Source organism: Camellia sinensis, chromosome 5, assembly GCF_055761805.1.
Source record: "Camellia sinensis isolate YWXY chromosome 5, ASM5576180v1, whole genome shotgun sequence".
NCBI classification, from domain to species: Eukaryota; Viridiplantae; Streptophyta; class Magnoliopsida; order Ericales; family Theaceae; genus Camellia; species Camellia sinensis.
In genome coordinates this window covers 8,805,493-8,877,581 of record NC_138965.1, presented here as the reverse complement: position 1 = coordinate 8,877,581, position 72,089 = coordinate 8,805,493, and the positions used below count along the sequence as shown (strand labels likewise).

Here is a 72,089-nt window from a genome sequence, read left to right as displayed (position 1 = left end):
TTTACCCTTGAGAGGCTCGCTGGGCTGAAAACCCGGAAGGGCGACCCAGGCAAAAGTTAGAGTAAGGAAAAAATAAGAAAAAGAACAAAAAAAAAAGAAAAGAAATAAAATGCAAAGAATGAAAAATAAAAGATGAAAAAAAATGAAAAAAAAAATGAATGAAAAGAATTGAAAAAAACAAAAACAAAAACAAAGCTCGCAAGGTTGAAAACCCGGAAGGGCGGCCTTGGCAAAAGTTAGAGCGCAAAAGAAGAGGTTAAATACCCGAGTGTACCTTAACCCCGAACTACGTAAGGCTTGATTCCCATGTTTGGGATACATAGGCAACTTCATTCTGAAGCCCAGCCGTAAAACACTTCAAATTCGACTGTGTCCATGTGATGGTTGTGGTCATCTTTGTCTTCTCTATATCCGAGAATTTGGTTGTAATTGTCACTGTGAGGACTGGTTGCCACATGCTGCGGCGCTATCCAAACAAGGGGCAACTTTCCGTTGCCATACAGCACGCTGCGGTGCCATTCAGACAAGGGGCAACTTTCCATTGCCGTGCAGTGCCATTTAGACAAGGGGCAATTTTCCATTGCTATGGATCTGAGGTTGTGCATCTCAAGAGTAGGTTCTATGCTCGTTGAGCAGTGACCGTTTGTAAAAATAGTTTTTGTAAAAATAGTTTTTGAGAGTTTTTACTGAGGTTGACTAATTTTCTCAAAAATGTTTAATCTTTTCCAAAACTGGACCATTTCTTGGACCCAAAAAAGAAAAAATTTCAGTACTCACAACCTAACTTGCATGATTTCAAAATCAGAAAGTTGAATAAGCAAGTTAATCTAACTCTCATTTTAGTCAAAATTGTTTTAGTAGAAAGCCAAAAACAAAAAATGGTCAAAATGATGAACTAGGGGCACAGTTGAGTCAGGTGTTCTGTCTTTCCCCTGTTATCAACATACTTGCCAGAAAGGGCACTCTATTTGCCGGAAAGGGCACCATATTCGCCAGAAAAGGGCACCACTGAAGCTAATCGTAAAGGGCTGAAAGCTCTCTCATCCTCCAAGCAACAAGGTATCAAGCCAAGTGCGAAGCACGAACTGGAATGGATCAAGATGTTCCACTTCCTCATCTGGACAGATCTAATCACGTCCAAACTCCCCAGCAGAGCATCATTAACCGATGTCAACTGTAGATTTGCTACACACCCAGTTGTAGTGTAACCCCTCTGTGGGAGAGTTCACTGTTGTGAGCAGAAGAATGAGAGTCTGGTAGAATACCAGGGGTAAGAACCCGCGACTTCCTATTTATTCATCAACTACCCAGGGGAGGGATTAAAAATGAGAGATTGAATAATAGAGAGATGTGCGATGAGAGAAAAAGTGAGAAAAGGGCTTTTTCAGAAAAACAGAGCTTGAAGGCCGAGTGATGTGAGAATCACAAATGAGAAAGGGTGGGAAACAATACCTGAAGAAACTGGCTCCTCGCGAACTAAGAGGTCTCTCGTCTTTGTAACACGTCTGTGTGTCGTGTCTTTTGTTTTGTTTGTCTCAATTCTTGTTTTGAGTCGTTTCGAGTGTCAATAGATGTGTTTAGGTTGTTTACCTTTGTTTTCCTTTGTTGAGTCGTGGTGCACTGTGTTCAGTCGTAGGCTCAATACCCAATTGAAAACTTATTTTCGCTCTTGATTCCACAATAAAATTGTTTTGCGCTCAGAGTGCTGTGCCATTCTTCGCGTTTGTGCAAAACAAGATTCGTTCTTTCATAAAACTGCAGTGTTCAACCCAGGTCATGTCAGAACAGTAGAACCAGGACCTATCAGAAGCTATATAGGTTCCAGACTGCAAAACAAAAGAAAATGGGGACAATTTTGAGCATCTGAGTATGTTTCACCTTCAGAAAATTCCATGATTGTATTCTGGATGTACCTTGTCAAGCCTTGTCAATGCTCCGAAGTATGAGTGTGCCTCTACCTCAAGCGCAAGATCAAGCCTGCTTCGAAGTTATGCACCCTTCCACCCGCATTGTTATGCACTCTTCCACTTGTATTGTCATGCACACCTTACTTGCATTCATTTGCATCTTGTGTTATCTTCTATCATTTATCCTTTTACGTTGAGCAGCGTTTGGGATCGTTGTCCTCCGGGACTTTCTCAGGTTGCGCCGGGCGGCACGCGCCTGATAGTTTGTTTCGGACCTCCTCTCGCGATTTCAGCGTGGTTTGAGTGTCCCGTTCCTTACGCGATTTCAGCGTGTTTGGAATTTATCCCAAGTTGCGTTGTAGACGCGCTGGGTAGATTGTTGGACCTCCTCTCATGATTTCAGCGTGGTTTGAGTGTCCCGTTCCTTACGCGATTTCAGCGTGTTTGGAATTTATCCCAAGTTGCGTTGTAGACGCGCTGGGCAGATTGTTGGACCTCCTCTTACGATTTTAGCATGGTTTGAGTGTCCCGTTCCTTACGCGGTTTCAGCGTGTTTGGAATTTATCCCAAGTTACGTTGTAGACGCGCTGGGCGGATTGTTGGACCTCCTCTCACGATTTCAGTGTGGTTTGAGTGTCCCGTTCCTTATGCGATTTCAGCGTGTTTGGAATTTATCCCAAGTTGCGTTGTAGACGCGCTGGGCGAATTGTTGGACCTCCTCTCACGATTTCAGCGTGGTTTGAGTGTCCGTTTCCTCACACGATTTCAGCGTGTTTGGAATTCATCTCAGTTTGTGTTTGGTACAAACCTAGGCGGTTTGTCTTGGACCTCCTTTCACGATTTCAGCATGATTTGAGCGTCCCCTTCCTCACACCATTTTAGCGTGTTTGGAATTTGACTTAGGTTGCGTCGTATGCGCACCTGATTGTTTGTTTTTCCTCCTCTCATGATTCCAGCATGGTTGGAGTATTTTCCTCTTTTGCATTCACCCTACTCGCACTGTTTTGTGCACCTTTAGTTCTCACTGTCTTGTGCACCCATCTAGTCTAGGAGACCTTAAATCCTCTGGTCTAGGAGACCTTAAATCATGCATCTTCATTTGCACTGTCTTGTGCATTCACTGGTCTAGGAGACCTTAAATCCTCTAAAGATGCAATTCCTTTGGTGTTTGTCGTGCCCGAACGACTCCCAGTGGTCTGGTATAGCCACCTGCCTGTGTTTGCGGCGAGTTCCTAGGAGACCAACTGAGACGGTGGAAACTAGAGTTCGAATGGCTTACGCTTAGAATGCAAAGGTTCGGGATTTTCGAGACTAAAGTCTGATTTAAATACCCAGGGGTTTATCCTCGGCTTGAAATCTGTATGGCAGCCCCATAGATTGAGCTAGCATCTGTATGCTCCTCAATTCTGGATACTGATCCAACCTAGTCTGTCACCCTGTTGGAGAATAGGGAAAGCTGCGACCATAGTCAGGGAGAAAAGTAGTACCTGCGGTTCAACCAAGAAGAAGTGAAAGATCCCCAGCAGTATGAGGTGAGTCATCGTCAATTGCCCCTGCAAGGTACTTTCACTTCCCAGCTGCGTTGCATTTTGTTATCTATTATGTCTATCACATTGCGTATAGAATCTATCGCATGCATTTACTGCATTATCCACCTATGGTTTGCACCTTTCCATGTTGAGCTTGGTCTGGTATGTGCCTGTACTTTTCACGTTGACGCACGGTTATGATATTATGTGTACGCACCCAGTGTTGAGGGTGACGGCACCATTTCTGTGTTAAACATGGTTTGTATGTGTCCATGCCTTTTCTAGGCAAGACACGGTTTGGCCACATGCTTTATCCGCTCCATCCATTGCATATAGAATATCTATTGCATTATAGTTTGCATGCATTTACTGCATTATCCACCTATGGTTTGCACCATTACATGTTGAGCTTGGTCTGGTATGTGCCCATACTTTTCGCGTTGACGCACAGTTATGATATTATGTGTACGCACCCAGTGTTGAGGGTGACGGCACCATTTCCGTGTTAAACATGGTCTATATGTGTCCATGCCCTTTCTAGGCAAGATACGGTTTGGCCGCATGCCTTATCCGCTCCATCCATTGTATATAGAATATCTATTGCATTATAGTTTGCATGTATTTACTGCATTATCCACCTATGGTTTGCTCCTTTTCATGTTGAGCTTGGTCTGGTATGTGTCCATACTTTTCATGTTGAAACACGGTTATGATATTATGTGTACGCACCCAGTGTTGAGGGTGACGGCACCGTTTCCGTGTTAAACATGGTTTGTTTGTGTCCATGCCTTTCCTAAGCAAGATATGTTTTGGCCGCGCGCCTTATCCATTACATCCATTGCATTGTAGTGTAGTGTGTTGTATCCAGCATTTAGAATCTTGATCTCTCCTCAGCGGGTCATTCCCCACTTATATCATGCCACCCAATTACTTGTATCTTGTGTTCCGTCTACACACACATAGTTCTACATGTGTACGCGCCTATTCCACTGTCGGGATTGTGGTTTGAAGGTGTCGGCACCTTTTCTATGGTAGACGGCTTTTGCATCTCCATCCCTTCATGATATTTGTGTGGTTTTGAACCGCCTGTGGTCTGATTGATTCAATTGCATATCATTCGCATTGTTTTAATACATTATATTATACATAGTTTTGTAAATATTGCATATCATTTTGCATCCTGCCCTTGAACTACGCCAGTTTGATTCCTTGTAAAGGGATACGTAGGCAGCCTGCGGGTTCAACCAACTGCATCTGTAGCTTGTATGTTTGTCTAAGTCTTCGGCCTTGTCAAAAATGGGTCGTCTCTGGGCTTTGACATTCACTCCCGTCATTGTTATGACTTACGAGTTCTGTCAAAGAAGGGCAACTGTAGACACCCCATTTTTGACCGTCCTCAAGACTTGGACGTCATCATTTGAACACTCGATGATCACCCATGTTTGTGTTCGTCTTGAGTTCTCGGAGGTTTCGGCTACGTGCCTTGCCTCAAGACCTCTCGACTTGTTTGTTTTATGTTTGGTTTTGCACCAAACACTTGTTGTTTTGCTTCTGAGGGTGGGAAATAGCTTGTTGGCCATCCCCACACCTCACCGGCCATGGCCTGAGGCCACCGACCCTGTTTTCTTGCTATCGGCCAAAAGTGTTGGCCGGTCGGCATTGTGTTTGGTCGGCCGGCCATTGATTTTGGTCAATCGGCCACTTTTTCTAGCCAAGACCTTTTCTTGAGAGGCGTTTGAACCTTTTAAACCCTTGTTTTAGCTTCTTGAGGAAGCTTGAACCTTTTGAACCTTTGGTTTTAGTTTCTTGAGGAAGCTTGAACCTTTCGAACCCTTGGTTTTAGCTTCTTAAGGAAGCTTGAACCTTTCGAACCCTTGGTTTTAGCTTCTTGAGGAAGTTTAAACCTTTTGAACCTTTGTTCTAGCTTCTCCAAGAAGCTTGAACCCTTTGCTCCAAGCTTCTAAAAGAAGCTTGACCCTTTTTTTAGCTTCTCCAAGAAGCTTGACCCTTTTGTTTTGGCTTCTTAGAGAAGCTTGAACCCTTTGCTTAGCTTCTTGAGAAAGCTTGACCCCTTTGCTCTAGCTTCCTCAAGAAGCTTGGCCCTTTTGCTACAAGCTTCTAAGAGAAGCTTGGCCCCTTTGCTCCAAGCTTCTCCAAGAAGCTTGGACCTTTGTTCCTCTATAAAAGAAGAGCTCCTCTTCCATTGCAAGGGTTCTAAGAAATTTATTTAAGACAAAAACCATACACTTCTCTCTATATATCTACATTCCAAGCTCTAAACTCCATTGTTCTTGCCCTTTTGCACACCAACTCTTGGCCTAACACCTCCATCATCAACCTAAGGATCTTGGAGGCCATTTTCAGAGGCTAAGGGACTATTTTTTTGGACCAAGAAGCTGTTGTCCCCTTTTGGCTACAAGGGTAACACACTTTACCCTCTTTTGGTCTTTATTTTGCTTCATCTTTTAGCCATACTTAGAAGCATTTTCGAGCGTTGTCATAAACTGAAAAAATTCTTATTTTGAGCTCCTTTTGAAGTTTATTTAGATCACTTTTGTGTTTGGGGTTGTTTACCCCCTCTTAGGCCTTGTTTGTCCTCATTTTTGTGCCTTTTTTGTGAGCTTCGGGACCACCTTGTCTTGGCCTTCCCACCACTGAAATCTAGAGGGATTTCAGTGGTGAGAATGATGCTTTAAGGTCCTAAGAAGGAGAGGGCCATCCCCTCTCCTTGTTGTCTTCAATAATGGTTATTTTAGCCTCATGTGTGAGCACCTTTCTTAAGTTCATGTTGGACATGTCTTAGGTGGTATTTGTGCTTATTTTTCCATGATATAGCACTTTTTTAAGTTGGTTTAGACATACCATGCATGCTTTGCATACTTGTCTTGTAATGCCATGAAATTGCCTTAACATGCTTTGTGTTTTGAGCCATGTTTTGAGCATAATTTTGGCTTAGCTTTGTGAAGCTTTTATGCATGTTTTGATGTTTTTGAGGTTTGATTTTGGTTATTTGGGTCGTCCATGACTTGCTTTGTATAGCTACCATGCAATCTCCCTTGTAGGCCTTGAGTGTTGGCCCCTCTAGCAGGCTCTCCTTACATCATTTCAATGGTTTGGCACCACTTATCATGTCATTTCAGTCCATATAGCATGCTTGTATACTTGCATTTCTGGCTCCTTGACGTTTCAAAAGGTTTGTGTTTTATGCTCCATGTTTGGACCTTTGTGCATGCCTTTAGACTTAGGCCATTTAGATGCCATCTCGGTGTGCCTTTGACCTTGTTTTGGTCTGCCTTGGGGTTATTTTGAGTCCTTTTGGCCCTTTGAGGCTTGGTTGGCATGGCCATGGTTTAAGCCCCTAGGTTAGCTTTGAGTCTTGGACCTTACTTGCATGCTTTGATTGCTTTGTTTAGTTGGTTTGGCACCATCCTTAACGTGATTTTCAAAGCTTGATATGTATGCCATATGTCCATGTTTATCTTCTTTTAAGCGTGCTTAAAAGTTGTCTCTTTGATGCTTAAGTGTTGGTCCATTTGCATGCATGTTGTATGTGTATTTGCCCCTCGTTCCATAGCATTTTCGCCACTATTTTGGCCCTAGTAGAGAGCTGTCCATCTTGGTGTAAGACCATCCCTCGCATGTTGTTGCATGCTTGCCTTACATGTTGTTACATACTTGGCTCATTAACATGTTGTTGCATGTTTAATTGCATTTGGAATGCTTGAATGATTGCATATCTTGTCCCTTTACATGTTGTCACATGTTTGCCTTGCATGCTTGAATGTCCATGTTGTATGCTTGTCTAGGTTGCATTGCATTTGGCATGCTTGTTACCTTAACATGATCATGTTGCATTAGTTTTGCTTGCATGCTTGCATCCCATCCCTCTTGATCAACCATGATAGAGATTGGGGGCCTTATGTGTTTATGTGCATTTCATTTGACATTGAAATTGCACACTTGGCCTCTTTGGCCATCACTCATTGAAATACGCGATTGGTGGCCCGAGAGTCGAGTACGAAACTCCCTTGAGTCCATAACATGATGGGGAGGTTGGTGGTGCAAACATTTGCTTGAAAATGCATTGCCATGCCTTGGCTGTCCTCTGCTACTGTCAAACAGGATTCTGCAGGAATAAATGGTCGGTCGACCATCTCTATTGCTGACCGGCTATCCATATTTGGCCGAGAGCCTCACACATGGTCGATGACCAGTTTCCCATGGTCGGTGGCCTTGCCTCTTATCCGATGATCTCCCACAGCACTCAGGGAGCATTTTAAAAGCATCATTGAGACTTGCACAATTTTCAGAAGAGTAGAGCAGTGCAAACAGAGGCAACTGTGGCATGGCGATGGATTTCTAGGCGAAGCCGAACATGCATGCATTCATCCCTCTTCCCGAGGCCTTTTTACTGTTTTCAGTAGCTTAATTGATTTGTTAATTAGTTAAGTGTTTTGTAATTATTTAATTAGCTTGTTAGTTGATTAATTTGTATTATTCTTTTGGTCCCTCCAAGAGAGGGCGAATTATGTAATAAGCGTGCATGTGTGTGATGCATGTCTTCTAACCCCCACTTCTTTCTCCCTTTTATTTAACCACTTATGATGGTTAGTATTAGGGCATATTTCAATTAGCATCCTTATGCTATGCATGTGTGCATTCATTCATCTGTCTTGCATGCACCGGGCTCGGCGCATCATACTACCTACATTGTATTTCAATTCCAAGTTGAATACGTGTTAGCTGTAGCATCATCATATGCCATCTTAGAATAGCCGAGCCTATATTAGCTGCATTCTTGCATGTGTTGCATTAGCCATCTTAACATGAACTAGGATCATGCATATGATTACTAACTAGTTTTTGTTTTGGCTTGGAGTACTCGGTGAGTGTTTATGCTTTAGCATCTTGCATGTATGTGAGTGTTAACATGAAAGCATGCTTACCATGAGGCTAACTGCTTAGTTGATTAACTGCCTGAATGCCTGTGGGTGAAGGTTGGGTTGCTTGAGTTGGGACAAATTTATTGAAATCCGTACTTTAGCCTACTTGCGAGTAGCAAACCTCAAACTGTTTTCAAACAAACGGATATGCGATATTTTGTTCCAATTTAGGCAACTTAGTCTATACTTGTTTGCTGTGCGCATCACATAGTAAATCTAGGCTAATAACCAGAATAAGAACACATAATGTTTTCAAAACTCGATATCATGGTTAGTAGAGACCGATCTTTGATCGGGCGAGCGGGGGTGCTCATAGCTGACCTTCCCCAATCGTACCCAAGTTCCCGAGCCGAGACAACTTTGGTGATGACGGATACGTAGCTTTAGGCAAACGAGTCAGGGTTTCCTAAATTCCCCAAAAATAAAATATTTAGGTGGTAACTCTGTATCTGGCAAAGCAGTCCATGTTTGCCACTTCTTTATATAAAATCTGTTTTTCAAAACGATTTGCCTGATTTGGACTCTTTGGTTCAGATTAAGAACCATGACAATTTGAGTCCAAACTGTAGTGAGCCCAAACGAACAAAACGGGGGGATTTCTCTCTCGGGGCGTTCGGGGACGTCTACAATATCACCACTTCTACAAGTGGCTAACAAGATCTCGTAATCACATATATGTCATGGACTCGCATTAACATGCCGTCCCCCATGACTTGGGACTATCTATGGATGCTATAATAGATTTCAAACATAGGTCATTCGTTCATGTAAACAAATATCATTTCAGAAATCATAACTTATCAAATCACATTTGGAACATAATTTATATGAACATATCTTTACAATAACGTTACTCATAGTGGGCTTCCAGAAACAATTGGTCAGTCTTTGAGCCTTGACATACAAACACAACACAAATGTACATAGCACGAAACATGTCTCATAATTACTCATTCGTATGGCCATACATGGCTCAGCTTTCTTCCTTTAACTTCTTATTCATTCCATGTCACATAACTTGTTCATATTGAACCACATACTCGGATTCGAAACATATTTTATAATTCACTTACGTATGATGTTTCTTAGTTGATTAATCCTTAATAGCTCATAAATCATGCCTAAGAATGCCCGAAAAGAGATGGGAGCGAAGATATGTACTTAAAACATCTTTTTTTTAAAACATGCTAAAAATATGTTGTTGGCTAGAGCTAGCTTTCCATCGCTAGAGCCAGCTGAAGGCCAAAACTGAGCTCTCTCGAGCCAACATTTGGTCACTCGAGCCAGCTTTAGTAGAGTTCAAAATACTAGGAGCTCACTATGTTGGCTCGAGCTACGACTTGGTCGTTCGAGCCAAGTGTGAATTTTCTGGGTTTTAAAGCACAAAGTTTGGGATCCAAAAATGTATTATAACTTGTAGAAGCTTGCATGGCCATTCCAAACTCATGAAAACACTTGGATAATACTTAGAAACTTCTTTAAAATCATGAATTAAAGGTCAATTTACTAAATCAAAGCTCAAAACTTTTATGTATGCAAGATTTTCAACCCCTTTTATCTCATACTCTTTAAAACATAGGTTTGAGCTTCAAAACAATATAATTCATGAAGTAGAACTCTTGAAGCTTTTAGAAATCAATGATGCATGTGTAAATTAGCTTCCAAATCATTATCAAACTCAAGAATGGAAAAACATGGCAAAATCATGCATGCATGTAGAGTTTCTTCAAATTCTTTTTCCAAAGATCATAAAACATGAAATTCACTCCCAAAGCTTTTAATTATGCATGCATATACAATTCATCTTCTAAATTCAACATAGATGACATGAATCATGTTCAAAATGATGAAATTGAACAAAACTAAGCATGCATGTATGAATTGACTCTAAATTCATTATCTTTAGTTCAATTCTTGCACATAATCACAAATTCCTCTTGAATTGATCTAATTGATGGCTTAAACTCATAATTAAATCTTGAATTCTCACCAAGAGTCTTGAATAAACCAAATTCTTGCAAATCTTATAGCTTCTCTACTTAATCTTCAAGAATCAAGCCTTAATCTTTCAAATTTTTTAGCTTTCTCTCTCTAAAAGTGAACTCACTCTCTCTCTGTAGAATACAATCTCAGATTTCTACACTCAACAATGGGCAAAGATGAGCTCAAATGAGCTTAAGGCTCATGTTTGTATAGTTGTAGTGGCTTAATACAATAATTAAAACATTTGGCCAACCAAACATAACTTAATTAATTAAACTAAATCAGTTGTTAATAAAATTTTTCATATGATTCTAAAAATTCCGAATAACATATTGATGTAACCAATTTCGATTTCAGAGGCCAATAAGGCTTTCAATTTTCAGATCAAAGCAAAATTCCAGACATATATTTCTACAAGTAACAGATAGAAAGTCAAATAGCATACAAAATACACAATTAGCACGTAATTCCATTCTACACACTTAGTTAGCATTCTTAATTACGGATTAGTAGTTAATTACGGATCGAGGTTGTTACAGTCTCCCAACCTTAAAAAGTTTGGTCCTTCAAACTTGAGTTACCATATATATATGTATATCAGATGTCTTAGGTTCACACTGTTTCCCATTTTCATAAGTAGTTTTCTCCCCATTCAACTTGTTTTAGAGACATGATTTGTTTCCCAGTCATTTAACAGTTCATTGTTCAATTCAGTATTCGATTCAGCAATCCATCACAGTTATTCAAAGTCTTTCAGAAGTTATCAGGTATACAAGACAAATTCATGTATTAACCCCATAACATGTATTCGTAATTCTGAAGTAATCATTCATATATTGTTCATCAGCCTCAGTTTCCATAGATTCAATTGTACTACACGTTAATACAGAAGCAGTCATTCAGGGAACATACTGATTACATATACTTCTAAGTAGTCGGTGTTTACAATCAAACTAGTCTGCTATCAACAAGTCCCATAGCATCAATTTCGAAGTACAGTAACACAAAAGCAATCATTTTCTTATCCAAATAAGTTCAGGGTAATAACGGTAATACCAGAGCAATTAACCATGTGTCATACATACAGTATTCCCATATTCCTAGAGCATAAGTTACAAAATTCTATAATCCCATTCACATGTGTTCCCAATCAGTTATAGGCATATGATTAAAAGCTATTTATAATCACATAGTTTGCTATTGATGGTTTACATTCTTCATAAGTGTTCAAAATTAATTCAAGTTCTCAGTCGATTAGTTTCCGTAGCAACACAATCTGGTCATTCAGTCATAAGCAATTCACAATCCCCCATAACGTAATCAAATCAGATAATGGTTCTCAAATTAGGTAAAGGTCTCCTTGGATCAAATCAAATGAAAGTCCTATTGGATCACATCAGATGACAGTTCCATCCGGTCAGATCAAACAAAAGTTTAGAGCGTATGTCATTAAACAAAAGTTCTATCAGTTCAAACAAAGGTCTCATCAAACCAAGTTCTCTCATATTAGATCAAATAAAAGTTCTATCCCTATCATTTTCAAACAAAGTACATTTGGTTTTATAGTTTATATTCCATTCGCTTAGGTGCATAATCAATAGTTCCACAATTGTTCTAAATTCATCAGTTCTCAAAATCACATCAGGGTCTCTAAGTTCATCAGTTCTCAAAATCACATCAGGGTTATGTATCATAATAGTTCATATCGAAGTGTTTCGGGTCATATACAATGTGGCATTCTCTAAATAAGTTCACATGTAGATGCACAAGCATGCAGTTGTTTATATCAAAAGGTAAGTATCATAGTCAATATAGCAGTTTCCAAATAAGTCTTTCATGTAGGCATACGGTACACAACAATGTGTCAAACAAAGTTCCTTGGTGGCACATAATAGCGAGTTATTATGCAGAAGTTCCAAATCAGTCATACAGTCACTAAAGCATAGGTTTACTATTTGGGGTGTTCAAACAAGTTACACAATCACAGAGTCATAGTCCCGATGGTCTAGTTAATAAAACAAATAACATCACAATCATTCTGCTCAAAGGTATAGTTATATATGCACATGTCTATAATCTAATAATATTCCCAGTACGGTTTCACAAGTTTGATGTATGGATGGACCCAAAATAGTTTCCCTAGATACGATAGTTATGGTAATGATTCATATGTCTACTTAGTCTAGATACAAATACAGCGGACACAAAGAGTGTGTCGAGTTCGAATCAATTAGCGTCCCAAGCAAAGGTATAGATATGCAAGTCCAAACATTTTCCATAGCATAGGTAATTTATCAAATCCGTAGAGCTTCAAAAATGTTCAATAATTAGAGTTTTATCCCATCAGTTCTAACAATATTTCACACATTGGTAAAAATCAGAGGGCATGAAGCATAAGTTTATGATTCTAATAATTTAGTTGATTCAGTCAACATATTAACAATTCATCTCATGCCAAAGGTTATACGAATTCCCAAATCAATTTTCATACGTACATTTGCACATAATTAAAATAATAACTGTGTCAGTTGTTTCAGTGTTCCAGGCATTTTTTGGAACTAGGGTGTAGACCCTTCCTTGCCTAACATTGCTCTCCTCGGGAATAGAAATTGCTTTTGTTCTTGGTACCGAAGTGGAATCAGTTATACTAGCATTCGACCTACTGTTGTTCGGATGGACTTGTGGGCAAGATTTAGCCAAGTGTCCTTTATGTCCACATCTAAAACAAGCTCCTGATAGGTGGCGACAAATTCCCTAATGTTGTTTTCCACATTCTTTGCAAATAGGTATATCATTGTTCACATTGCTTCTGCGACTTACATTGTCAAAAGTTCTTGCCTTAGATTTTCATTCACGGAGGTCATCGAATTGCTGGTCAGCCCAACTTTTTGTTTCTTTTATTTCTTACTCTCCCATTCAGTTGAAAATGACGACTTTGATATTTTCAAGGCTACTATGTTTGCCTCAAACATTAAGGCCCTATCAAGAACGTCCACATACTTTGACAATTTCAAAACACTAACTCGGTCAAACACATCTAAGTTAAGCCCACCTTCAAATTTTCTAGCCTTTTTGTAGGAAGTGTCTATCATGTGTGGTGCATAACGGGCTAGTTTAGTAAATTTTGCCTCATATTCTGCCACAGTCATATCACCTTGTTTTAGTTGTTCAAACTCGGATACTTTCCTATCTCGGATGCATTGGGGAAAATATTTTTCAAAGAAAATTTCTTTAAACATACCCCATGTCATACCTTCATTATCATTTCATACTAACATCCACCATCTCCTAGCTTCTTCTTTAAGTGTGAATGTTGCCTACAAAACTTTATGTGCCTCAGTACAAGAAAATACTTTAAATATTTTCTCAGTTTCTAAAACCCAAGCCTCGGCTTTCAGCGGTTCAATACCCCCTAGAAATTCTGGTGGCTTCATTTTATTGTATTTCTGTGTCAAAGTTATCATATCATTATTAACTGGTTCCAGTTGTACCAGGGAAGGTGAAGGAGGTGCATGTATTTGCCTTTGTTGTTGTTGCCTCACAGATTCAGTTAGGGCTTCAACCATTCTTTCTAGCCGATTAATTCTAGCATCGAAATTACTTGTCCTTTCCATTTGTTTATAAATAAGCAGGGTAATTATTAACATAGGAAAAGTTCTTACTGATTTCGTTTTTCATGTTCATTTCATATCAAACACATTCGTCATTTTATTTCAATTCAAATATATTCACATAGGTCACGTAGTCTTTCACGTTCATATGTTCATGTTCACATGAATTACACATTCAATATTGAAATCAACATGACATGTTATTCCACATAGCTTCTTTGTTCATGCTCATAGGTTTCATTTTCATTTTCTTTTCAATTCAGATATGTTCATAACAGTTCACACACTCACATATGATAATGCAATTTCCCTATTTCTTTTCTAGGACATACTACAACTCATATGGACTCATGTGTGCAGTATAACTTGTGCTCTGATACCACTATGTCACAACCCAAACCTACCCTTATAAGTTTAGTATCGTACTGGCCAGTAATCCTGGGATTACCGAAGGCCTCTAAATAGATTAAACAAAATTAAGGGGCTAGCAGAAGCAAATTCATAAATATAATTATCCAATAAGCTGTGTTGACTTATATGAGACAGAAAACTTTAAACATTTATATACATATATCATAACATCATCACTACGCCAATCAAATGTAATTACAACAAAAAGGGCTTAGCCCTATATATAAAATAAGCAAAAGACATTAAGAGCTTAAAACTTGGTCACAAAACATCTTGATCACATTGACTTTCAGGAATCTCCACGTGAGGCATGGTGGTTGGCTTGACAAAACAGAAGTCAGACAAAAGCCGTCAGGCCTAGTCCTGCACATGCTCACCTACATATATATATATATATATATACACAAACAGTGAACTGAAGCCTAGTGAATAGCACTAATGTAAAGAGGTTAGTGAATGAAATCGAACATATCATATTCATAAAACAGATCATAACAGACTCAATTCTCATATCCGAACATAATATTGGTACATCCAATAGAACACATCACATCGTCATCCAACTAGAGTAATCGATTCCGAATACTGATTAAACACATCACCACTTTGACAAGTGGCTAATGAGATCTCGTAATCACATATATGTCATGGACCTACATTAACATGTCATCCCCCATGACTTGGGACTATCTATGGATGTCATAATATATTTCAAACATAGGTCATTCGTTCATGTAAACAAATATCATTTCAGAAATCAAAACTTATCAAATCGCATTTGGAACATAATTCATATGAACATATATTTACAATAACGTTACTCATAGTGGGCTTCCAAAAACGGTTGGTCAATCTTCGAGCCTTGACCTACAAACACAACACAAATGTACATAGCACAAAATATGTCTCATTATTACTCATTCATACGGCCATACTGTCACGCCCCAAAATTTGGACAATTAAATATTAAATTAGGACTAAACCCCAATCAATATTCTATCATCCAAATCCTAGGGGTGAAACAAAATCTAAACGTTCTCGTCTCCATAAGGTTTAAGTAAATTTCCATCCTCAAAAGATTACAAGGGATAAAAATAAAAATAAACTAACAAAACGCCAACCAAACCATCTACCATAATTTCATAACTAACCAATACCTCCAACATTAAAGTAACAATAAATAGTCAAAACAACTTAAATAATATAAGGTTACAAACCATGCCAAATTGTCAAAATACTAAAGTCATAAAAAAATAATAATAAATACATAAACTAATATCAACCTTAAACTCAAAAAAAGAAAAAAAGTCCAAACGACATGTCCAACAACTATAGTTTCTTACCCATACACAATTAAAGATAAATTGAGTATAAAATAAATCAAATAAAAATAAAAATAAAAATATGGTGAGTCGGCCTTGCATAAAAAGTTAGTAAGACCCACTATTCTGCAAAAAAAAATAAAGTTAGTATAGTTTAATCATAAGTAACTTGCTGAAGAAGTATAAAAATACACTGTTTCATACTTAAATAATTCGAATTGACTAAAACTCAAAGAAAAAAAGTTATACAAAATCAAATTTCCTAAAAGACAACGCAAACGAATTTAGTAGAAACTGAACAGGTTGAGAGAAAAACTGGATAGAAGAATCTAGACGGAATTCAACCAAAAAATCTGAAGCCGAAAACGAAAAGAAACTGTTATAAGATGATTTTTTTCGAAAAAATTCAAAACGCGAAAAGTGTTCAGAATAATGTTTTCCTTTAATCTATGCAAAACCAATAAAAAATGAGCTCATTTTGTGGGTTGAAACAACCTCTAAAATCTGCATTGCTATAATGAATAAAAACTACTATAACCAAGATCATCCGATTATAAGTTCTAATCGATCTTTTTAGCACAAAGTTAAAATACAAAAGTTGTCAAGAATTACATATACATGCCTCTGCCCAAATTTCATAACTTATTGAGGTCGATTATTATTTGTTTTAAGATGTACAAATCAATACAATTCAAATTATACATGTAAGTTCATATTTAATTTTTTGTACCTCAACTCCACCACTTTGGCCCTTCACTTCCGGCCTACACATATATCCCATGTGCCTCTCGTATACCTAACACCGCTTCGAAGCCAAACTTGCACGGAGATATCGTCCCGAGTTTGACCCACACTCCCCGAATGGTTAACATATACGTATGTACATAAATCAAAGCACTCGTCTACTCATGAGAACGAGGCAACAATATATATATATATACATAATCTCTCATCTACTCATAGAACAAAAATAACAATGTCAAGCCTAAGGCATTTAAATAAATCTCATAATCCTCACTTTTTTTTTTTGTACACTCTTTCTCACCAACACTCAAATAAAACAACAATCCATAGAGTCATGGTGGAATGTAAGAAATTTATTTATGGATTCCTAATTTATTTTAATTTCATATATCCATGAGTGTGATTGCAATCATAAAATAAATACATATAAAAACCCTAAACCTTACATACACATCTAACCAAATAATGAAATCAATCCATCATCTACATGCAAATACAAAATCAAACCAACATCAAATAAATATAAATAAATAAATAAAAACAACGAATCAATCAATCATCTAACCAATATCTATGGATTCTGAGTTTATTTCAATTTCATATAACCATGAGTGTGATTACAACCATAAAAGAAATACATAAAAAAAAAAAACTCTAAACCTTGCATACACAACTAACCAAAATAATTAAAATCAATCCATCATCTTCATACAAATACAATATCAAACCAACATCAAATAAATAAATAAATAAAAACAACAAAATAAACATAAATCAAGAGAACTCGGTTTTGCACTCGCAATATTTTTTTGAAGGTCAAAGAATAACTTGAAGAGTTAATAAAGCCACCAAAATAAAACCCTAAACCTTTCTTTTCCACTCCTCTTTCCCGCCGTCCCTCTTGATTTCACAGTTGCACTCTTTGATTTTGATGATTTCACAGTTACAGTCTCTAATTTTGATGACTCTCTCTCTCTCTCTCGGCTCTCTCTCCCGCAGAGCACTCTTTTTTTTTTTCTTTTCTTTCTTTCTTTTCTAAGCCTCTTATGATTTAACCTAATTGACTATTATAAAATATTATATAAATACACATAAATACAACATATATAAATATAAATATAAGATCAATATATATAAAAATATTAAAAAAAAAACATAAATATTCAAATTAATTATATATAATTAAATACCGCATCAAACTAACTAAATATCACATTAAATTAACTAAACAACATATTAAATTCTCATGTAATCACGCAATTAATAAAGCCAAAAATAAAATAAAGTAATAATCAATAATGACTTACGAAAAATCAGGGTCGCTACACATACATGGCTTAGCTTTATTCCTTTAACTTCTTATTCATTCCATGTGACATAACTTGTTCATATTGAACCACACACTCGGATTTGACACATATTTTCTAATTTACTTACTGTAGCTTTTTTCGCACCCCCTTTTGGAAGCTCGATTATAAGCCCTACAGTTCGGACTCTCGCGGTTCTGAATCTAATCTCACAAGTGCAATCTGAAATTGATAAACACCAAAAAGTCCAAATCCGACAAATCGTTTGAAAAATTGATTTTGAATCAAAAAAATGACAAAATTGGATTACTTTGCCAGATACAGAGTCGCCACCTAAATATTTTTGAAAAATTTAGGAAACCCATGACTTGTGCCAAAGGCCATGTGTCCGTCATGACCAAAGTTACCTCGGCTCGAGAATTTAGGTACGAGAGGGAAAGGTCATGAATTGAGCACCCTCGCTCACCCGATCAAAGATCGACCTCTACTAATTATGATATGGTTTTTATCAACATTATGTGCTCTTGTTCCAGTTATTAGGCTGGCATTGACTATGTGATGCGCACAAGCAAAGTATAGACTAGTTTGCCCGAATTAGAACAACTCAATTTCATGTTTGTTTTGCGAAAAGGGTTTGATTTTGCCACCTCAAGTGGGCTTAAAGTTTGCGAATTTACCACTCAACAAAGTGGGCTTAAACGTACATTTATTGAATTTTTTCAATTCAAGCAACAAGCATCCACAGGCATTCAAGCAGATTAACAAGTAAGCACTTAGCCTCATGGCAAGCATGCTAGTCATGGAAACAATCACACGCATGCGATATGCTAAAGCATTAAAAACTCACCTAGTACTCCAACTTAAAATAAAACAAAAGAGTTAGAAAAATATGCATGATCCTAACTTTGCCAAATGTCTAATGCAACGCGTGCAGTAATACAAGTAAAACAGGCTCAGCTACTAATATGGCATATGATGCAATTTGATAATATGTGTTCTAAGCACGTATTCAAAGAAGTATTGAAATGACAATGCAGTTAGAATGATGAACCGAGCCTCGATACATACAATATAAGATGAATGGATGCAAGCATGAGAATGCTAATTGAAACACGATGCCCCTAATCTAAACATCATAAGCTGGTAAATAAAATGAAGAAAGATGCGAGGTTTGAAGACATACTCATTATTACAACATTGCGCTCTCACGAAGGAGAGTCCAAATAAATTACTAAGCTAAGTTAATTAAGCTAATTATTACAAACCAAAATGAATAACTAGTTAAACTACTTAACTAATTATTACAACAACAAATGAACTAATTAGTTCACTAACTAATTAAAGACAATTGCAACTAATAATTAAACTAAGTAATTAACTATTCCGCGTAGGGAAATGAGAGATATGCACGCGCATGCTCAGTTTCCACCCAAAAAGACCTTTGTTTTCCTCCCGAATGCCTCTATTTGTACAGTTGGACATTTCCAGAACAACTTTGCTCCACCTTACCAACACTCTGCTGAGATTTGCATCAGTGGCTAGTTGGCCACTGGTGAAGATTGTCGGACCACCTGCCAGCCATGAAAGTGGCCTGCCCGCCATGGATGGTGGCCTGCCAACCACTGATGCACTGGTTCATCTTGCTGCAACAGAGGACAAACAGAGCATATGCAGGGTATTTTCAAGGATTGTTTCCACAATTCACCCCCTTTTCATGTACAAATTAAAGGGAAACAAACCTTGGTTTACAAACCATCAACTCAAGCAATTTCATTGCATGATGGCTCATAGACCAAGTGTGCAATCTTGATAAATGCAACCAACCAAGACACAAATCACCTCCCTTTCAGGGAAGATCAAGGGAAATGATGACCTAGGAAACTTGACATATTTCATCACTTTGAGTATGAAATGTTCCAATTTTCCTTGTGTTCAAATTAACATCCGATTGGAACACACCAAAACACAACCAAATCTTTACACGATTTTAGTTTTCATTTTTCTTTACTCATTTTAATTTACCATTCCATCATTTAACTAATTAAGTCCATTGGTGAGTAAGTCCTCTAAAAGAGAAGGAAATGTCAAACAATGGGTAGTTTAAGGCAAGAGAAAAGTGTCATGCCGTTGGTAATGAACCCTCAAAAGAGGACTAAACCATTAACCATGGACCTCAATATCAAGCTCAAACAATCCTAAGGTCGAAACAACCCTCCAAGCAAACAAAAAATTGCAAAATGAGAGAGGTTGCAAAGATTGTGCTATCTGAAATTAAGCATGAAAAGTACTAAAAACATGTTATCAACTCAAACAAATGGTGCCTAAACGCTTAAAACACCAATCTTGTGAGGACTATTAAACTACAACTATGCAAAACAAAGCTCAAATGACTTAACGAACCCAAAACAGAGTTAAAATAGTCCAAATCAGAGGCTAAAACATGCTGGAAATGAGCTAACAAAAGTTAGAATAATAGGCTAAAACATAGAGCATGCTAGGCTAGTAAACAAAACACAAGAAGGGGAAGCTACCCCCTCCATTTTTGGACTTCAAAACATGATTTTAGCTATTGAAATAACTCTAAAAAATAGTGTTTAAAAGTTTAGAAAAAGATAGTAAAAGGGTGGGAAACACAAGGGCAAATGCCTCCAAAACAAGGTACAAAGAAAGGTGAACCACCCCTCAACCTTTATTGGCATTAAACTAGAAGTTTCAGCCCAAAAAATACAGAGTTTATACAGCCCAAAAATAGTACAAAAAAGTGCTGAAATGAAGACAAAAAGTAGCTAAAACAATAAGCTAAAACATGGAAATTTAAGCTAGTAAACAAGCCAAAGGAGGGGTGGCTAACCCCTCCATTTTTTGGACTTCAAAATCACTTTTTTAGACTCTAAAAACCTCTAAAAATCAGTGATAAAAATCTCAAAAGAAGTTGATGAAAGAATAGGAAACAAAAGTGTAAAGTCTTAGGAAACAAGGTGCAAAGAAGGGTGGTCAACCCCTCTACCTTTAATAGCCTTAAACCACAAGCTTCATCCCATAAAAAATAGTTTTTAAAGAGCTTAAAAACAACATGAAAATATGGAAAACAAGTGGTGTAAAGATGGTACAAAGGCAAGAGAAAGTATACCTCTCGAAGAGGAATGAACCCTCAAGTCAAAAAACACCAATTTCACACTCTCAAGTGCTTCAAGAGCTCAAATTCAAACTCAAATCATCTCAGTGAGAAGTTCTCTAGGTTTGGTTTAGAGTGTTTGGGCATAGGCTATGCAAGTTGCAAAAGAGAGAGAGAATCATGGAGAGAGAGAGAATTTTAACTCCCAAACTTTTCTAACCTTGAAATATGAAAGATATGTCATGTATATATAGAAACCATGAGCTTTGGTCAAAAATATCTATTCAGAAACAGCTAGAGCAGTGTGGAAACAATTGGAAGAAAATATCTGCAAAAAAACTGTTTTGGTCACCAGCGGCAGGCTTGTGGCCGGCATAGACATTAGTGGCTGACAGGTGGCCGGCATACCAGAAGTGGTAGCCGGCAGGCCAGAAGCGGTGGCTGGCCAACCATAAATGGTGATTGCCGGCTACTTATCGGCCACAAGAGAAATCTGCTTCCAGGCCCAACTTCAAATGGGCATATCTCATTCAGGTCATTCTTGAGTCTAAATTGAAGCCCCGGAAGTCAAGTTTCCAATAGTGGCAGCCTCAAATCTAAATTCTAAGTGTGGAAAAAGATATGACTATTTTAGTGAAGGTTCCTCAGTTTTGTCTTAATCGGATTGATGCCTAATTTCAAACAGCCATATCTCCCTAACTTCAAACAGCCATATCTCCCTCATCCGAACTCGGCTTTAGGAGATTCTTGGGGCTAAAATCAAGTCCTAGAAGTCCACTTTCTAATGATGGTGGCCTCATAACTAAGGTCCAAGTGCACAAAAGGATAGGCCTGATTTAGTGAGGCTGCTCAATTTTCTCTCAACGGTTTCATGCCCAACAATTCCCCAACTAGTTTTCTTCCCTCTCCTCTAATTTTCTTCAACTCCAAACCTATAAACAAGAGGTTTTAAAGATTTTTTTCAAAGATTTCACCTCTCTTCCATTTATTTCCACTTTGTCCTTGCTCGGTTTATTGAAAAGTGTAATTTTTAACAAAATGCAAGCCTCAGAACATCGTAGAAACATTTTCAAAAATATTTTGAAAGAGAGAGTTTTAAGGTCTAAAAAAAGTTTCTATCCAAAATAGTTTTGGTCCAAAATAGGGTGTAAGGTTGGGATTTAGAAGCTCTTCTTGCTGAAGAAATCGAACATTTGTACAACGTAACTTTCATCATCGAGTGATCAATCAGTGCTGCTTAAGTCTTAAGGGCAGTCAAAAATGGGGTTTCTACACTTATGTATGATGTTTCTTAGCTTATTAATCCTTAATGGCTCATAAATCATGTCTAAGAATGCCCGAAAAGAGATGTGAGCAAAGATATGTACTTAAAACATCTTTTGAAAACATGCTGAAAATAAGCTATTGGCCAGAGCCAACTTTTCGTCGCTAGAGCCAACTGAAGGAAAAAACTGAGCTCGCTCGCGCCAACATTTGGTCGCTCGAGCCAGCTTTTCCAGAGTTCAAAATACTGGGAGCTTGCAATGTTGGCTCGAGCCACGACTTGGTCATTCGAGTCAAGTGTGAATTTTTTGGGTTTTAAAACACAAAGTTCGGGATCCAAAAATGTCTTATAACTTGTAGAAGCTTGCATGGCCATTCCAAACTCATGAAAACACTTGGATAATACTTAGAAACTTCTTTAAAAGCATGAATTAAAGGTCAATTTACTAAATCAAAGCTCAAAACTTTCATGCATGCAAGATTTTCAACCCCTTATCCTCTTTAAAACATGGGTTTAAGTTTCAAAACAATATAATTCATGAAGTAGAACTCTTGAAGCTTTTAGAAATCAATTATGCATGTATAAATTAGCTTCCAAATCAATATCAAACTCAAGAATGGAAAAACATGGCAAAATCATGTATGCCTGTAGAGTTTCTTCAAATTCTTTTTCCAAAGGTCATAAAACATGAAATTCACTCCCAAAGCTTTGTGAATTATGCATGCATGTACAATTCATCTTCTAAATTCAACATGGATGACATGAGTCATGTTCAAAATGATGAAATTAAACAAAACTAAGCATGCATGTATGAATTGACTCTAAATTCATCATCTTTAGTTCAATTCTTGCACATAATCACAAATTCCTCTTGAATTGATCTAATTGATGGCTTAAGCTCATAGTTAAGTCTTGAATTCTCACCTAGAGTCTTGAATATGCCAAATTCTTGCAAATCTTGGAGCTTCTCTTATTAATCTTCAAGAATCAAGCCTTAATCTTTCAAATTTTTTAGCTTTCTCTCTCTAAAGGTGAACTCACTCTCTCTCTAGAATACAATCTCAAATTTTTGCACTCAACAATGGACAAAGATGAGCTCAAATGAGCTTAAAGCTCATGTTTATATAGTTTTAGTGGCTTAATACAATAATTAAAATAGTTGACCAACCAAACACAACTTAGTTGATTAAACTAAATCAGTTTTTAACAAAATTTGCCATATGATTCTAAAAATTCCAAATAACATAATGATGTAACCAATTTCGGTTTCGGAGTCCAATAAGGCTTTCAATTTTCAAATCAAAGCAAAATTCCAAACAAATATTTCTACGAGTAACAGGTAGAAAGCCAAATAACATACAAAATACATAATTAGCACATAATTCATTCTAAACACTTAGTTAGCATTCTTAATTACAGATTAATAGTTAATTACAGATCAGGGTTGTTACATGTTCCATCACCTTCTCAGTCGTTTACTTTCCTTTTCAGAGTTTTGTTTCTCTAGTTCTGTAACATGTTCCATTGATTTGTTCAAGTGCTGCTCTAGCTCAATGTTTAGCTTGTCTATCTTCTGCAGAGAAACGGATTCCATCATTGCCAATTGATTTTATAATTCCTTCATTGCCAATTCATTGTGCAATGTGTTGTTCTCTTTTCTGATATCTTGCTGAATGTTCGAGAAAATGGTCTCATGGACCTTTCTAGAGTCAATTGTAGTGTGGAATATACATTGTGAGCTGAAGATTGTTTGACACAATGTATTGAGGTTGCCACTATCTTCATATGACAGGATTGTTTGTGTCAAAATGTGGTGTGCTCTGGATGATGTTTCAAATTCAGGCTCTTCACAAGTTTGGTGTTCTGTTTCAACAAGGATGTGAGTCTGTTAATTTAGTATGATATCTGACCCATATGTAACTTGGGCTTTCAAATTATGTATCTGTGTGATTGGACTTGTCAACAGACTAGTCTCTTCATTTAATGGAAGACTTGAAGTGACACTTTGTGCCATTTGGCTTGCTTGTCCAAGTTTTTGAATTTCAGACTCTGTCATTTGAAACTCGTTGTAAAATATCTATGTAGTAAAAAAGGTTGTTAAGTTGTAGTTACATGTGTTCTTTGAAATGATTTATAAAAAGAAATTTGTTATATAACTCTTTTAAACAAGCTGAACAATCTATTCTAATAGGTAAAAATGACAATCCATTAAAAAAGATGCAAATCAGAATATGAAAAGTTTATTGAATAGATAACCCATTTTGGACAGATAGAAACCAAAAGATAATTTTCAATAGATTAGTGTATAAACACTTTTGAACAGATAGATGAAGTTTTTTCAATGCAATTACTACATAATAAATTTCAACAGATAACTTTAGACAAGTATAATATTAGTTTGACAGGTAACACTTTTAAACAAAGTCAATAATCTATTCCAACAGATAAAAATCATAATGTAAAATGTCCTTTTAACAGATAGGAAGAAAAAAAATAACTTTCAAGAGATCAATATAGAAATAGATAGATGAAGTTGGATGTGATGACTTCATAATAAGTTTCAAAAGATAACTTAACAAAAGTAGATATTCATTTACACAAATAATGCTTTGCAACAAGTAAAAATTAGAAAATTTTAAAAGATATTTTATTTGTGTAATACAAATAAATTTTTTTGTACATACCTGGATTGCTGTTAATGTATGAATTGGATGTTGATACATTTTTGTTGCAAGCTATTACAGATTTCACTTCGTGTTTTGAGGGAAATTATTTGTTGACTCTGGCTTCAATATTGATGTGTGCTCACAATACCAGTACTATTGAATAAAGTCCAAGTGACAAGAATATTTGGTAAGAATGTGAAAACTGAGTGTGATAAAAAAAAATGTATTGCGATAAGTGTTTTCTAGAAGTACTTACAAGAAGGGCAATTACACAACCATGAACAGCTTCTGGTGTTTTGTGCTTCTTTTGTATTGAAGCCATCAACTTTTTCCTTATTACATCACATTACACGTACTTTCCCATTTCTTCTATGTTATCCACATATTGGATGTAATGCCTTGGAAGGATGTGTGTGATACTATAGAAGAAAACAGTCACAAAGGCATGCATGCACAGCAGCTTGGAAACATCTTCATAATCTTCTTGCTGTTGTCTTTTGATTGTTTTTTCAATTTCATCCTCAATGATTGTCTTGGTGATACGTTTTGAAAATATTTGGAACAGCCTAGTGTTGCTCTGGATAGCCTTACTTGTTTCACTTTTGGTTGTGATTGGTTGTAACCCTTTAGTTATGCCACATATCCAAGCTTGTAAACACCATATTCACTTCACCAATTTGGAATTTCTGTGTGACAAGGTCATAAGTCTGAATTATGTCAGATACATCATGTTTATTCTTTTTATTTATTTGGTTCGGTGTGGTTCTCCATATTGTTTTAAAAAATGGCCAGAATGGTGTTTTCTTTAACACATCCTTGTGACACTTCTTTCAGTATGATCTTGCTAAGTATTCTGATGACAGCAAGTATGTTGGATCTATATTAGGGTTTGTATTTTTTGCTTGTATTCGATGTGGGAACTTTCTTTGGCTGATGAAATTGGTAAGTTCTTATTTCTTTTGTTGGGGTTTGAGAAATTGGGTCTGGTTGTGTTTATGGCTGGGTATGGATAGGTGTCTTTTGCTTTGTAGGAACAACTACCAGGTGTTCTTGTTCTGTACTTGAATGTACATGTGTATCATCTTGGCTGGTAGATTGTTTTTTCTTTGCACGCAAGTTGTAGTTTTCCCATGGTGATTGTGTGGTTTTTCTTTTCATGGTATTCATGTTGAAAAAGAAAGTTGTTGTAAATAACAAGAAACAAATGTAAGGAGAAAGAAAGTCAAGAATCCAATAGATAAAAACTTCAAATTTGATTAGTGTGTAATAAGTTTCAGCAGTAGTAACTTCCAACATATAACTTACTAATTTTATCTGTTATCTAAAATTTCAAAATTTTTAACAGATAAAAATATAAACAGATTAGTGTAGTTGCTATATATGGAAATGTCCATTCAAATTCCAGCAGATAGCAGTTGTAGGAGATATAGCTAAGAAGTTATTTGTTTCGAGTTATACATGTAAGTGTAGTTCCATTGAAATTTATATTTATCTAATTAAGTTTTTTAATTTTTATCTATTGTATTTTTTTTTTAATGGATTTTGTATTCATAGCCATTATAATGCACATATATCAAAAAATAATTATGTGTTTAAATTGTTATATGTTAAAATAGTGGCACATAAATACACATATCCAATTCAATAATTGGAGCAATGGGCAGATACAATGAATCAGATATTTTCCCCTCTTATACCAAGTTATATAGTCCTTACATATACAAATGTCCATGCAAATTTCAGCAGGTAACACTTGTAGGACATATAACCAAGAAGTTATTTGTTGGAAGTTATATCTGTAAGTGTATATCCATTGAAATTTATATTTATCTGTTTCAACTTTTGATTTTTTATCTGTTGTATTTTTTTTAATGGATTTTGTATTGATAGCCATTATAATGGACATATATCAAAAAATAATTATCTGTTTAAATTGATATCGGTTAAAATAACAATTGTTATCTGTAAGTGAATGTCCATTGAAATTTTATATTTATCTATTTAAACTATTTATTGTTGAATTACAACTAGTTATTTGTTCCAATATTTTCACATTAATATTGCAAAGATACAAGTGTCGAATTCAACTCCTAAAACAATATTTTAGGCAGATACAATGAGTGAGATAGTAAGAGCATTTAAGTTGTTGGAGACTTTTGAAATTCTTTATGCATCTGTTGAGTTATAAATAGGCATTTCTTCCAATTAAAATGTACACAATTAGAACTAAACAATATTGATTTAGAAAATAGCCGATTATGCGAAAATAATTGATTCAATTTTCAAAAAGCTCGATCAACTAGATGAGCGTTTATCTAGAATGGAGGCTCAAGTCAGTGTGATAAAAATAAATATCGATTGGTTAATCAATGACAACTTGAAGTAGGACAATAATGACATGGAGGAACGTACTCCATTATCTTCGAAGAGTGAGAGCAACGAGCACTCTTCTGAAGATGATAGTGATAATGCTACAGATGTGTAATTATTTTTTTTAATTTTCTATATAATGAAGCAAAATAATAAGAATTTCATAGATGATTTTGTACTTTTTGTGTGTTTGCATGCTGATTGTTTAACAGTTAGGGAGAAATCCTAACTTAAATGAAGAAACCCTAACTCAAACGGTTGCTTTTGAAAATTGCACAGAGAAAGAGAGAGAGGCACAGGTAGAAAGGAAAGTACTTTTTGTGCGCGGAAGTATTATATAGGTGGTTTTTTTGTAAATACAAATGACCATAATGAGTATTTTGGGAATGTCGTATCTTTATGGCAATGTAAATTAGCGGCTGGACTTGCGGGCAAACAAAATTCAAATTTAGATTTATGACTCGAGCGCTTTTATATTTTATAGAGACAAATGCAATAAAATAAAAATGTTACAATTACAATTATTAAGTTCACCAATTTTTTTTCAAAAAAATAATAAATATACTTTTTTATAAAATTATTGAAACAAAATGCAAAGTGCACTTTACGGGCTTAGGTGACACACTCCGGAGAAGTTTTTTTTTTTTTTTTTTAAAAAAAAATTTCAAGAGATTTATCTTTTCAAATTCCATCATAAAAAATTCTTTTTTGAATTTCATTCATTTCAAATTGGGCAAATTACACTAATGGTCCCTATAGTTTGGACCTTGTGTCACTTTGGTCCTCTAACTTTTCAATTGTGACATATTTGATCTTAAATTTTGAATCTTATTCTAAATAAGGATAATTGAAGATACCATTGCTCTATTTCAAGGACAAAGTCATCAATTTAATAAAATTTAAACTAATACAAAAATAAATGTCAAAAAAATATTTTAAAATTTTTAAAAATTATTTCTACCCACTAAAGATAAAATTATGTAAAATTAATAATTTTTTTTGACATTTATTTATTTATTAAATTAATTTTTATTATGTGTTTGGATGAATAACTGTCATGACCCAAACCCGCCCCTATGGATCAGAGTCATAACTGGCCAGTAATCACAAGATTATCTATGGCCTCAGTCAGAAATTGAGTCATATTTAATAATAGGGGGCCAAATTGCGGAAGCAAAATTTACATAGACAGTCCAATAAGCTGTGCATACATGGCTGAACCAAAACATTTTCATATTCATATAATAACTCACACCATATGAACATTCATATTAAGTATGTAATACTTACGTCTAGGATCATTCAAAGCCAGTATTAATAAAAGCCAAGGTTATACACAGAGTTGGTCATATATGACCACAAAAGATCAAAAACAAAAGATCAAAGGACAATTAAATTAAAAGTAAGGCCTTTTGCATGAAGCTACCTTGGTTGATCTCTCAAAACTTGATTTTTCATTGCTCACTGGGGCTGGGGCTGGACATCCCGCTACTCACCTACATACATAAATATAAGTAGTGAGCTAACGCCTAGTGAATAATACCAAAACAAAGGAGTTCATGAATAAGATTCTTATAATCACAGTTCATCATTACGCTTAGTGCTCGATGTTAAAGCAAAACGATTTCAGGTCCTTTACATCATATCCCAAGTACAAAACGACCTTGGATCCATGTCTCATACAGAATGACCTTGGGTCCATTATAGGCAAAATGACCTTGGGTCCATTACACACTAAACGACCTTAGGTCCAATACTTACAGAACGACCTTAGATCCAATTTATACACACATTTATTGTGTGCACACATTCAAATCTATGATCATATTCATTCTTATATCTAGAACGACCTTAGGTCCATATCTTTTCCTTATCCCGAACGGCCTTCGGCCCATTTAATAATCATACAGAATGGCCTTAGGCCCAATTCACATTCTCATTAAATATACTGAACAACCTTAGGCCCAATTCACATTCTCATTAAATATACTGAACGGCCTTTGGCCCATTTCATACTCATACATTGATAGCTTTGTATATCTCATTCCAAATTGAGTGATTAGAACGCTCGTTCATATTGTCACTTTAAAGGTTTAGAACCTTACTACATAGGCATCGTTTGGAAAATAATGCGTATACGAAAATATCTTTGCTAAGATATTATTCACTGTGTTCCGATTTTTGATTCGTCCTTGTACTTGACGCTACATGATTCACAACACATTGGGTCATAATACCATTCAATCCATTCTTTAGTTTGTTTAACATTCTTAGGCTTCTTTCGTGTCCTTTAATTCATTTACAATGTTCAATGCATGCCTAAGAGTGCTTAGAAATGAAAGAGAATGGAAAACGAAACATAAAACAACTTTTCAAAATTTCTGAAACAGGGCTCTTCGCTCGAGTGCAGCTTCTCTCGCTCGAGCGGACCCCTTTGGTCTGCAAAAGCACTGGTTGCTTATTTTTGCGCTCGAGTATAACTTTGGTCACTCGAGCCAAGAGTCAAAACATGTGAGTGAACGCTCGAGCGTAACTCTTCCCGCTCGAGCGGACATCAATGTCTGCAAAACTTCTGGGAGCTAGCATATTACGCTCGAGCGATGTTTTCCTCGCTCGAGCGAACATGTCAAATTTTGGAATTTCCAGAACTGTGTTTGAAGTTCAAAACTTGATTCCAAAGCTCAAAACTCACATTTTTTGGTACAAAAACATGGAAAACATTATATGACATGGAAATACTTCAAATTTTAAAATCAATTATTCAAAATCATGAACGAATTTCTAAAATCAAGTTCAAATCATTCAATTCCATGTTCATAACTTTGAGACTCATGCATGTATGACCTCACATGAATTCATCATCTTCAAAACATGTAATTAAGCCTCATAATCTCATTATTCATGGATGCATGTCTCAAATGACTACTAATTCAACTTGTTTAACATGTCTTATGCACAAACATGGAGATTCATAGCAATTTGTTACATGCATGTACATATTAGTCTCAGTTTCATCATTCCCAACTCAAATCTTGTTCTTAACTTCATATTCTCTTTGAATTCACTTGGCTATGAATTTAAACTCATGAATATGTTCAATTACTCACCTAAAGGCTTCAACCCTTCAAACTTTAGCTGGTTTTTTAGCTAATTCTTCCAATTCTTGAATATTCTAGCAAAATCTTCTAGGATGACTCCTTTCTCTCTCTAAATTCGCACACACACTCTCTCTCTAGAATGTAATCTCAGCCAAGTTGGAAGAAAAATGAGCTCAAATGACATAACTTAAGTGTATAGAGGCCTATATATAGGCTTGCCTAATCAAGTTGATTAAGCCTAAGTAATTGTGCTAATTCAATCATATTGAATCTAATTATTTTGATCCGAATCAATTTTTAATTAAATCTCATTGTAGACTCTAAAAATCACACTAATCATAAAAACACAGTCAATTTCAGTTTATGTCGCCTCTATGGCCTTCAATTGAATTTTATAGCAGAAAATCAAACTGATTTTTCTACAGTGAACATATACAATTTGAGAAACACATATAATCATATAATTAGCACTCAAAATCATATCAAGCTCATAATCATAAGCATAATTAAGATTAATTAGCATAATATAGAGCAGGGTTATCACAATAATGATCATGTAATGAGTGATTGTTTTTAGGGTGAATTATACTAATAGTCCCTATAGTTTAGGGCTCGTGTCACTTTGGTCATTGATTTTTCAATTGTGACACATTTGATCCTGAATTTTGAATCTTGTTCCAAATAAGGACAATTAAAGATACCATTACTTAATTTCAAGGGCAAAATCACCAATTTGATAAAATATAAACTAATTTGACAAAAATAAATGTCAAAAAAATATTTTTAAAATTTTAAAAATTATTTCCACCTACCAATGATAAAATTATGTAAAATTGATAAATCTTTTAGACATTTTTTTTTTACTAAATTAATTTTTATTATGTATTTAGATAATAATCATGTAATGGGTGGTTGTTAGGATTTTAATATGTAATCGATATATTTAATATAGGAAAAATTAGTCTAGGGTCCCTCTCCCACTTTTCGTAATGGAAGAGATTCACAAAATTATTTTTTGATATCTAAGGTCCCTAAACATATATTAGAGAAATTTGACTTACTGCAAAGCAGCACTTCCTCTCTCTCTCTCTCTCTCTTTGCGTTCCAATTCCCTCATCATCTCCTCTTCTTCTTCGCTCAACACCTTCGCGTCTTGCGCTTTCCTTTACATTTCTCGCCGCTTAATCCAAACAAACACATCTCCATAAACATCAACAATACAACAAACACTTACACATATACATAGATATGTAGAGAGAGAGAGAGAGAAGTGAATTGGACCTTTCTTTACGATCCTGTAACCTTTGGAGGTAGTTCTTGTAGTGATTCTCGATGAACTGTTTAGTGGCGGCGGCGGCTTTCTGACGAGTGACAGGAGACAAAACAGAGACTTCGGGCGGGTCCAAATTGAAACGACAATCGGGTCTGGTGGTGAGAGTCCCCAACTTGATCATTCCATCACCAACGCCGTCCATGTTCCGACGATGCTGAACCTTGACAGAAAAAACAGATCTGGTGGTGCTACACTCTCAAAGCTTCTTTCAGGATTGTATTCTATGTTCTTCATTAATTGATTTCTCTTTGCACAAAAACACATTTTAATATATATATATATATATAGGTTGCTATTGTTGCTTATTCACTCAATGAAATGATCTTCTCTCTCTCCTTTGAACTGAAATTTCTCTGGATTGGTGAAGAGAAATTTTCTTGTTTGAATTGAAATTTCTTTGGGTTGGTCCAGAGAAACTCCCGGGTTTAAACTGAATTTTCTCTGGATTGGTCCAGAGAAATTCTATGGTTTGACCTGAAATTTCTCTAGGTTGATCCAGAGAAATTCTCTGATTTGGATTGAACTAGTCCTCAATGTTGTCCAGAGAAATTTGGCAACCTCTTCTTTTTTAACTTTCTCTGGATTTCCAACAAGAGCAAAGGTTGCTTGAAGAAAGTGTTGCTACGTTGTCTGGAGAAATTTTCAAAATTTCTCTGGACCAATTTTTTCTGTGACGTGAATTTTCTCTGGAGTAATTTTCTCTGGACTAATTTTCTCTAGACCAATTTTCTCTGGATTAACTTGAGGGACCTTAGACATTATGAAAATATTTGATGTCCTTTATGTTATAAAATCTTAATACAGACCTTAAAAAAAAAAAACCCTTTAATATATGAAATATTTTTAATTTTGGATTTTTTGGTTTAATGGATTGGTTTAATAATGATATTAAAGTTATTGCCATATTTGACTTTTGAAAAAATAGAAACTAATTTAATGAAAATAAAAACTACCCATTACATGATAATCATCCAAACACATAATAAAATTAATTTGATAAAAATAAATAAATAAATAAATGTCTAAAAGATTTATTAATTTTTCATAATTTTATCTTTAGTGGGTAGAAATAATTTTTAAAAATTCAAAATATTTTTTGACATTTATTTTTATCAAATTGGTTTATTTTTATCAAATTGACGAATTTGCCTTTAAAATTAAATAATGGTATCTTTAATTATTCTTATTTGGGGCAAGATTGAGAAATTTTATTTTCACACACGAAATTAACTCGAGGCACACGCATAACGAAATTTTAATTTAATGACAATTATATTCTAAATTAAACTCAGGACAAACACTTAATGAAATTTTAATTTAATGACAATTATGTCCTAAATTAAAATGATCATAATAAACATCTACCAATACCCATAATATTATATAAAAAATTCTTTATATACATCTTTTAAGAATAAAAAAAAAATTCAATGTGTATCTTTTATGCGGAAGCTAAGTAATTTTTTTTTTTTTTTTTTAACTAATTAGTAGATATAATCAATTTAAAATATTGGCTTCCGTGTCTGCTTTATACCAAATTGAGATGGAGAATTTTACGTAGCAATGTTATGAAAGGAGTTGGGTTTACGGTCCTTTTTGAGATATCGGCTTTATGCATGAAAGGAGTTGGATTTATGATGCTTCGGAACTTGTCAAAGTCGAGCAGTCTTGTTAGTAATCAAGATGTAGGTATTTCAATGGCGGTGTTCCGTGGAGTTCATCAATGGAGAAAAAATATCTTTACTTGATTTCACTTTAGACTTTGGTCTTCAAAGATCTTCACGTGTAGCTTTGCCGACGTGGAAGTTGGGTAAATCAAAAAGTGTGTGGAAAGAAAAATTAAGTGGGGTATGTACCATAATTATGAGTTAAGAATATAATTGTAATTTTTAGTGTGTGGATTGAGAAATTAATTAATAAATAAATTAATAAGTGTGGATATTGAAAAAAAATATGCATTGAGATAATCAAGTCTGTGAAAATATAATTTTCCAACCAGATTCAAAATTCAGGGTCACAATTGAAAAATCAGGGACCAAAATGACACAAGTTCCAAACTATAGGAACCGTTAGTATAATTCAGAATTATTTTTATTTTCATTAAATTAGTTTCTATTTTTTCAAAAGTTAAATATGACGACAACTTTGATATCATTATTAAACTAATGTATTAAATCAACAGATCCAAAACTAAAAATATTTCATATATTAAATATATCGATTACACATTAAAAACCTAACAATCACCCATTACATGATTATCATCCAAACACATGATAAAAATTAATTTGATAAATATATAAATGCCTAAAAAATTTGTCAATTTTACATAATTTTATCTTTAGTATGTAAAAATTATTTTTAAAAATTAAAAAATATTTTTTTTTGGCATTTATTTTTTTTAAATTGGTTTGTATTTTATCAAATTGACGACTTTACTTTTGAAATTGAACAACAGTATCTTCAATTGTCGTTATTTAAAATAAGATTTAAAATTTAAAATCAAATATATCACAATTAAAAAATTAAAAAATAAAATGACACAACCTGAAACTATAGACACGGTTAGTCTAATTCACCCTTCCAAACCTATATTAAGGCCTTGTTTGGCATGTCATATTTGAATTAAAATAGTCACAAAAAGATAAAATAAATTTTTTAATTTAATTAAACAAAATATCAAATTAAACCATAATTATTTTTTTTTTTTCTCATAAAAGTAAAAAAAAAAAAACACCAATTAACTTATCCTAAACGAGACCTTTAACTCCAAATTAAAATAACAAAAAAAAAAAACTAAAAAACCAAGAACAGTCAACCCACATCCAAACCAAGCTAATTCTATCAAAACCATGCCAAACGGAGAAAACAAGCAGCAGCAGTAGTGGAAACCATAACTCGAGAACCGAGAGTTCCGCAACCAAATCTGCTTTGGCCACCAAGCGGCGGCGCCACACCAACGCCACCGCCTCTGTCGTCGTTAAATACTCTCTCTCTCTGCGTACGCTTTTGGTTTTTGGTGGAAGTGAGCAACCTCCTTACGGTGTCTCTCAAACAACCCCTAAAGAACGAACCAACCAAAAAGTTCCTATCGAACTCGACAAAGCAAGGTTCTTTACTTCTCTCTCTCTCATCTCTTCTCCTTATCCTTTTTCGAATGCCTAAAACCCTTCAATTCTAGAATTGCATGTCCCTATTCGATTTAGACTTCTCTATCTCTCTCCACTCTTGCCGCAATTCAGGTTTCGCATGTATTACAGAGCATTTTCTACTGCAATACACATAGGCCATGTTTGATTCCATAAGACTAATAGTGAGGTATAAACAATCCTATTAAATTAGTGTGTTATTCACAATCCCACCCCTACCCCATTACTAATAATCCTACAAATTTGTTGGATTAATTATCCATTGGATTAATAATCCCAAAACAAAATATCAAAACAAACATGGGATAATTGGGCCCACGGATTAATAATCCCAATCCCATGTTCTAATCCTTCCAATCAAACATGCCAATAGAGATTTCAATTTTGAATGTTGAAATTTAAAAAAATTGTATATATACCATATGCCTCAGTTACGATATTTGTGGTCTTTGGTTATCACCTATGATTTGGTCATGACTCTGGATTGTGATGTTTGTTATGATGCAAAATGTCTTTAGTTTTACTGAGGTGTTTGGTTATGACATTTTTTTTAGTTAGGACTGAATAAGATTTAGTTATGATATTTGTGGTAAGCAACACCAAATGTCATAACTTGCATATGGTACAACATTACCCATTATTTGAATCTTCATTGTATATGGAAAATGTTTGTTTGCCTTAGTTGTAAACTTTGATTCTGACATGTTCATCTTCAGGGACTTATCATTTGACTGCAAAGAAAATTAACACCAATTTGTAACCATGACGGTTGCGCAACTCGTTGGTGGTACTGTCTATAATGGATTGACAAGTAGAAGTGGCGAATGGAACACTATAAATAGGATGATATCAGGGTCATTCTGTTCGGGACAGCCAAGGGGACCTCGAAATTTCGTTTCAGTAGTTGGTAGGAAGAGATTGAGCTATGGTGGTGTTTTTTGGCACTGCGGTCTATCCACAAACCATAAGACAATGTTGTTTCCCTCAAAAATGGCTTGTCAAAAAAAGCGCAATTTTCCTGTGGTCAGTAATCAATTGAGTTCCGATTGTGGTGTGCATTCTTCTTGTGTCGTGGATGAGAGTTGTACCATGGAAGAACGTTGTCTAACGAGTTCAATGGAGTAAGACCTTGTTCCATCATGTTATTTTTCATTTATGGGAGCTTACATTGTAATTTTTCCATCATTTAGTGTAAGTTTTGCTGCGGGTAGTGTGTGGATCTCTCAAATTTTGATTCTTAGAGACTAGTAATCCATTTTCTAACTTTGTTTACAGTGTATCCACGGAGAATCCTAGTTGTCAACCACATGTTCAAAATGTTAAACAAGAGCTTATAATGCTTTCTTTGCCTGCAATTGCTGGACAGGCTATTGAGCCATTGGCACAACTGATGGAGACAGCATATATTGGTAGATTGGGTAAGGAGTACATATGATGTGTAATTCTCTACTCTTGTTTTTGATGGTTGAGAGAGAATTTTAATTTTCCTGTTAGTTTTCTTTTTGTTATTTTTTATGAGGGATGTGAGTCTGGCCAGACCCCTACCATTACATTATATTAGGAGAATCAATGAGCTCAAGTGGAAGGAGGCAAAACCTCAAATAGAAGTATGGAATAGAACAAAACCAACAAGGCTGCACGATACCCATCGTCATCAAATTGCAAAGCATATTGTAAAAGTTGACCCTTATGATGTGGGTAAAGGTCACAGAACATTGAGAACCACTTGGGAGCCATTCAGCTGACTGCATGTTTTGCAAGTGTTTGTAACATCATTTTCTTTATTCTACTTGGTTCAAGTTATTCGTGTCAATTTTTAATCTAAGTTGTCCCTTCTTCGACTCAACCCTGCCCAGCCCTGCCCTGTCTATTTAGGATTGGCTACATGAATTCTAATGCATCATTAGCCACTTTTTACCATATAATTCTCAAAGCCTTTATTTTGGACATGCTCATTTTATGAGCATTTTTCTTGTTTGCCTAGTATCTGCATTGTGCAACATGGTCTTGTAGCCATGGTCCATTTAACACCACATAGTTGGTCTTACACTCTTACTGGATTTTTCTTACAACTTAATGGGCCAATCGAGTTGGTTTGTCCTTCAAGGGCACTTGCATGATTGCATCCTTAAATTGATGGTCATATAGACTTATAGAGTAATTATTTGTAAAGGTAGTAATTGATTCATGATTGCATCGTATTGTTGGGCAGACATGGGTATGATTCCACCTCAAGCTATTGTTTATCAGCTAGGAGGATTGATGTGGAAGCCATCAATTTAAGGTAGGGTTACTATGGTATGGATATAGGGCACTACCCTAGTTATTGCCATGGATTGTAGTTATTTTGGGGCCTAACTTTATGCCTGGATTTCGAATCAATGCATACAGCCTGTCAGGATACTGCATCAGTCGGTACATGCCAATACATGATGTTAATGCTCATGCTTTGTTCAGGTTAACATGATGGTAGATTGAATGTTTGATATATATAGAAGCTGATAGATGTACTACACCACTAAGTGATATATAATTCAAGCTGAAATTATGGCTATTTGATGATTCTGGCTCGTCAAAAAATCAGCTGGTTTTGTAGTTCGAGATTAGTCAATTCAAGTATATTAGTTTAGTTCTTTTGGCATTGACACTGCACTTAGGAATTTAAGTTCTCTTGGATGGTTCTTATATTGACTTTGTTATATGTTTCTCTAGATCTAGATTTTGAAACTTGATCCTGATTATGGCAGTTATGCTATATAGTAAGTGTGTTATATCTGGCTGCTAACTTCAATATGTGCAACCAAACATGAGTGTTAGCTGTGTGTATGTGTTTCCACGGCCATGCATGTGTGCATCTGCGTGTGTTTGTTGAGTGGTGATCACAATTTTCAGATCTGTAGACTTTGTGTTATATCTGTAGGACCTGTGGAGTTGGCATCAGCTGGTGTTTCCATGTCAATTTTTAACATTATATCGAAGTTATTTAATATTCCTCTCCTCAGTGTTGCTACTTCTTTTGTGGCTGAAGACATTTCAAATATTGCAAGCAGAACTTCCACTGCAGGTAAAGTGATGTTTGGAGTCTTTTTGCTCTTTTTAGTTCCACTCTATATTTCCTTTTCATTTCATGTCTAACTTGGGGACAGATTTCTTACAGAAGAGGGTTGTCAAGGGGAAAGTGGCAATGGTAAACCTTATGAAGTGATAAATACACGCCAGCAACTATCCTCCGTGTCTACGGCTTTAGTTTTAGCTGCTGCCATTGGCATCTTTGAGGCTTCAGCCTTGTCTTTGGGATCTGGACTATTTCTGACCTTGATGGGAATACCGCCGGTAAGCAATAGATAGGTCAAGTTTTATTTAAGATATCAGTATCAGTTGGCTGGCCTCTCTCACAGTTTGTGTGTGCATGTGTACCATGTGCTTCTCAACAAAGCCTTGATCTGTGCTACTTGGGTTGGTTTAATGAATAATTTTTCTCCATTCAACTCTATCTAGTGGAATGCTCTAGCTTGAGATTGAAATTTGAGTGGGTGTGCATGGCCAACAAAGCCTCAATTTCCTTCTTCTTGGGATTGGCCAACAGGAAGGGATCATTTTACCATTCAGCTTTTTCTTATACAATGTCTAGTTACTGCAACCCTCCTCCAATATTGGACTTGGCTGTGGGTTGTGTTAATCCACAGCATACGCTAAATAGTTTCAAAATACATTCTTTTCCTGTGCTTGGATCAAATCACTAATACTATCGAAGCAACAAAGGAATGTAAAGAGGAATAGGGGCCAGGCTGTAGTAGTACTGATTTAATCAATCTATGCAAAGGGTATCCAAATATTTGGGGATTCACACCAATCCCCAGAACTAAGACGAGATACAATGTACTTGTTGTTGGCTCTGTTGGTGTAGAAATTATGTTACATGGACTCAAGTACGGTTGTCGGGTGCGGGTGTGTATCTAGAGGTCGGACTCGATCAAACCTTAAATTTAAGGGTAAACTATCAATAGGTCCTAATAGTTTGACTTAATTCCCATCAAATCCTATTGAAAATAAATCTTAGTAAAATTGTCACTAAAAATAATTTTTTTGTGATAATTTTTTACATACGTCGCAAAAAATTGACAATTAGTAACTTTTTTTGTGATGATTTTTGTAAATTGTTGCTAAAACTTACAATTAGTGATTTTTTTTTATGACAAATTTTTCCCATAAGACCTATTAGACAATAAGTCCACTTATTAGGACCTACACATAAGTACCCCTAAATTTAAGGGCACATAGACTTTGCAAAAATATGTTATATTTTTATATTTGTAATCTATTATTTGAGATAAAATGGTGTTATATATAATAATATAACATATAGTGTCATAAAGACATTTATAGCATATAGTTATATACAATAATATGTACATATTATTGAATACAATAGTTATAGTGACATTTATATACAATAATATGTACATATAGTTATAGTGTTGAACACAAATATATAAGAAGTGTCCGATGAAAAATATCCGACACATATCCATACCCTTGTCTAAGTGGGTGTTTGATTTATTTTGAAGAATCCATGTAATATAGTGTAGAATTGTGGTTCGTTAGGACTATGCAGGGGTCAGTAGTGGTTTATATTTGGCATGTGTTCTTTTTTAAGAACATTGTTTTTTTCAGAATTCTTGTAGTTTTCTTTTTTAAGTGACAGGTCATGATTTCTCATATCTATTCTTTTCTCTCCCTGTGGTTTTCATGCACATTTTTATAGAAGTTTTTTTTTTTTGAAACAGGATTCCTCCATGCGTGTTCCAGCACAGCGATTTCTTTGTTTTAGAGCCCTTGGTGCTCCTGCAGTTGTAGTTTCCTTGGCTCTTCAAGGCATTTTCCGTGGTTTTAAGGATACAAAAACTCCTGTATTATGTCTAGGCAAGTGTTTGGTTTAACCTGTAAAGGTATAATTATGTAAATCCTCAAATTCATTTGTCATGCTTCCATGTGCACAGCATTAAATAATATAGAGTGTTAAAATTTACCTACTACACACTCACCCTCTTCTATATATAGGAATCATGAATCATTGTAATAAATATAACATTATATCAATACATCAATAAATAATACATCAATTCTAATTCTCTATTTCTCTTTATACATTAATTTCAACATGGTATCAGAGCAAGGTTGAGAACCTAGTAATTCCGTTTCACCGGCGGGCGGCAGCCTCGCCTTGGCCGCCCGCTGGACCTCTACACATACATTCGCCACTGCCGCATTCCGCCACGACAGCATCTGCTGGTCGGAGGACAGCTTCTCCGGCGAAATCATCACTCTCCCCAACCAACCCCACCCCCCTCTACCGACCGAGTCCGATAGCATAATCCAGTTGCTCAGCCCCATCAAGCTCCTCCTCCGCCGCAAGACGGCCGCTATCGCCGCCCTCGACGCTGGACTCTACTCCGAAGCCATCAGACATTTCTCGACGCTCGTCGATGGCCGATAGGCTTGGAAAGATATTGACAGATTCCGAAGGAATACTTTCAGCAGAACAGTAGAAAGATCTCCTCCATCAGTGCAGGGCATTAAACCTTGTGTGGGTTGGTCGTCACAAACTAGCCCCTGTAGAACCCATGTTTCAGAAGCAAGATTCACAGAGCCAACAGCAACACAGAGCAAAGAGGCAACCCTCAATGAAGCCCTTCTCTCCTTTCTTCCTCGTGTACGGCCGGCTCATCTTCCCGGTTGGAGAATTTCCAGTTGGGTATCCTGGAGGGGGTTGGTTCTCTTCTTTCTCTGTCTGGGGCATTTTGAAGCAGAACATCTAGAGCGAATTCTGGGTTACCCGTTGAATCCTACTCGTGATTCTGAGCTTAGCCTAAAGACAAGACTTCTTCGTAGCTGCTGCAAAGTGCCTCCACTCCTCCCACCTGCGTTGGTTTCCTTATCGACTTGGTTCCGATACATAGCCCACAACCTCGAGTTCTCTGTCTGTCTCTCTGGTCCCTTTCTCTCCACTAGACCCACTTTCATCATATTCATTATTCTCCTTGTTCCCCACTCTCTCAGTATATATATATATATATATATATATATATATAAAACCCACTTTACTTTTCTTTATTTTATTTTATAATAACAGTCAATATTGTAGTCTGCCTCTGAACTTGATACCACCACTTCATCTCTTCCCATGCCGGTTCTATCTGAGGAAGGGAATAAAATAAAATCAGAGGCACAGGAACTTGACCCTCTTCTCTCTCTCTCCACTTTATCAGTTTTGTCCCCCTCTTTTTCTCATCTATCACACATCCACGTTATTTCACACTTTTTTTTTTTTATTTTAATATACATATATCTCTATATTTTTTATTATAATATATTTTTCTTATTCCTACTTTTATTTTATTTTATTTTATTTTCTTTTTCCATCAATATTTTCTTATTCTACAACTCGTTAGTGAGCATCACTATTTTTTTCATTATCTTGTTATTATTTTTTATATTCCACCAAAAAAAAAAAAAAAAAACAGCCATCTCGGTTTTCATTCCACAAACTTGTCATTTTTTTTCATGACGGGATCAACCCCGATCACACTTTTACACATCAACCACAACAAAAAAATAAATAAATAAATAAATAAATAAATACAAACGACCAACCACATCCACAGGCGGGATTTTTCTTCTTTATTCTACAGCCGGTCTCTTCTTCTTGCCTCCGTCTTGGCCGGCCCTTGACGGTATTGCCTCCGTGCTTCCTAGACCACCAAGCAAGTTGCCTCCTCCCTGCTCCTCCACTACAACATATGGTGGACCTCCAAATCGGAACATCACGGTGGCCTTCCGCTTCAGCTCCTTGTTTTCTGTCTTTAGCACACTTATCTCTGCTCGCGCATCCTTATACATGCGTTGGAGCAGAGCCAGCTGGGAGTTTAACTGTTGCACCTCATTTGTCCTGCTCTGCAGCCGGTGCGACAGGTTTGTGACCGCAGTCATGGTTTCCACACATGACTTCAGCGTATACTGATTGGCCTCAATATCAGTTTACACCGCCATTTTTTGCTCCACCGACCGCATCGGAAAGTTCAACGGAGCAAAACCAGAGGTGTTTGGTTGAGGTTCACTGGCCACCGCACCAGTTATTTCTCTTGTGGACTCGTTCAATTCTGGAAAGAGCGTGAGCAGACCACGGGAAGAGGAGGCCATGTTCTGGGTAGCTGGACGGGAAGAAGAGGCCATGTTGCTGAGTGTTTCAGAGACGGGTTGGTTACAGAGTATTACAGAGTTTCTCTCTCAGCAAAGGAAGAGTTTTTTCAGAGGATTTTCAGAAGTTTTTTGTCTGCCTCAGCCTCAGCATCAACCTTGGTTAAATAGCCGAGGCAGCCACGCGTATCGCGCGCCACTTGACGCCAGACGACAAACGGGCGCGCCAGCCAAGGCACTCACGTGCCTCGCCATCATGTCCGGCACACCTTTTTATGACTTGGGCTCGCCTTTTGATGGCACGCCTTTTTATGGATTGGGCACGCCTTTTGATGGCACGCTTTTTGATAGATTGGGCACACCTTTTGAGGGTGCGACTTTTTAGGGGTCCGACAAGACTCTGTAAACTGTCCCGACATTGATTCCGGTTAGTTTCTACAAGGGTCCGACAAGACTCTGTAAACTGTCCCGACATTGATTCCGGTTAGTTTCTACACGGGTCCGACAAGACTCTGTAAACTGTCCCGACATTGATTCCGGTTAGCTCCTTCCTGGGTCCGACAAGACTCTGTAAACTGTTGGCAAGACTCTGTAAACTGTCACAACAACTGTCACAACATTGTCTGCTACAACGGTCCGACATGACCCCATAAACTGTCTTCTACATCGGTCTGACACCGCAATCCAGTGTCCTCTACACCGTTATGACACCACCATACAGTGTCCTCTACAACGTTATGACACCCCCATACAGTGTCCTCTACAACGTTATGACACCACCATCCAGTGTCTTCACCAATGGTCTGACACGACCATACAGTGTCTCCTATCCTCTTTTATTTTTATGTCTTTTCTTGTTTTGTTACTCTCTCCAAACTCAAGTTGGCTAGTTCCTATCCCCCTTGAGTTTGCGGGGGGCTGTTAAAACCTATCACCTACTTCACCCACTTAAACCTACTCCACTAAACCTAACCCACTACACCACTACCACCTCACCTACTCCACTAAACCTAACCCACTACACCACTACCACCTCACCTACTCCACTAAACCTAACCCACTACACCACTACCACCTCCACTTCACCTACTCCTTACCTACTACACACTCACCCTCTTCTATATATAGGAATCATGAATCATTGTAATAAATATAACATTATATCAATACATCAATAAATAATACATCAATTCTAATTCTCTATTTCTCTTTATACATTAATTTCAACATAGAGAATTTCTTGAGACATAGTTCTTATTGGCACTAGCTTCCTGTTGTCCAAGGTCTTTACAGCCTTCCTTTACCTCTTATCTGCTTCAAAAGTTTGGTTATTTTCTTGGTGCTCTTTGTAATAGCTTTATTTTTAATATGGTATCATCCTAGAACTTCAAAAAGGCATGCTTACCATCATCATTGGCCACCTGATCAACTCTTCTTTGGATCAGCTTTCGTTGTGGAGCTAAATGGTGATTTATTTTTTATTATGCAGACTTGTTATAGGTTTTGCATGTACCACACTAAGCTTTGTATCCCACTCAAGTGGGATCTGCTAAGGTGTTGCATGTGATGTCTCTAAATGTTGGACTTTTTCTATAACCTCATCCTAGCTAGGCTTCTGGGAATGTACATAAATGGACACAGTAACAGTTTCCAAAAAGGTGTAAGCTTTACATTGACATGGAAAGAAATCAGTCAACTATAAAAACTGGAAATCTTGAATTGGAACCCCCACTGTATCTAGATCCTTGCAAGTATTTTTGTACATAATAGAATGATGAATAACTACTAGTTCTGACAATTTTAAATTTTCTTTCGAAATTGGATATTGGATGGGAGATTTGTGTATTAACTGCATGTAACTAGAAATCCATCTTGAGAAAAGGATGGGGACGAAACTATAGTATGGGAAGCATATCCTATAACTATGTTAGTGTTAATATCATTTCAGACAGATGTTGGTTATATTTGAAAGCAGTCTGTGATAGAAAACATTACCTTATTTGGTCCTATTCTTCATTGCATTTTGGGGTGTACTTGAATGGCTTTAGGGCACTAAAAATTAAGGTTGTGTTTGATTAAGCTTTCCGAACTCAATTCCACCTCTTGGTTTGTGCCATGTGTTTGGTTACAGTTTTCAAAAATTGATTCCACACCCATCTGTGAAAACACATCTACCTAGTCATCCTCCCGGGCGTCCGGCTGGTTGACCAGAACAGTGTTCATTTTTTTTCTTTGGCACCTGTTATTTTAATATTTTAAATAATAAATATATTCCGATTTCTTTTAAAAAAATTTATGAGCTTTGAATAGGATTTTGGGTTGTGTGTTTGGTTATGAGTTGTAAATTTTTGAATAAAATATCATGTCACATCAAAAATTTCAAACTCAATTCAAAACTCTTTTCAAAACTCATAACTAAACAAATTTTCCACACTCAAATCATAATTCCAAAACTCACAAACTCAAAATACAAATTTATTCTCAAATCATAATTCTAAAACTCTACCAAACACTGCCTAAATTTCTCTATTTGGTTCGCAATAGGATAAATAGTTTATGAGGGTTTCAAATTATGGCAAATTAAATTCATCTTTTAAAGGTTATGACTTGGAGCAATGGCTAGTGCTATCTGCTCCCAACACCGTGGTGTGGCTTCAAGTCATTAGAATCAACCTCTTCACATGAACGGGCTAGATGGCTGCCTACTTACCAATTCTCCCAGAGCCTATTGTAAGTGTGAGCACGGAAGCCTTATGCACCAAGTACGACAACAACCACCATGGTTTTGACATTTAGGCTATGTTACATAGACTCGGGTATGGGTGTCAGGTGTGGGTGTGTATCCAGAGGTTGGACTCATAAAATTATAAATTTAAGGGTACGCAGACTCGGCAAAAAAATGCCAGATTTTTATAAATTAATGAAGTATATGAGATAAAATGGTGTTATGTGTAACTTACAGTGTCAAAAAGATATTTATAGCAATTATGCAACAATATGTACATATAATAATAGTGTTATATACAATTATATAAGAAGGATCCGTTGAAAAGTATCCGACACATATCTCATACCCTAATCCGAGTGTCGCATGTCCGACACGGGTATTTGATTTATTTTGAAGAGTCCGTGTAACATAGCATTTAGGTATCAATGAGCAAGTGAGCAGTGGAATAATGTTTTCCTTATTGAATTAAATTAAGCCATAACTTAGTCATTTAAGTTTGTTAGTCCTGTTAGTTTCTTTTTCTTGGCTACACTTAACATATTATTTTGTTTTCAAAATTCTTGTATTCCCTTATCCACTAATTGTTGCAGTTGTTTTGTTTACAGGTATTGGTAATTTCTTTGCTATATTTTTGTTTCCGATACTTATGTATTATTTTCAGTTTGGTGTGACTGGAGCAGCCATTTCCACTGTTATCTCTCAGTATGTATTTTCTGTATTTATTCTATTTTAAAATTTTCTTCCGCTTCACTGAAGAATGATGGTGCTAGATTTTCTTTGTTTCAGATATATTGTTACCTTCTTAATGATTTGGCATCTTAATAAGAGGGTTGTGTTATTGCCTCCAAAGTTGAGAGATCTGCAATTTGGAGGTTATATAAAATCTGGTGAGTGTTTGATTTTATTTTTAAGATAATGCTGGTGTGACTAAAATCTATTGGCATGCATATGAAATGCGATTTATGCTGTGGCATTTTATTGTAGTTCTGTTCTGTGAGTACAGAATTTTGATATCAATATTACACTGGATCAGGACCATAAATCCTGTTTAAGGCTGATTAGTTATAGCAGTTCATCCTGCAGCAGAGCACTGGGACACTATTTTGTTGCATGTGGGAGCTAACCTTTCTAATGTGTCTAGTGCTGGAAGGCATACTCAAATGGAGTTGATAAGTTCGTATATCTTTGCTTGTTGCTTCCTAAGGAGCTGGTATTGTACCCAAAATCCTTGAAGTTCTCATAAGCATTGTACATTAATGTCCTAGTGGTGCTGCTTCGAATCACGAAAACAACCTCTAAAAAATAGCGGCTAGGTTATGTACATTTTGCCCTTCCCAGACCCCGCTTTAGTGGGATCCTCATCATTGGGTCAACCTCTTTTGAGTTAAATATGTTGGTAAATTAGCTTTGATGGAGGACAAGAATATACTTATCTGTTGTCCATGAGTTGCTATAATTTATTCCTTGTAAGAATGTTCCTTGGTTATAAGACAATTATCCAAAGCTGAAGAAATTCCTAAATTGTTGGATTGGTGATTTGTTTTATATGGATGGTAGTTATTGTAAGAAAAATTGATGTATATTATTGATTGATTGTATTTGTGTTGATATTGATTTGTATGTTACAAGCTATTATATAGGAGAGGTGTGAGGTAAGTGAGTGGTGGTAGTGGATGGTAGTGGAGGTGGTGGGTGGTAGTGGAGATGGTAAGTGTGTTAGGTTTAGTGGGGTGGATGTAGTGGGTTAGGTTAGTGGGTTAGGTTTAGTGTACATTAACAGCCCCCCTCAAACTCAAGGAGGATAGGAACTAACCAACTTGAGTTTGAAGAGAGTAACAAAACAGAAAAGTAAACTGATAAATAAAAAACAAAACAGGATAGGAGACACGGTATGGTCGTGTCGGACCGTTGTAGCAGACAGTTTACGGGGTCATGTCGGACCGTTGTAGAAGACACTGTGTGGTCGTGTCAGACCGATGCAGAAGACAGTTTATGGGGTCATGTCGGACCGTTGGAGCAGACAGTTTACGGGGTCATGTCGGACCGTTGTAGAAACTAACCGGAATCTATGTCGGGACAGTTTACAGAGTCTTGTCGGACCCATAAAGGAGCTAACCGGAATCAATGTCGGGACAGTTTACAGAGTCTTGTCGGACCCTTAAAAAGTCGCACCCTCAAAAGGTGTGCCCAATTTTTCAAAAGGCGTGCCATCAAAAGGCGTGCCCAATTCATCAAAAGGCGTGTCCACTTTATCAAAAGATGTGCCATGAAAAGGCGTGCCAGTTTGTCGGGCGTCTTGGCTTGCGCGCCCGTTTTGTCGTCTGGTGGCAAGAGGCGCGCGATGCGCGTGGCTACCTCGGCTATTAAACCAAGACGGAGGCTGAGGCTTGAAAGCATAACTAACCAGTGGAAACCTCTTCGTTCTCTGAGAGAGATTTCTGAGAGAGATACTCTGTAATACTCTGGTGTCTCTGTTTTCTGAGAGAGATTTCTGAGAGAGATACGCTGTAACACTCTGTTTTCTGAGAGAGATTTCTGAGAGAGACACTCTGTAACACTCTGTTGCCTAGAAAATGGCTTCATCGTCTTCCCGCGGGCTGCTCACCCTCTTTCCCGACCTCAACGAGTCAACGAGAGAGAGAACTGGTGCGGCGGCACTGGAAACTCAACCAAGCGCCCCGGAGTTTGCTCCGTTGAACTTTCCGATGCGGTCGGTGGAGCAAAGAATGGCAGTGCAGTCGGATGTGGAGGCCAATCAGTATACTTTGAAGGCATGTGTGGAAAGCATGACGGCGGTCACAAACCTGTCGAACCGGCTGCAGAGTAGGACAAATGAGGTGCAGCATTTAAACTCCCAACTGGCTCTGCTCCAACGCATGTATAAGGATGCGCGAGCAGAGATAAGTGTGCTGAAGGCGGAAAACAAGGAGCTGAAGCGGAAGGCCACCGTGATGTTCCGATTTGGAGGTCCACCATATGCTGTAGTGGAGGAGCAGGGAGGAGGCAACTTGCTTGGTGGTCTAGGAAGCACGGAGGCAACACCGGCAAGGACCACCCAGGACGGAGGCAAGAAGAAAAGACCGGCGGCTGAGTAGAGAAGAAAAAATCCCACTGTGGGTGTGGTGGTTTTGTTTTTGTGTTTTTTTTTTTTTTTTTTTTTTTATGTAAAATGGTGAACGGGGGGAGCCCCGACATGAATAAAAGGAGTGTGGTGTGCAAGGTCGTCTTATGCCTGGTTGTTTTTTTTTTTGTTTTTTGTTTTTTGTTTTTTTTTTTTTTGCAAAAATAAAAAAAGAAACAAAAAAATAATAATAATAAGAATAATAATAAGACTAATAAGAATGGGCTGTGCAATAGATTAAAAGAAACATAGATATATATAGATAGAGATATATTAAAATAAGAGAAAGTGGAGTGGGGTGGATTAAATAAAAAAAGGAAAAAGAAAAGGGGCTCTTTATGCAGGTGTATGTCGGCTAGTGGAAAAAAAGAAAGGAAAAGAGGGTGGCTGAATATGCCTTTCACTATGCTAAGGCCCATGGTAGAGAGAGAGTGTCTGCAATCCACAAAGCCAACATCATGCAGAAAACTGACGGTCTCTTTCTTAAGTGTTGTCGCGAAGTTGCCGAGAAGTATCCTGACATAACATATGAGGAAGTTGTTATTGACAACTGCTGTATGATGCTTGTGAAAAATCCAGCTCTTTTTGACCTTCTAGTGATGCCTAATCTGTATGGTGACATTATCAGTGGCCTTTGTGCTGGGTTGATTGGAGGCTTGGGCTTAACACCAAGCTGCAATATTGGTGAGGGAGGCATTGCTCTTGCTGAGGCTGTGCATGGTTCTACACCTGATATTGCTGGAAAGAATCTGGCAAACCCAACAGCTCTAATGTTGAGTGCTGTAACGATGCTTCGCCATCTGGAGCTGCATGATAAAGCTGATCAGATACCATGTTAAAGTTGATGACAGATCTGGCTTCAACCCGCATGGTTTCGAGCCATGGCTTGTTCTAGAAAGAGAAAGTATGAGAGAGATCTTGCGAGTTGATGGAGGTCTCAAATTGGTTGAGGTCCGGCGGGCGGTCAAGGCAAAGTTGCCGCCCGCCGGAAGGCGAAGAATACCAAGAGCTTAACCTTGCTCTGATACCATGTAAGAAAAATTGATGTATATTATTGATTGATTGTATTTGTGTTGATATTGATTTGTATGTTACAAGCTATTATATAGGAGAGGTGTGAGGTAAGTGAGTGGTGGTAGTGGATGGTAGTGGAGGTGGTGGGTGGTAGTGGAGATGGTAAGTGTGTTAGGTTTAGTGGGGTGGATGTAGTGGGTTAGGTTAGTGGGTTAGGTTTAGTGTACATTAACAGTTATTCTCAACCTCATGATTTATTAGTGCCGTCTATGGAAAACACTTGTGCTGTGCAGGCAATACTAATCACTCCAAGTGCTGCCATGTAATTTTATACCTTATTTAGTAGCAGTGTAATGGGACCTTAAAGAGTCTCAATTATAGGATCAAGTTTAATAAGAGTGCCCCTTTATTTGCTCCATATGCAACATACTAATGGTCAAGTTCTGGTTGACTTATTTTTGCGTTGAAAATTTGAACACAATTGTCAATTTGTGCCTCATTGGTTCTTATTTTTCAATATTTAAAATGACACGACACAAACTCAAAATCATTGGATTTCATACATTAACTAGTTTTTTTTCCCCCACCCTTTGTGGTCCTGTTCTTTCTAGAATCCTAGATTGTGATGTTTTTTGCACATTCTTCACTCCTCTAGGTGGTTTTCTTATCGGGAGAACTCTTGCTGTTCTTGTGACTATGACACTGGGGACATCAATGGCTGCTCGTCAAGGAACGGTAGCTATGGCTGCTCATCAAATATGCTTACAAGTATGGCTGGCTGTATCTCTCCTTACAGATGCACTGGCAGCATCTGGTCAGGTACAAAATTCTGTTTGTAAAGAAATTTTGTTAAATTGTTATATGCTCTCTCAATACATATCTAGAATCTTTGGACTATCATTTTCCCATTAAAAGTCATATTATCTGAGTTGGGATAGAACTTTACTTGTTGACGCTGATTCCACTCAATACTGTCAGAATTGTCACTAGGAAAAACAAAAAAAACTATGCATCTAAGCTTGGCAACCCACTTCAATACTCCCATCTCATTTGAGCCAGTGTGCATACAGAGTTTAGTTTGTGCTTTTCCTCTGATATCAGAATTCTGTTTCTTGTAGGCATTGATTGCAAGTTCTTATTCAAAAGGTGATTACAGAACTTCAAGGGAGGTTGCAAACTTTGTGTTAAAGGTTAGTCATTGTTGTATGCCTTTTTCATTATGCTTCAGCATTCTTCTACTTAGAACCAAATGGATTTTAGCTTTACTTGGCGTCTGGTTTTTTGGCCTTTTGTGTTGGAATTGCATTTCTTTCTGATATTGGTTCAAATCTTATTCACATGTTTTTGCAGATAGGATTGCTCACAGGGGTTTCCTTGGCTGCAATTTTGGGTCTATCTTTTGGTTCTTTAGCCACCTTGTTCACCAAGGATGCTGAAGTCTTGGGAGTTGTTAGAACTGGGGTATTGGTATGTTTGCCTTCCATGTCATCCTATCTCTCAACTTTTGTTAGTTTATCTGAATGGAGAAGTGATAAGATCTTTCTTGTGTTGTTTCCTGAAATTGTTACAGTTTGTCAGTGCCAGCCAACCTATAAATGCTCTAGCTTTCATTTTTGATGGTCTCCATTATGGTGTTTCAGACTTCCCATATGCAGCTTGTTCGATGGTAAGCTTCTATAGTTAAATTTCTCCGAGATGCTATTAGCTGGCTGTCAAGATTGTACAATGCCTCTGTTAACATTTTTAAGTAAATTACAGATGGTGGTAGGGGCAATATCTTCTGCATTTCTGCTATATGTTCCTTCAATTTTTGGTCTTCATGGTGTGTGGTCAGGCTTGGCTTTGTTTATGGGGCTGCGTACGTTGGCAGGATTTATCAGGTAAACTATAGGACAATTGTAAAGCATAAAGCAAAGTAATCAAAGTTTCTTACTGCTTTCTCAGAATTTATCAGGATTTGCCTAATTGTATATAAATTTAATTTTTATATAAGATATATGTAAAACACAAAATAATTGTTAAGCATGCTCAAGTTTCTGTTACTGCTTTCTAGTTTAATTTTGATGATAATGTTATTGAAGAGCTTTATGCATGCGAGAGATTGTTAGACTAATTAGAAACTCTCCTTCGTGAATTAAAAGTAATCAAAGTCCTAAAAAGTTGTGTGTTTTATAGTTCTTGATATTGGAAGTTTTGTAGGTACTCTAATATTGTGCACCTTTTCTTACATTTTCACTAGGACAGTATATATTTCTTGGTCCTCTCTATTCTTTCTTTAATTTTTTTCCCTTATAGATATTGATGGTTATTCCACTTATATTTTCAGAATATCATCGAAAAATGGTCCATGGTGGTTTTTGCATAAGGACTTGAAGGGATCTGAGGTTGGTGGTTTTTTGTTCTTTGATTCCTAATTCCTAATTGTGTAGTAATACATAAGGGCCTGACTGTAATAAGTTTGTCTGTTTTCTCCATTGCTAGGAGTAGCATTGGTTTCTCTTTATTCCATTAGTTGAAGCAATAAGCTTTTTTTATTTTTTTCTCCCCTTTTTTTGCTTGTTCTGGTGCCATTGTCACTGATATACTAATTTTTGCTCAGCATGTAGGCAAAAAATCTTTCTTTTACTCCCTTAAAATCCACAATGCATTGAGACGTTTCTGCATTTTGATGCATTATATTACAAAAAAGACTTTCCTGACATAAATGTGTCCATATACTGACATTCTTAATTATAAATAATATTTCTTTTATCTTACTTGCATTACCACTTTTTCAAGACACTTTGAGCTTATGATGCTCCAATGATTGCTGCTCTCGCACTAATGGTCCCTCTCCCAATGCTCAATAGCTAAATACATGGCAATTGAATCACGAGCATCTTTCTTTCTACAATCTGGTAATCCAGGTTATACTATTACAAACAGTGGACAAATTTACATTTTGTATTTTCAACTGAATTATGTTTGATATATATATATATATATATATTGCGGTAATTAGTGTCTTGTCAGTTTCACCTTCTTTTGAGTGCTGAATTTGTTTGCAAATATTAGTTTCCAGTTGTGTAATACATTGCATCAATTTACAGCTTGTTGCTTGAGATGGGAGTAATCAGAAATCAGGAATCTATTGCTTGTCATCAGCCACTAGTACGACTTGTTGTCCCTGGTTTCTGTCTAAATGGTGAGTAAATGCAATTTGATGATTTAATCCTGTGGGCTGATTCCCAAATTTTGGTTTCAAATGTTACAGTGAGAATACTTTTATCAGAACCTTGGTAATCTACAATGAGAATACTTCTTCAAATGTCAACTTTCTCTCTCTTTCTCTCTCTCTTTAACACCAGAAAGTGAAACCACATCTATGGTAGTAGCATCACTAATGCTTATTGCTTGCTCTTTTATTTTGTGTTTTTAAAACTCATAATTGATGGAACTATTACAAAAGCGCGCACAACATTATCTGATCATTCTTTGGATGAACAGTAAATAATGCAATGCTTTCATAAACATCAGTTACGAAAATTGTTTCTTTATTTCTCAAGAGATGCAACCGAAAGAAAGTGTCGGTTCAGTTTGGATGTGGGGATTTTGCAAATCCAGCTCTGTCCATGGTTGTTTGGATTCTTGTTTGTTTACTAGGAACAGAATTACCAGTTCTCCCAACTTTATTCAAACATAGCTGTTGGTAGTTGGTAACATCTCATCACAATGTTAATGTAATCTTTGCTACTGACATTAGCACATCAACACCTTTTTTAACACACCTTGATCTCTAAGGTTGAGCATAATCCGCAGGGCCGTAAGGCTCAAACAACTCGGCTATGAATCCCTTCTTTCTCTTTGGGTTCCATCCCATGTCCTTGCAGAGTTGATCATTGTACCATATATGAAGGGCACCAATGCAAGATCTCCGGTAGTACTTGTCAGAGTATTGCTTCATGTATTTATCCCATTCCACTATATCTTTTTCCATCTCTTTAATGCTGGGTAGCTTGAATGTTCCATCGAGAAGCTCTGCTAGCCATCGGCACCTTATCTCTGAAGTATACAGGTTTGCTACACTCTCTGAGAATCCAATTATTGCTAGCTGTGGAATTCGGGGATGAATGCATTCCCTTGTAAAACAAAAGTTTGTGTTAATAATATGATGCCCTTGTGGCCTAGCATGTAGCACCACTGAGAGGAGGTGAAATTTGCTAACATAACTGTGATATGAACCTCTATGTAACGTTTATGAGTGCTGTTATTTGTTCAAACCTTTTTCCTTTGGACCCCTACCTAAAAAATGAAATTCTTGTAAAATCTTTGGATCCCCTCCGTCAATACTAAAACTTATGTCAATCCCTAACCTTATTCCCACCCCAACCACCAACCACCCTTGCGCCCTTCCCCATCGCCAGGCCTTCCCCACCCATTTGCAGCACCCCAGTCCCTATACCCACCATTGAAACCTTTGACCAGTCTCTCTCCCTCTTCCCTAGAGTGTCATTTGGACAACCAATGCCAACCCATGATTGGTGTTCAGTTCTTTGCTGGACGGGGTTTGTGCGATCTGAGCACTCTTCTTCCCACCCCAAGCCTTGTTCTTAAGCTGTCTCTCCTTGGTTGTGATCTGAAATCCTAAATTCCAGGGGGGTTATGCTGCAAGGGGAATGGGAAAGGTTGGGAGGGAGCGGTGGAGCTGGGGAGAGGGAAGAGGGGTCGTGGTACAGGGGTGGAGCTGGGGAGAGTAAACGACGGAGTAGGGAGAAATTTTAGAGTGTCCTTTGTAGTAGTTTTGCTTAGGGGAAGTATTGTATTTAAAAAAATTGTTAAATTGTGGGGTCCAACGAAAATATGTGAGCACTCAATGTAGATATGTCAATCTTTATATGCATGAAAATTCAATATGCAGTATGCAATATATGTGGAGCTCTACAGATTGATGTATGATGTTAGAAGCTAACCTGTAGAGTGGTACTGTTTTATCAGTCGACCCGGCAACACATTCCTGAAAGTTTGGGGACACAAAAATGTCTTTGAGCTTTTCAACACCTTTGAACCCAGTAGCCAATATAACCATATCTGTCTCTACAGCTTCAGTCTCACCATCAACCAAAATGCCGCCTTTGCAAAAGCCGAAACTCAAAGCTTTCTTCAACCTGATGCTTCCTTTCTCAACCCTATTGTAGAAGTCCTCGGGCACCAATGAGATCAAACAAGTGCTGAGTTCTTGTAAGAAACTGTGTTTTGGGACCATATCAAACTGAGCAAGATGAAGCTTGTGTTGTATATGAGTTTCCACGAATTTCGAAAATGCCCATCTCTGTCATTTAAATAGGTTCAATTTTTAGAGAATTGAATTTACTATCTGGGAACTGTGAATTAGGGGGGAGAGAGAGAGAGAGAGAGAGGGAGAGAGATTACTAGAGGTGAGAGCAATGTTGCGAGGAGACTGAGGAGAAGGCCTTCGCTGGGCTTGTGAATGGATAGCTCGGAGAGGCGAGTAAGGTAAAGATATGCTATGTGAATTCCCCATGGCTCGTAATCAGGGAGGTTCCAGTGTTCAGTCCTGTATATCACTGTACACGGATGATCTACCCCTGTGAGCCAACCCAACAACAACAAAAAATTAATCAAAACATGGATATTAAACACAACCTTGCAAACGAATATGATGTTATGAAATTGTACAAAGTAGGTGTGTGAAATTGACTGTGTTGTGCACTAAGACCTAGACCGCAGGATCGGCAGTAGGCTAAGTTTGGTGGGGTAGGCAGGCCAGGCTCGGTACCAAAACTTTATGTCCAAGGCTTACCTAGTGGGCTTTGCCCAAACAAGTTTATGGGCTGGGCTGCGGGCTAATTCTAACATGCTGAGATTGAGGCATACTTCTTGGGGGTTTTGTTTAATTTAATTTTCTATCTTTTGTTATTTTTTGTTCGGCTGGTGGGCAGGGCCAGTGGTCTTCCTCTCACTGGCCAATGAGTCGAGCTAGGCCTCAACACCAAAACCCAGATCCAACCCAAGCCTTATTCAGGCTAGCTCGACCGCCCAGAGGTACAAATCTTGATTGGGTAAAAGCCCCGTGGACTGAGACACAGATCTTCCTATTGAATGATGACTCTTATTGTGCACAATGGAAAAAGGGATGCAAAACGAGACAATCTGAAAATCTTCAGGTGTTGAGAATTCTCACCATTTGCTGTGGAGCACTCCATGGCAATGTCAAGTGCTGATTTTTGGAGGCCAACGACAGCGACACGCTTTCCTCGGACCAGTTCTTTAGCTTGAGGGTGATCCATGGAAGCATAGTCCATGGAGTGTAGGACCTGGCCTTGAAACACTTGAGGGTCCTTACCTGGAGGGAATTCTGGGATGTTTGGAACCCCACTGAACCTTCCCACGCTAAGGATCACAAAGTCTACTTGATAAACCTGTTCCAGGTTATATCTCACCATCAGAGAACATTGAGAAAACACACAAGATTAACATGTTTTTGGAGAAAACAAAATTTTTACAAGAAATGAATATGTTTTTTTATTTTTATGTTTGGATAAGTAAGAAAGTAAAGCACGTGAGAGTGATATGAGTGAAATTTTTTATTCCTTTGTATTTTAAGGGACAATGTTGGCATTATTTTATAACCAATCAAATTGTTTCTCATGAAATTTTATCAGTTTTACTGAGAAATGAAATATGTTTTAATAAAAAAGTTCTCTAGCTAACAACTTTTAATCATTTCTCACTATTTTCATTCATATATATACCAAAGATGAGACAAATTTTCTATCTACCTATTTTTTATCATTTCCCATCAAATCACCACATTCAAAAACAGAGTCTAAAGCATTTTCCTTTTCCTAAAGCATAGACTGCACTATAAACCAACTGCCCCTACTGGCTCATAAATTCATAATGATTCAATTGCAACACCTGTTTACTTTTTAAGTTAGTTTGTTTTTGATGAAAAACATTTTTAATAAAAAATATTTTTTATGCTTAGCTGCGTCTTTAAAATTAATGTAATAACAGTTATGTTAGCGGGGGTGGTCTAGGTGGTTGGGGTGACAATGTAGAGATGGAAGTAGAGGCGGCTGTGGCGGCGACAGCGGTAACGGTGATGGTAGAGGTAGTGGTGGTGGTGTGGTGATTATAGTGATGTGACAGTGATAGTCGTAGTGTAGTGACATTAGTTAATTTTAAGTTTCATCTGGTAATTAATTTTTTTGTATTGAGACTTTTTTAACCTGATTTTTTTACCTTCGTTTGATTTTTGTTTTAAGATTTTTTTGACTTTTGTAAAAGAAAAAGTATAATAATTATGATTTACATGTGATATTTTGTCTTATTGATTTATATAGCCTACTTTATCTTTTTATGTTTTTTTAGCCCCAAAATATTTATCAAACGAAGACTTAGTCTTGAAAACATTTCCACCTCCACACCAACCTCTTCAAATTTTTAGTCAAATTAAAGCTATTTTGTTATTTTAGCTAGTTACCTTACTACATCAAACTCTCTATTCTAACTTATTCTTATTAAATATTATTTTCTTATTGTGTTTGTTAGTCTTTCTGTTTTTTGTTAAATTGATAAGTTTACAAATCAAACAATTCTTCAAAAAAACAACAAAAAAAAAAAATTTATCGTTAACCGGTTGATCGGCCGGACATCCGGTAACACACAAGTAGCGATGAACAATGTCTCGCTTGTTGTAATGAGTTATTGTAACCATTGCAAATTTTGACAAGCTGAAAGCGAGTTTGATGAAGTTAATTTTTTGAAATTTATTAGTTAAAAAATAATTTTAAAGAGCTAAATGAGGATGCTCTTATAAGATTGTTTTTGTTTTTGGTTATACAAAACACTAAAATTTATTAGAAACTGGAACGTTAGCGGAGACAATTTTCAATATGTGATTTTATTATTAGGAAAATGATTGGTGGCCCTAAAAAAATTGCCCCTAATACCCCTAATTTCCAATTTTGGAAACTGTTTTTTTTTTCTTTCTTTTTTCCTTTTTTTTTTTTTTTTTTTTTTACCTAAAATGGACTTTCGGGGCATTCGAGCCCCGAAGTCTCGGGCCCTCAATCAGCGTTGTTATTATTATTATTAGGGCCTTACTAATTGCCGCCCTATGAATGTTGATTAAGGAGTGTTTTAAGAAGACGGTTAAAAGTTGATTTTTGACTTTTTATCAGATATTTAGCCTTTTTGAAAAAGTGATTTGAAAAGTTAATAAAAAATTACTTTTGAATTTTTTAATTAATATTTATTTATAATGTCACATCACAATAAAATAATTAAACTACCTCCAGCCAATGGAAAAAAATTATATTTTCACTCATGTAAATATAAAAAAAAAACATAAAAGATATAATTATAATTTTATATGTAGCTTTTGAACTTGCCAAATGACTTCTTATTAAAAAATGCCAACCTAATTTTTTTAACAAACAAATTACAAACTTAACTTTTTATTAAGTTGTTAAGAGGGCACTAAGACTAAGTTTGGGAAGACTAAATAAGTTCACATTTTTATCTTTTTATCTTATTTGGGTCACATCAATCAATATTTCTTCTCTACTTTTTTATACATCTTTTTATAAAAAGTCAAAAAATATAATTATTTAAAACATCCCAAATAATCCCTAAGGTTCATTTTAGTAACAAGTTACAAAAGTTAATTTTTTAACCAACAATGATTCATCCCACTAAAAACATTACCACTAATAGCACTAATGCGTTAAAAAAATAAAAAAAAATACAACTCCAAGACCAAAATATCACATCATTAATGGCGGGATCCACTGCCACCTAATTAGTGGGAGCACTAATTAATGTTCCCAAACATTTTTCTTTTTTAACCAAAAAAAATAATTTTTTTAGCCAAAAGAAATCAATTTTTTGTCAAAAAAAAATCATTAAAAAAATCAAAAAAACTAAAAAGTTAACTTTTTTTCAAACTTCTTAAAACATCATCCTGTGGTTAAGATTAGAAAAATGGTTGAGAGCTCTAGGAAATGAGCTCTAAACCAAGTACTAGTGACATGGAATTGTGTGGGGCCCAATTTTGATGTGATGTTTTAGTTTGAAATTTTTTTTTTTTTTTTGGGGGGAGGGGGCATGCCAGCTCAGTAGAGCTCTTTTTAGAGCTCTACTTTTATAGCTTTGTAGCATTGTTGTTAAGGTTATAATCTGACTACATCAATGATAGACTTATGATTTGATAGTTGTCTTCCCTATGTATTTGTTAAATCTTTACTGGTAAAGTTTTATTTATTTTTTACTTTAATATTGTACGGGGGGAATTTGTTTTAAGAACAGCATTCTTGCTTAGAGTTTTTCAAAAAAAAAATTTCAGAAAATTTTATTTTTTTATTTTTCTTATGTTTCTATTTTTTTTGAATTTTTTTAATATTTTAAGTAATTTTTTTTATTTTTTAGATATACCTAATATAAATATACTTAAAAGGTAAAAAAATTTGTTAAAAAACCTTGTAAAAATTCACAAAATACCAAAAATATTAAAAAAATACAAGAATTAAGTATATTTTTTATATTTTTATGTATTTATTAATTTTTTTAAATATTTTTTCACAAATTTTTTACTTTTTAGATACATCTAAGTAAGGTTCACCTAAAAAACTAAAAAAAATGTCTTAAATTTTAAAAATATTCACTAAAAACAAAAAAATAAGAAAATTAAAAAATTTAATTTTCAAAAAACTTAATCTAAGCCTCCGTTTGGGAAGTGGGTTGGCTTTTTGGCTTTTTGGCTTTTTTAGCTATTTTAGCCTGGACTAAAAAGCTTGGTTTGGGAAAGGCTTTTTGGCTTTTTGGCTTTTTTGGCTTTTTTTGTGAGAGAAGAGTGTAATGATTATGGGTTGGATGTGATGTTTTGTTTGTTATGGCTAAAATAGCCTATTTTGTTTTTTGTGGCTAAAATAGCCAAAAAAGCCCAACCAACTTCTTCCCAAACGGTGCCTAAAGAACTCAAACCAAACACACTTAATAAGACATAAAAAAAATTAATAAAATTTTTTAATTAATTTTTAAAATTTTTAAATTTTAATTAATTTTTTAAATTTTTTAAATTTTTAATTAATTTTTAAATTTTAATTAATTTTTTAAATTTTTATGGAAAGACATAAAAAAAAATTGACTTTTCATATCAATTTTTTTAACTTTTTGACAAATGTTGCCTTTAGTATTATTATTAATTTGATTAGTTTAGTGGATACAACTTTGAGTAGATGTTGATGGCATAACTCATGTGCTCATGTCATCTATCCTATCTTCATCGGAATCATCTCAATGAAATCGAGGAGAGTGAAAAATTGATGTGTCGGTCGGCAAAATATTAGGGGTGGTTTGGAATGACTTAAATAAGTATATTTTTTGTTTTTTTATAAAAAAATGTGTAGAAAAATAAAGAAGTGATGTGATAGAAAAAAATAAAAAAATAAATTATTTTAAGGTTGTCAAACTTGGCCTAAATTGATCGCCTAATTATATGATTAAATTAAAATTTTGTTAATGTGAACTAAGAGCACGTTGGGGAAGTAAGTTGATTTTTTAGTTTTTTTAATTTTTTTGATTATTTTAACCTTGGTTAAAAAACTTATGTGGAAAGGATTTTTGACTTTTTTTAATTTTTTTATGAGAGAATGAATGTAATGATTATGAATTAGATATGATATTTTATCTAATTAAGCTAAAAAATTTATTTTATTTTTTATGATTATTTTAACTAAAAAAACCTCACAACCAACCTCCCAAACAGAGGCTAAATCAAACTCGAGATGAGCTCCCCCACTGGCACAGCACCCCTGAATCTTCATGTCCGTAAAATATGAGGTAGTCAAATGTGTTAAAAAATGTGATCAAGAATGGCATTTAATTACATTTATTCACATGTTGCATGTTGGAGGGCTGATATATATATATATATATATATTTCTTATTTATTTATGTTATTGGGATACATATTATTTGTATCAAGTACCTTTTTAATATTTTTATAAAAAAAATAAAGATCTTATCTTGTATATTAATATAAACAATGATACGAAATAATAATAATAATTAATTACTCTTTTATATGTTATCATTTAGGCCTCGTTTGGAAAGCATTCCATTTAGTCAAAAAGTCACTAAAAAAATCAAAAAGCCAACAATCCATACCAAAATCAAAAATTCTCTTTTCTTTCTACTTTTTACACATCTTTTCGTAAAAAGCCAAAAAATCATTCTAAACATACTATTTTTTTTAAACTCATATTTTAGTCAAATAGTCAAAAAATTACTAAATTAGTCTGTTCCCAAATGAAGCTTTAGTGGGTCCTATGTCATGTTTGATTGTTAGATTACAAGTATAGTAAGATTGAGGGATAAAATTACTTAGAATGATAATATTAGGTGACAGATTAAATTTATAATATTACATCAAAGTTATTATTATACGACAGGTAACTTCATTATTTTTATAAAAATAATAATGTACTTTCACCTCAATCTCATGGAATTGAATTATATATCTCACTTTTCTTAGGCTAATCTTTTAGGAAAATTAACAATCCTATGCGATTATTAATCACATGCATTTTTTTTTTTTTCCAACCAAACAAGATTTAGATGTTATTTATCCAATCCCACTCTAGAGAGAGCAAACATGGGCTTTGAAAAAGAGAACAACCTACAAAAGCAGTTCCAAAAAAAAAAAAAAAAAACTACAAAAGAGTCCTTCATGAGATAAGATAAGATACAGTCAATTACGGTGGGAGTGGGGGGTGACTCGGAGCTACATGGCTACATATCAATCAACCATTAAAAACCGATCGTCCTATACCTATCATACCTTTAACCCGTGATTGTGATTCTAAATAGGGTTAGATAGAATTATGATTACGACAAGATTGTGTAATGAAATTATTAATTAAAGATATAAGATAAATGCTTTTGTTTGCTTATATGATAATCGTGATAAAATATATGAAATTACATTGCATAGAAATAAAAATAAAAAACTTTACTTTTGTAAATTGAAAGGTAAAATAATTTGTTCACTCTTAATTCCATGAGAATGTTAATCTCCACTCTTAGAAAGAATTGGTAGTCTCATGACATTTTATCACAAATTTTGATGAGCCCTATGTATTATTAAACCAATCCCATAATGATAGAATTTTAGATTTGTGAGGGAAAAAAAGAAAGATTTCTAAAGGAAAATAAGTGAAGAATTTGAATAATAAAAGTTAAAAAATGATTTCTCTCCAAACTATTGGAGAGAATAACTCCACAATGTATAAATTTTGTCATTTTTTTAATGAAAAGTTTAGATTTTATTTTATTTGTAAATCAAGTGATTTTTTTCCTTCCTTCACTAAAAAGATCATATATATATTCTATGATGAAGTACCATAATAATAGCCACAAATAATCAAGATCATGATCTGAGTTATAGTTATATTCAGTTTTGTGATCGGTTTGTACGTTTAAAAAGCTTTTCATACCTGAGTGGAAAGGCTTTGGCTTTGGCTTTGGCTTTGGCTTTGTCTTTGGGTGTGGTGGACTGTAATGTTCCATTTTCCTCTGGATCCAAAGGGCTCACCAGTCCCACCCCAAAGAGCCCATGCTTCCATCTCCTCATCCGAAGGGCCTTCATAGCGAATACTGACCACTCTTGAGTCGAATCTGATGTGTTTGAGCAAATCAAAATGGCGAGCGTAGGACTGGAGGTATTCGAACACTTGGCGTTGATCGGGAAAGACTTGTGTGACTGAGGATGGCCATGGAAAGTCGGAGAATTGGTAGAGAGGTTTGGGAGTCTGGAGTTTAGTGGTTTCGAATGTTTTGGTCCAAACACCGCCGATGGTGCTCTGTTCTTCGAAGACGATTGGAAGGTAGCCTTTGGAGAGAGTGTACTTGCAGGCTAGGAGGCCGCTGATGCCGCCTCCAATAATAGCCACGTCCCTCTTCGCCATGGCTGCACTGCAGCTCTGCTCGCCTAAATAGATTAGAGACACTTCCTCCCTCGACCACTTTAAATAGGATAACCAGAGACGCTTACTCCTCCACCGCTATCAATAAGTAATGGTAGCAATAATATTAATTTTTTAAAAATTATTTAAAAAGTTAATATTATTTATTAAAAATTAACAATTACGGTTGTATAATTTTTAATTTGAATTTTTTTTATAAATTAATTTTTACAATTTTTTATTGCATATTTTTTTATAAAAAGTCAAAAAATTAACTCAAACATCTATATTTTCAATCTCAATTTTTTAGTCTAAAAAGACAAAAAATGCACTTATTTAGAACACCCCAAACAACCCCTAAATTTGGCATGGCTTCCCTCCAGTGGACGGTATTGTTAGGTCATAAATTTTGTTTCGATAATCCAAATCGTTTGTTTAATGTGTAGAACTCGTCAAGTACTTATATGTCTGTAAAAAATTACGTTGATCGGATATCGATAATTATATGATCAAATCAGTTTTGTATAAATATAAAATGGACAGTAAAAAAATAAACGATTGATAAAAATCTGATTTGATTACATAGCTATCAATATCTGATCAACGTGATTTTTTACTGTGATAACCCAAAATATTTTTTAAAATAGTCAGTGCATAAATTAATTGAGTAATATTTAGATTGAAGTGTTGTATAAAGTTATATGCAAAAATAGTTCAATTTTGTAATAAATTTTTTTTTTAAATATAATTTTCGATCTCAGAAATTATTAAAATTTTTATTATGTTGTTCTTATAAGAGTCTACCATGTTGGACAAAAATTTTAGAAATTAATTGATGAGTATTTATTTTATAAAAAAAAAATTACAGACTGATTGGTATTCAATTTAATTTATAGCGGAATTTGAAATTGAGTTATGGGTGTTTAGACCATGATTTGAGATAATTTGTTAGATCTATTTTGGTATATAATTGGACCATGTTTGACTTATAGGTAAGACTCATGATTTAGATTTAATTTAATTTGAGCTTGTTTAGTGACTCATGTTTAACTGTTTGGTCCTTTTTAATTATTTGATTGGTAGTAACCACCTTGAAAATTGTTATTATTTATTATATAGAATTATAATAAATATTTGATAGTTGTTTTTATGGTGTGTACCATGTGGTGAAAAATTGTATATTTTTATAATGAATAAAATAGATATATTTCGTAATGAGCAAAAAATTATATTTTGTGATATATAAAATATTATATTTTTTGATAAGAAAAATTATGTTATTTTATAATTTATAACATAAAATTCTAAGATATTATTGTGCCTGTTTGGCAGAATTTAAAAGCAGCTTATTTCAGCTTTCAGCTTAATTTAAGTTATTTTGATGTGTTTGGTTTAGCTTATAGCTTATAGCTTATAACTTTTTGAAGGTCAGAAATCAGCTTATTCTTTAAGTGGGGCAGAAGATGCTTAATTTATAAGTCAGAAATCAGCTTATGTTCATAGTTATAAGTTATAAGCTATTTAGACATAAGCTATAAGTACTTTTCCACAGTTCTACCAAACAGAACCATTGTAATAATTAAATTATTTTTTAAAAAAAACTCATTCTTGAGAACACAACCCACGTGGGGTTGTCCCCCGCCTCTCCCTTCCTCTCATTTTTGCTTTTCATTTTGCTGAGTAGATAGCTTAGCTCTCTCTCTCTCTCTCTCTCTCTCTCTCTCTCTCTCTCTCTCTCTCTCTCTCTCTCTCTCTCTCTCTCTCTCTCTCTCTCTCCCCCATTATTACTTAATTTTTGAGTTTTAAATGGAAGTTTTTAGAATAAGATTTTATAAAAGTATTGTAAATGAAAGTCGGAGAGTTTGTCATAATCTTTACAATGGTAATTTCGGATTCATGATCGGGTGATTTTTGCATTTTCGAATTAATTTTTCCTCATGTTTGAAGTAGGGTTTTTCTTCATATTTTTACATTAAAGTTATGTTAGAATTATTTTGATAAAATATGTCATTTTAAGAGGTATTGCATATATATATATATATATATAATTTTCAAATTTTTGTTTAGTAATTTTTGGAAGAAAAACTATGTTGAAATGTTAAGAATGTTGGCATTTTGAGATTGATTTTGAGAAAATCATTTTGTGTTGTTAATTTTGTAAAAAAAAAATTATAAAATATAATTTAAAGATTGTATGATTGAATTTACATCATATTATAATTAGATAATTTATTTTGAGAAATATAAAGTTGATATATTTTTTTATCTTTGATATTGAAATTTATTTTTGAGAAAAATAAATTGAAATTAATATTGAGGAATATTGTGTAAATTGTTAAGTTGGGATTATAAAGTTGTTTTGGGATTAAAAACTTTGAAAGTCTTACATTCATGATATTTTATGAAAAATGATATCTTGATAATTTAGTTGTGTTCATTTTTGTGAAAATAAAAATGTGAAATGTAGGCTTTTGAACTCATAACTTTGAAAATGTTACTCTTGGGCATATTTCATAACATTTGATATAAATATCATGTTGGTTAGGTAATTTTATAAAAAAAAAAAGTTATGAAATTGTTATTGGTAGAGAATTTGGGATAAATACTACCTTTTTAAGTTGGCATGAAAAATGATTATGTTGAGATATGGTTGTGTTCGAGGGATGAGAAATTTGAGGTTAAGTTCGTGTTATTAATTTGGAAGATGGTAAATATAATGAATTTACTAATTTGATAAATTAAATTAGTTTGGTTAATATTTTCAATCCTTCGTAATTAAAGTGGTGTTATTGGGTTTTTAAGTCCTAACTTTAATATTATGAAATTAAAAGTGACGAAGTTGACCAAGTATGAGGTTTGGAGAAATAAGCGAGATTAAGTTGATGTGGTATGGTATTGGGTTCCTAGTTTTACTAGTTAAGTAATGTTATAATAATAATTTCATACTTCAAAATTTTTATGAGATATTTGAATTGTTTGGCGGTTTTTGAAAAGAAAAAAACATAATGTGATTTTAGCTCGGTTGAAGCAAATGGATGAATTAGATTAAAACAAAAATGAGTTATCAAAATTTTTATTCATTTATTATTTTTTTCCTCGGTTTAATTTGATGGGGTGGATGTTGATAATTGAAAAGTGAACACGTGTTATATTTTATAATTATAGTTAAGAGAAGATTTTGGTATAATTGATTTAAGTGTTGGGATATTCATTTATGCTTATTGAAAATTATGATTGAACTTGAATATCTCGAGATTTCACTTGTATGAGAAAATGAGAATTTGATTCTATTAAATGTTTGGAATGGGGATGAATTTTGAAAAGATTGTAATTGCTATCATTGATAAAGTATGCGAGTTAAAAATCGATGAAACCTTGAACTCATTTTGATGTCATATGTTGTTGTTAATGATTAACCTATTGTTTACAAGTTTTGATTTTGGTAACCGGTAGAGGGTTTCCATAGTGGTATTTAAATGAGATTCTTGGAAAGATAAGAATATTGTTGAATTGTCTTGAAAAGACTAAATTGGAAATTGTTGATTTACATATGGTAAATACATGAACATTGGCATTATTATATTATCTCTTGAGATTGTATTATGGTATTATATTGATAGAGATATGGAAATTGATCACAATGAAATATTGTGTGGTGCAATTGAAATTGGAACTATCTTACTGCATTGTTACATATTGCATTGTCATTCCATTTCATTGTTATCATGGATTTCGAATTATAATTGAAAACTATTGTTTTGAGAAAAGAATTGTTTTTGTGAAACAATATCATTTGGATTTGTTTTGGATAAATACATTGGTAAGTCCAGATAAGGAGTGTAGTTTGATATTGATTTAAGTTGGCCAGAGTGTCCATGGTGAAAGACTGAAAACACGCGCAAAGGAGATACCACTGCCCTTCCGGTGAGAGACCGGTAAAGTGGAGATTTGGTAGTGCTTGATATGCCTACTTGCAGACACTAGCCTAAGGATTACTAGAGTTGTATTTACTACCTTGGAATTTCATTGAAATTGTTGATTTAATGTGTTTTCAAATTGGCATTGTGCATAAGGTTTTCAAAAGATACAAAAAAAAGTATTTTAAGCATGACATGACATATGCATTCATCTCATAAGATTATATAAAATGTATTTGATGATTTCTTAGATGTCATTATGAATTTGTTTAATCATTTGATTCAATTGACAATGGGGTAATTGAATAAATTGAAAGGGATGTCTTGCAGACACTAGCCTAGGGATTACCAGAGTCGTATTTACCACCTTGGAATTTTATCGAAATTGTTGATTTAATGTGTTTTCAAATTGACATTGTGCATAAGGTTTTCAAAAGATGCAAAAAAGAGTATTTTGAGCATGACATGGCATATGCATTCATCTAATAAGATTATATAAAATGTATTTGATGATTTGTTAGATGTTGATGAGGTATCGATTCCCGGGTGGATGGGTCGGACCGGCCCAGGCTCTTCAGGCTCCGGCTCAAGAGGGAGACTCCGTCAGATGACCTGCATGCAAGTTCAGGGGGGAACGGGGTAGTCCCCCAGTGAACCCTCCGGTGCAAGAATTAGTAGAGCAGAGTATGAAAAAACTGTATATCGAGAGATCAAGAGAGAGATAACTTCACCTTTTTCTTTCCTCTTATCCTTGCTTATATCCTTTTGTCATCATTTTTCCTGTCTCCTGTGACGTGCTTTTTTCGCCGAAAGCCTGTGCCATAGCTCATCTTGTTTAGGGTGATGGAGGCTCTGTTCCGGCGGGGAGTGCTGTTGTAATAAATGCTGTGATGGGTTGCATTAATGGTGATGTGTTGTGATAATAACTCTGCAGATCTTTGTCTGCTGATGTGGCCCGTGTCCCACCTGCCGTGTGCCTAAATGTCGTTGGCCCTTCATGTCTAGGTGGCCTCCAGCTGTTCTGGACCTTGTCAACCGGGTTGTGCCATTGGCCCCAAGCGATGGGTTCGGGGTGGTTTGCCGTGGGCCGTATGCCTTGTGGGCCTATCCATGTCAGATGTCATTATGAATTTGTTTAATCATTAGATTCTATTGACAATGGGATAATTGAATAAATTGAAAATGATGTCTTGTTGCTATTTAAGTATGTTTATTTATTTAAGTTAATTTGTTGTGGTTAATTAAATAAATTGAATTTAAGAGATTATGTAATAAAATCATATGATTTTTGACATGATATGATTTTCCGTATATGTATGCGTATCTTTGTACCCGCATATCTTCTAATGTTTTAATATGAGATTGTTTGGTGAGCTAGTGGTTGCTCACCCCCTGCTCGTACATGTGTACAGTGAATGTTTTTCGGATTTGAAGATCAAACAATGGCTTTTACCATTTCATAAGTGTAATGTAGTGATGGATTGTATTACTTCATTTGTTTGTTTGGCTAAGTGCTATTTCTTTGTAAAGAGTAGTGTTCTCTCTTTTATTGTAAGCCTCTAGGCATTTCTTTTATTTGTATGAAAATATCACTGTTGTGTAACGAGAGAGAACATGTATATTTAGTTATTCATCATTTCATCAAAGAATGAATTGTCATTTGTAAAGTGGACTTAATTAACGAATATTGGTAATGTTATCCGAGTAATAAAATATGGGGCGTGACATTTACAAACATATAGTACTTGACAAGTTCTACATATTGAACAGTTCGAATTATCGAAACGAAATCTGTAGTGAATTTCTATGAATCCAATAGTCTAATCCGATTACGAACTGAAGAGAAACTATACCTTAGTAAATTTTATCACAAAAATACTAATTTTTCTTATCATATGCACCTTTATTATAGCTATATTATACCTTTGTTATAGCTATATTATAGGGATGGCAAAATACACTCATGGGAGTCAATGAGATAGGTTTGGAATAGTTGGACAGGGTTGGGTTGGATTTTAAAAAAAAATTGAACAAGCTGATTGGATTTGGGTCAACTTGCAATAGGGTAGAGTGTTTTTTTTTTTTTTTTTTTTTTTAAGTAGTGATAGAGATCTCAAAAGTTCTATTAAAATTTTTATCAAATATTTTGTATGAGTATGGAATTCATATGGTAAAAAATTTTGATAGAATTTTTAGAATTTCTAATATTTTTGTGTTTTTTCTCCTTTACCCAACTTGCAATATATTGATAAATAAATAATAATATATATCTATCTATCTATCTATCTATATATATTATATAAAGAAAATGAGATTTCTAACGCACAAGTCTTATGGAAGTTCAATATTCCAATTTTAATTTTTTTATTTTTTTATTTAAAATTAAAAAAAATCTCAGTTCTCCCAACCCACAAGCTTTCTTGACTTCTCTGATAGTTACTGCAGCACCCTTTTCAATTGGGTGAATTACACTAACAGTCCCTATAGTTTGTGGGTCGTGTCACTTTGATTCCTGACTTTTCAATTGTGACACATTTGACCCTAGAATTTGAATCTTATTCTAAATAAAGACAATTAAAGATACCATTGCTCAATTTCAAGAGCAAAGTCGTCAATTTGATAAAATATAAACTAATTTGATAGAAATGAATGTCAAAAAATATTTTTGAATTTTTAAAAATAATTTCTACCTACCAAAAATAAATTTATGTAAAATTAATAAATCTTTTAGACATTTATTTATTTATTTATTTTACCAAATTAATTTTTATTATTTGTTTGGATGATGATCATGTAATGAGTAGGTGTTAGGATTTTAATGTGTAATCGATATATTTAATAAATGAAATGTTTTTAGTTTTGAATTTTTTGATTTAATGGATTGGTTTAATGATAATATTAAAGTTGTCGCCATATTTGACTTTTGAAAAAAATAGAAACTATTTTAATGAAAATAAAAATAACCACCCATTTTATTATCATCATCCAAACATATAATAAAAATTAATCTGGTAAAAAATAAATAAATAAATAAATGTCTAAAAAAATTATCAATTTTACATAATTTTATCTTTAGTGCGTAGAAATAATTTTAGAAATTCAAAATTATTTTTTTGATATTTATTTTTGTCAAATTAGTTAATATTTTATCAAATTGATGATTTTGCTCTTGAAATTAACCAAAGGTATCTTTAATTGTCCCTATTCGAAATAAGATTCAAAATTTAGAGTCAAAATTTAGAGTCAAATGTGTCACAATTGAAAAGTCATGGACTAAAGTGACACGACCACCAAACTACAGGGACTATTACTATAATTCGCCATTTTCAATTTCTCCCGTACACTATAGGTTAGTGATGAGGTTGTTAAATTATTTTTATAAAAAATCTAAAAAAAATAATTTGTATATTAAAAAAAATCTAAAACAAATATAAATATCTATATATATATATATATATATGTATTATATAAGGCAAATGAAGTTTCTAATAAAAAGTCTCCTAAGAGCTCCAAACCCTTATTTCAAAATTATTGATTTTTCAATTTATAAAATAGATTAAAAAAACCGCTTGACAGATTTATTTATTTAATTATTTTAGAAATAATAATTATCCCTTAATTTATGGATTTCAAATGGAAAAATAACAAAAATATTTCATAATCTCTCCATCATGATCTCTCTCACCAATTTTCAAAAAAAAAATATTAAAACTTGCATTCATTTTCTCTCATCCAAAAAATCAGATACTATTTTTTATGAACGTTGTGGGTATCTATCTATATCTTATATATTATATTATAACATAATAAAAAAATCAAATATACAAATAGATAAAATTAATAAATTTGATTTTTATTTATTCAGTTAAAATATTTCTTTTGCCTCTCAATATCTAATTTTAAATTTTAAAAATCTATAAAGTTAATCTAAATAAATCTGATTTGAAAATATCTCACACTATCATACTTTAAATCAATAAAACTCACATATCTATCACGTATTTAACTCGTATCATAACTTACCTAAATAATAATAATTAAAAACAAATAGAAACAATAGATAAATTAAATTTTAAAAAAAATAGAAATCCATAACTCCATCTAAAATAAATTGAAAATAAATAGAAACCACACAAAAATTAAAAAGGTATATTATATTATAACATAACATAAAAATTAAAATTAAAAAGGGAGCTTTTTTTATAAATCCACTTTCTAAGAGCTTTATTCCATCTAACTCATATTCTTTTTTACTATTCCATTATGTCCTATTTGAGATAAGAAGACCAAAATACCCTTTTCATCTACTTATGTTCCATTTAGTTCACATTATTTTCTTATGTTTCAATAAGTCCTATGGATGACATAATTACCAAAATACCCCAAATGTGAATGTTCACACCGTCAATGTGAATGTTCATATCGTCAATGTGTAGGGGCCCGGCCCATGTCAATCCTCGTGGGTGTCGGGAAAAATTCGAGTAGGGTCGGGGCGGGTCCGGCCCATTGACAATGTGAATATTCACATTGACATGTTAACATTCACATTAATAGGAGTGTAAAATTGGCCCGCGTCCCGTGGCGGAGCGAAACCCGCTCGCGACCAGTGGGCAGCCCGTGGCGGGCCCGGTCCGGCCCATTGCCAATGTAAATATTTACATTGACATGTTAACATTCACGTTGATAAGAGTATAAAATTGGCCCGTGGCCCATGGAAGGCCAAAAGCCCGCCCACGGCCTGAGGCGGGCCCGACCCGGCCCGTTGACAATGTAAATATTCGCATTGACATGTTAACATTCACATTGATAAGAGTATAAAATTAGTCCGCGCCTCGTGGCTGTCCGAAACCCGCCCACGGCCTGTGGGCAGCTCGAGGCGGGCCCAGCCGGCCTGTTGACAATGTGAATATTCACATTGATAAGAGTATAAAATTGGCCAGCGGCCTAGGACGGGTCCGGCCCGGCCCGGCCCGTTGATAATGTTAATATTTACATTGACATGTTAACATTCACATTGATAGGAATATAAAATTAGCCCATGCCTCGTGGCAGCCCGAAAGTCGTCCACAGCTTGTGGGCGGCCCGGGGCGGGCCTGGCCATTTTTTTTTAATTCTTTTTAATCTTTTCTACCAAATTTTTATTATTTTCCACAAAAAAAGACATTAGGCCTCGGCGCGTGCTGGACCTCGGACCGAGCCTTGAACGGGCCTTAACCGGGTCGATGGGTCGGACCGGGCTTCAAAGTGATGGCCCAGGCCCTAGCCTAGGGTCTCAGACTAGGCTCGAGCCTAGGCCCAAACGGGCCTTTCCCAGGCCGGGTCAGGCCGGCCCACGAGCCAAACAATTAGGCCCAGGCCCTAGCCCTGGCACAAGCGTATTTGGGCTTTGGACGGGCCAATGGATCGAGCCTCAGGTCGGGCCGGTGGGCCTGGGCCTAGCCTCGAGCTTAGGTCGGGCTTGGGCGGGCCTGGCCATTTTTTTTTAGTTCTTTTTAATTTTTTCTACCAAAATTTTATTATTTTCCACAAAAAAATACATTGCGCCTCGGGCGAGCTAGGCCTCGGACCGAGCCTTGAATGGGCCTTAAGCAGGCCGATGGGCCGGGCCGAGTTTCAAAGTGATGACTTAGGCCCTAACCTAGGGTCTCGGACATGCTTGGGCCCGGACTGAAACGAGCTTGCCTCGGGCTATGGGCGGGCTTCGGGCAGCCCACGGGCCCGGGCCAATTCTACATTCCTATCAATGTGCATTTTAACATGTCAATGTGAATATTCGCATTGTCAACGGGCCGAGCCGAGCCGGGCCGGGCCTACCCCGGGCCATGGGCAAGCTTCGGGCAGCGGGCAAATTTTACACTCCTATCAATGTTAATGTTAACATATCAATGTGAATATTCACATTGTCACGGGTCGAGCCAAGCCTGCCTCGGGCTGTGGTCGGGCTTCGGGCCGCCCACGAGCTGCGGGCCAATTTTACACTCTTATCAATGTGAATGTTAACATGTCAATGTGAATATTCACATTATCAACGGGTCAGGTCGGGCCTGCCCTGGGCCGCTGGCCAATTTTATACTCTTATCAATGTGAATGTTATTATGTTAATATGAATATTCACATTGTCAACAGGCTAGGTCATGCTTGCCCCGGGCCGCCCATGGGCCGTGGGCGGGTTTCGGGCAGCCACGAGGAGCGGGCTAATTTTACACTCCTATCAATGTGAATGTTAACATGTCAATGTGAATATTCACATTGTCAACGGGCCGGGCCGGGCCCGCCCCCGGCGGCAGGCGGACTTTTGGCCGCCCATGGACTGCAGGCCAATTTTATACTCTTATCAATGTGAATGTTAACATGTCAATGTGAATATTCACATTGTCAACGGGCCGAACCGG

At 35.5% G+C, this 72,089-nt stretch overlaps 2 protein-coding genes and 1 long non-coding RNA gene across 4 annotated transcripts; 1 reads left to right on the top strand and 2 right to left on the bottom strand.

Moving 5' to 3' along the window:
- The first annotated feature begins 34,419 nt into the window (after positions 1–34,419).
- Positions 34,420–52,125, top strand: LOC114277615 (protein DETOXIFICATION 45, chloroplastic). Of its 2 annotated transcripts, none has more exons than XM_028219524.2 (15): positions 34,420–34,713; positions 35,469–35,873; positions 36,028–36,170; positions 37,673–37,816; positions 37,910–38,085; positions 39,540–39,675; positions 45,283–45,379; positions 45,464–45,564; positions 49,468–49,631; positions 49,931–50,002; positions 50,163–50,279; positions 50,383–50,478; positions 50,571–50,692; positions 51,139–51,196; positions 51,902–52,125. In XM_028219524.2, the coding sequence occupies exons 2-15, from the start codon at positions 35,515–35,517 to the stop codon at positions 51,911–51,913; spliced, it is 1,797 nt and encodes a 598-aa protein (XP_028075325.2). In that variant the 5' UTR covers positions 34,420–34,713; positions 35,469–35,514; the 3' UTR covers positions 51,914–52,125. The 2 variants fall into 2 exon arrangements, with proteins under 2 accessions (XP_028075325.2, XP_028075326.2); XM_028219525.2 differs by having other exon boundaries at positions 34,427–34,713; positions 37,913–38,085.
- On the bottom strand, positions 42,781–43,085 carry LOC145790413 (uncharacterized). The gene is made up of 2 exons (XR_014329088.1): positions 43,025–43,085; positions 42,781–42,982 (listed from the first exon to the last, which is right to left on the bottom strand). It is a non-coding gene; the product is annotated as an uncharacterized LOC145790413 (long non-coding RNA).
- A 203-nt stretch (positions 52,126–52,328) lies between the features above and the next one.
- LOC114277616 (putative flavin-containing monooxygenase 1) lies at positions 52,329–61,915 on the bottom strand. The gene is made up of 5 exons (XM_028219526.2): positions 61,313–61,915; positions 54,994–55,231; positions 54,222–54,397; positions 53,762–54,120; positions 52,329–52,930 (listed from the first exon to the last, which is right to left on the bottom strand). Exons 1-5 carry the CDS (start codon positions 61,781–61,783, stop codon positions 52,588–52,590), a joined length of 1,587 nt encoding a protein of 528 aa, XP_028075327.2. The 5' UTR covers positions 61,784–61,915; the 3' UTR covers positions 52,329–52,587.
- Between the last annotated feature and the right edge of the window lie 10,174 nt (positions 61,916–72,089).

What these genes read in the sequence shown, in the direction of transcription:
- LOC114277616 (XM_028219526.2), bottom strand. Translation starts at nt 61,783, where the DNA reads ATGGCGAAGAGGGACGTGGCTATTATTGGAGGCGGCATCAGCGGCCTC. An exon ending in GCCAAAGCCTTTCCACTCAG is followed by an intron (nt 55,232 to 61,312) that starts GTATGAAAAGCT and finishes AACCTGGAACAG; the next exon opens with GTTTATCAAGTAGACTTTGT. An exon ending in AAAACAGTACCACTCTACAG is followed by an intron (nt 52,931 to 53,761) that starts GTTAGCTTCTAA and finishes TTGTTTTACAAG; the next exon opens with GGAATGCATTCATCCCCGAA.
- LOC114277615 (XM_028219524.2), top strand. Translation starts at nt 35,515, where the DNA reads ATGACGGTTGCGCAACTCGTTGGTGGTACTGTCTATAATGGATTGACA. An exon ending in AACTCCTGTATTATGTCTAG is followed by an intron (nt 39,676 to 45,282) that starts GCAAGTGTTTGG and finishes TTTTGTTTACAG; the next exon opens with GTATTGGTAATTTCTTTGCT. An exon ending in TGGAGGTTATATAAAATCTG is followed by an intron (nt 45,565 to 49,467) that starts GTGAGTGTTTGA and finishes TCACTCCTCTAG; the next exon opens with GTGGTTTTCTTATCGGGAGA.